Source organism: Anomaloglossus baeobatrachus, chromosome 1 (genome assembly GCF_048569485.1).
Source record: "Anomaloglossus baeobatrachus isolate aAnoBae1 chromosome 1, aAnoBae1.hap1, whole genome shotgun sequence".
Lineage (NCBI taxonomy): Eukaryota > Metazoa > Chordata > Amphibia > Anura > Aromobatidae > Anomaloglossus > Anomaloglossus baeobatrachus.
The window spans coordinates 250,233,159-250,305,247 of record NC_134353.1 but is presented as its reverse complement, the minus strand read 5'-3'; the positions used below and the strand labels follow the sequence as shown (position 1 = coordinate 250,305,247).

Sequence of the window (72,089 nt, the reverse complement as noted above, 5' to 3'; positions counted from 1 at the left end):
TCTTGGGTGTAGACAGGATGTGGCAGCCATCTTCAAGTTACATATACTGGTATATACTGTGTTAAGGAAAATCACTAAATATGCAATGTACAGTTAGGTCCAGAAATATTTGGACAGTGACACAAGTTTTGTTATTTTAGCTGTTTACAAAAACATGTTCAGAAATACAATTATATATATAATATGGGCTGAAAGTGCACACTCCCAGCTGCAATATGAGAGTTTTCACATCCAAATCGGAGAAAGGGTTTAGGAATCATAGCTCTGTAATGCATAGCCTCCTCTTTTTAAAGGGACCAAAAGTAATTGGACAAGGGACTCTAAGGGCTGCAATTAACTCTGAAGGCGTCTCCCTCGTTAACCTGTTATCAATGAAGTAGTTAAAAGGTCTGGGGTTGATTACAGGTGTGTGGTTTTGCATTTGGAAGCTGTTGCTGTGACCAGACAACATGCGGTCTAAGGAACTCTCAATTGAGGTGAAGCAGAACATCCTGAGGCTGAAAAAAAAGAAAAAATCCATCAGAGAGATAGCAGACATGCTTGGAGTAGCAAAATCAACAGTCGGGTACATTCTGAGAAAAAAGGAATTGACTGGTGAGCTTGGGAACTCAAAAAGGCCTGGGCGTCCACGGATGACAACAGTGGTGGATGATCGCCGCATACTTTCTTTGGTGAAAAAGAACCCGTTCACAACATCAACTGAAGTCCAGAACACTCTCAGTGAAGTAGGTGTATCTGTCTCTAAGTCAACAGTAAAGAGAAGACTCCATGAAAGTAAATACAAAGGGTTCACATCTAGATGCAAACCATTCATCAATTCCAAAAATAGACAGGCCAGAGTTAAATTTGCTGGAAAACACCTCATGAAGCCAGCTCAGTTCTGGAAAAGTATTCTATGGACAGATGAGACCAAGATCAACCTGTACCAGAATGATGGGAAGAAAAAAGTTTGGAGAAGAAAGGGAACGGCACATGATCCAAGGCACACCACATCCTCTGTAAAACATGATGGAGGCAACGTGATGGCATGGGCATGCATGGCTTTCAATGGCACTGGGTCACTTGTGTTTATTGATGACATAACAGCAGACAAGAGTAGCCGGATGAATTCTGAAGTGTACCGGGATATACTTTCAGCCCAGATTCAGCCAAATGCCGCAAAGTTGATCGGACGGCGCTTCATAGTACAGATGGACAATGACCCCAAGCATACAGCCAAAGCTAGCCAGGAGTTCATGAGTGCAAAAAAGTGGAACTTTCTGCAATGGCCAAGTCAATCACCAGATCTTAACCCAATTGAGCATGCATTTCACTTGCTCAAATCCAGACTTAAGACGGAAAGACCCACAAACAAGCAAGACCTGAAGGCTGCGGCTGTAAAGGCCTGGCAAAGCATTAAGAAGGAGGAAACCCAGCGTTTGGTTATGTCCATGGGTTCCAGACTTAAGGCAGTGATTGCCTCCAAAGGATTCGCAACAAAATATTAAAAATAAAAATATTTTGTTTGGGTTTGGTTTATTTGTCCAATTACTTTTGACCTCCTAAAATGTGGAGTGTTTGTAAAGAAATGTGTACAATTCCTACAATTTCTATCAGATATTTTTGTTCAAACCTTCAAATTAAACGATACAATCTGCACTTGAATTCTGTTGTAGAGGTTTCATTTCAAATCCAATGTGGTGGCATGCAGAGCCCAACTCGCGAAAATTGTGTCACTGTCCAAATATTTCTGGACCTAACTGTACATATATACGTGTTAGTAAGAAACAAAAGCATTCATAAATATGTGTATTAGTTTACATCTACTAAACTATATACCTGAGTCTATGAAATGGCTGAATTAAGTATTTTTGGTTACTCAATTCTTATCCTCAACAGTCCCACCTAAAGACTTATTTCTGCCATTTCTGATTTCTAAGGGTACTGTGTTCCCTTAGGAAGAGAGGTAGAAAGATCTGTTGGGAAAACCTGCCTAACTGACTGTTTAGGCATGGGCGGAAAGGGAAAGGGGTTTTCTTCACCGGTTTGAGACCAAGGATTCCTAGACGAATCCTCACCCTTTGTAGTTGGACTTTCCCATGTCTCAAGGCTCTCTAAGTCCTCTCTTCTAACTGTTTTGGCAATGATGGTCTGAGACTGTACATGTCTTTTTTGAAAAGGATAAATATGAGCAGAACGCTCAGTGCAGCTCTGGTTGGTCGACCCTTCTGCAATGCGAGGCGTGGATCCATAGATGTTTCTGCACTTGGACCGGCTCATCTAGTGTTGACTCATGGCTCTTTCTCACTTATCCTTTAGGATCAATCAGTCCCCTGACCGAAAACCATATACTACTAGCTCTGATTTAAGATCTGGAATTGGAAAATACACCTGTTTATCACACTATTTAGTCAGTTATATAAAAATATACATGCCTGTGCTAAGCCAAAAAATATCTTACATAAAAACCTGTTTATTACAAAAAGAAAACAAAACATACATTTTATTCACGATTTGCCAGTTTCCACTTTTCCATAAAATATACACTTTTTTACTTCTGTAAACCCATTTTTTTTACATACCACCTTCATCATGTGCTTCTCAGCAATAACGTCGTTTTCTGCAGTGGAATGCCTCTGAGCAAACCTGGAGAGAAATCTACACAACACGCACAAACTTGCATGCAACGTGCTCATGATATACATCTATAATCAGTTTGCAGTCTCTAAAAATGAGTAGAGCAGGTGCAGGGTGTTTCTGCGGATTCTTTACAGTTTTTTTTTTCTCACTTCGTTTTAGGCACATGTCTTACAAGACTGGGTGAGTCTGCCCACCTAAGTACTGAACCCTGGTGTCACCAAAGCACACACTGATATCCGTCTTACACAGATTTTAGTCCATAGGTTACCTGGGCCATCATTAGGAAGAGATCTCATGGCAGAGAAAGCTTACCACCCTTTATCCACAGACCTTCCTCAGTCAGCTGGCTCCCTGCGTCTCGCTTCGTTCCTTGTTGATTTGCTTCTTCCTGTAGGGATTTAAGAACACAAGGAGTGACAGAAGTCACTGATGTGACAGGTGTCATCGAGGTATGGTCCATATTGGTGAAAGACTCTCAACTCAAGGCCCGTTCACTATTGCTTGGTCAGCTGCACCTGTGGGAGGATCTCCATCCGATTCCATCAGCTCAGATCTAGACTTTCTCTTCAGCATACCTAGCTCATTTGACAACAGGAAAAAATCTACAACCTACAAACACCTCTAACCATCTTACCCACTCCTGCCGTACCCATCTAGAGAGTGCATTAATACGTCACTGCCTCCTATACCGATAGGAGGGGAGGGAGTGGTTCAAATTTAGACTACCTCATGTTGTATAAACTGTAGCATATCCAGTGTAGAATCGACCAGCATCTTGTTCCATCTATAAAAACAAAAACATAACTGTTGCAAGGGAAAGGCCAGCTTCAAAGCCTATCTAATATGCCTGCTGCGCCCTCTACTGTTGGAGAATATAATAAATAACTTCTTCCCCCCTTTTTTTTTGTTTTTGTTTACCAATGTGGCAAAATTCATATTTTTTCATGCTGGTATTCCCTAAAAGAATAAATAAGACAGCAGGTAATAAATTAGCTACATACTAAAAACTAAAGGTAGACAAACAGTGAAAATAACGTATATCTTAGAACAATATACATTGCTGGGGATTTTTAAAACCTTACAATAGACAACACAGTTCGTATATACTGTATCCATAAAGAAAAGAAAACCTTTGATAGTAAAAATAACTGAAACATGGTTAGATGACAGCTGTGACTGGGTGGCTAACCTGCAAAAATATAAATTGTTTAGAAGAGATCGTAAAAACAGGAAAGGGGATAGAGTCTGTATACAGAGTCACAAAATAAAAATATATTGTTCGAATAAATCGCCATTAAAAAACAAAACAACAGAAACTAATTCGCATAGCTCATGAAATCTAATTTTCCCTACAAAATTAATTCAATCATTCATTCAGGTATGAACAGAAAACTAAAATGTGAACTCCTGAACTTAAAGGGTTAAACAGAACTTACTTCACCATTTGGGAAGGCCACATTCCATCCTTATCTTTTAGTAGAAGCCAAAGCAAAGAAAAAAAAACTTATCCTCTGTTTTAGGCCTCAAACACACATCCGTGAAACACGTGCGTGTTTGGTCCATTTCCGTATATACTGGAGACACGGACAAGCGTGCACCAATGTTATGCTATGTTTGAGGTCACACGTGCATTATTCCATACGGTCCGTGTGTCCGTGATACGTATGTGTATCCATTTTGCACGGAAGCATGTTCGTTTTCTGAACGGAACACGCACACACAGACCCAATAGAAGTCTATGGGTCCATGAGCACACGTACGTGACACGGATGCATCTCCGTATGCTCTGTGTACGTTTTGTGCTTTTTTCTAGCGATGTCGGGCATTCTTTCTTTTTCTGTGTATGTCGGTCAATCTCCCTCAGTCCGTCGGTCGGTCTCTCTGTCTTGTCTGTCCCTCTCTCAGTCTGTCGGTCAGTCTCCCCCCTCTCTCAAACTCACCGTTCCCCGATCACCGGCGCGGCACAGCTGTTAAAAAACTCCGGCGGCTTTTACTATTTTGAAAAAGCCGGCTGCTCATTAATCAATCTCGTATTCCCTGCTTTCCCCGCCCACCGGCGCCTATGATTGGTTGCAGTGAGACACGCCCCCACGCTGAGTGACAGCTGTCTCACGGCAATCAATCACAGTCACCGTTGGGCGTGTCAATATCGAGCAGTAAAATAAATAAATAATTAATTTTAAAAAAACGACGTGCGGCTCCCCTCATTTTGATACCGGCCAGGGTAAAGTCAAATGGTTGAAGGCTGGTTTTCTCAGGATTGGGAGCCCCACATTATGGGGAGCCCCCCAGCCTGACAATATCAGCGTGCAGCCGCCCAGAATAGCCCCATCCATTAGATGCGACAGTTCTGGGATGCTACCCGGCTCTTCCCGATATGCCCTGGTGCGTTGGCAATCGGGGTAATAAGGAGTTAATGGCAGCAGCCCATAGCTGCCACTAAGTCCAAGATTAATCATGTCAGGCGTCTCCCCGAGATAACTTCCATGATTAATCTGTAAGTTACAGTAAATAAACACATACACCCGAAGAAATCCTCTTTTGGAATAATAAACACTAACAAATACCCTCGTTCACCACTTTATTAAACCCTAAAAAGCCATCCATGTTCGCCGTAATCCACGGAGATCACGCGTCGCTTCCAGCTCTGCAACATGAAGTTGACAAGAGCTTCAGAAGAACACCCCTGCTCCTGTCAGCTCCACACACAACTGAGGTGAGAAGCGCGATCAGCGATGATGTCACTCAGTTTACTCGCGGCCACCGCTGGATCCTCCAACTGTGACTGCAAGTCGCCCGAGTGACAGCGATGAAGTCACAGGTGAGTTGCGGTCACGGGTGGAGGATCCAGCTAGCCGCGGGTAACCTGAGTGACAGCAGCGCTAATTGCGCTGCTCACTTCAGTGACTCAGGGGATTAGCGGTCACTGGTGAGTCCTTCACAGGTGACCGCTAATTAGTGCGCGACACATACAGAGCCGCAGTATGACAATGAAGTCGGGCGAAGTTCACCCGAGTTCATTCTCATCGCGCGTCACTGTCTGTTGTCAGTGGGTATGTATCAATGACATTGTGCATCACAGACGGAACATTTCACACGGGCAACACACGGACATGTCACTTACGTATCTCACGCACACATGAACATTCAACACGCACACACGGCTAGCATACGCAATTCACACGGATGCCACACTAACCATAAAAATGGACTTAAAAACGGAAAACGGACCTGAAAAACGGAACGTAACACACGTGCGTGTTTTTCACGGATGTGTGTCGGAGGCCTTAAAGAAGACATAGCCGTGAAACATCTGCTCTCAACAAAACACATCTCCGCTGGATGCATTATATATTTTCCTTTATACAAATGGAAATAATACCTTCTGACATCAGTAGGGTAAGTCTTTTAAGATTTTTAAATTAAATAACACAATACAAAGATATGTATTTACCTAACTCTATTCTATTTTATGATATAATGCTGCAGGACTTCTAAAATACTAATTGATTTTATGTCGACAGTTACCTCTTTTTATTTACCAATTTTTTAAAAGTTTCACTTATTTATCTCTAACTTGCATTTTTTGGATAGCTGAGTAAACAAATATACTATTTTATACTTATTCAAATGTTTTAGTCATATTTACCAGAGAACACCCCACCTCCCCCAAAAAAGAAAAAAAAGTTTAAAGGGGATGGGTTGAGAGCTTTGGACAAAGAACCACTGAGAGAGGCGTGGCTGAAGAGGTGTAATTTCATCAGTGGGTGTAGCAAGATGGCCGCCACAGGAAGTTCCAGGCACCTGACTTCCGGGAATACGTCCATGTTGGGACACTATGGGTGTAATGGGAGGGGCATGAGCTATGGACTGAACCAGGGGTGTTACCTTTTGTGGCTGTAAACCAGTTTGCATTCCAGCATACAAAGGAGGGGTTTGATTAGTACCAGATGTAATGACTCCTAAAGGAGGACAATGAGCCACTACTGGAGAACGACATTTAGTGATTTCAGAAACAGCAACAGGCAGAGGGGGGCAGGATGTAACAGGCAGTGAATGGGGTCTTTGTCCTCCAGTATACCCTCACTGGAGATCAATATGGACTTCCGTACATTGGGTTGCAGCCTGCCACCTGGTGGTAGTCCAACTACTTTACACAATATTTTACAAGCTTTCATATCCTTTTTCCCGCTCTTTTATTAACTAGGGCAATAGCGTTTTCAGCACTTTCCGGAAAAAAAACCCCGATTTCTTCTTGAACAGAATATGCATAGTGCTCTAATTGGATTGGCCAAATCCAACTGGAATTCTTTCCGACCTCGTTGTGAAGACTTACCCAATCACAACAGTGGCGCGTGTCTAATATACAGGGGAATAGGCTAATTCCAACACTTTGAGTTACCTGAACCCTTCCCCCACCTTGTTTGCGTATGGGAGGCTTCCTACACAAGCAGTGGCGCGTGTTTGTTACTAAAACACAGGGGGGATACGCTGGTTCTATCACTCCTAAACCCTTTCCCTTCTCGCACGTGTGATTTACACGAGCAGTGAATGTGTCATTTAAGACACAGGGGAATCGCTGGTTCCCATACTTCTGTTCAAAAACAAACTCAATTGCAAAATACCGAAAACATATAAGCCAACTATTTTGTATTCCAAATTCCAAACAAAATATCACTCTGATAGACTAGTCGGGCTCCTTCTCTCCCCCTCGGCTGCTATAAATTTGTCTCTCTCACAGTCACCCACACACTAGCCCCTCCTTCTTGCTTTTCAATGTAAAGACTACAGCAGTGGGTGATTGACCCCCCTTCTCCTCCTCGCTCCAAGCAGCTGTCTCGCTGCGCTGTCTTGACCCTCGCTCTGTCCCTGTCTAAACAGCCGGTGGGTAAATGACCCCTCTTCCTCTTCGCTCTCAGTAGAAAGACTGCAGCGATGTCGCTGCGTTCTTCCAGACCCCCGCTCTGTCCCTAACCCAAGTAGCGTGGGTAACTGCTAACCCCCTCCTTGCTTCCGCTGATTTAACAGTTACAAGTAATTAACTCTTTGAGGACTAAGTCAGAGCAAAGAATTTACAGCCCTCTCCCTGTTCCTAATTAATCACAAATGTCAGTCCGCTACATACCAATCTGTGGGCAACTGCTACTCAAAAAGGCCCCCAATTTCTGCCTCACTTACAGCAACTCAATAATACAGACAGCCAGTCAGATCCCATGCAAAAGACCTAAACTCAAGTTCTCAAGGAGTCCGAGTTCTTCTATAGGTCACCGGCAAGTGACAGTCACACCGTAGGTCTTCGGTGCACTACCATTCTCCGGACTAGTGACCAGCCCCTTTCACCAGGTGTCTCTTGAACCACAGATAGAACAACACATACAATGTATATGATGCTTACCGTGGATGAGGGCGATCAATCCTCGATATCGAGCAACACGTGGATACTCATGGAGTAGCCCCAGACGTCCAGAAATTTGAAGATCTGACTCACTCTTTTCGGTGGCTCCACGTTTGGCGCCCAACTGTTAAAATGATGATTAGACAGAAGCGGTCTCTCGGGATCTGACTGCTGTTCCAAATTATATTGTCGTGTGTGCACGGCGAGAAAGAATAACAATTAGTTGAATCAATTATGACTCTCACGACTGGCAAGCCAACTGTTGAGACTTTAATCTTTAGACAAAGCCTTTATAGTAGGGGGGTATACAAACGTATGGTCCAATCAAGTATCACAGGTCGGGGCTTCAAGACATATAGAAATTAGCATAATCTCTTCTGGATTGGTCAGTCCAAGCTTTAGGAATTTCTCCTTTGTTCATCATCTTGGGTGTAGACAGGATGTGGCAGCCATCTTCAAGTTACATATACTGGTATATACTGTGTTAAGGAAAATCACTAAATATGCAATGTACAGTTAGGTCCAGAAATATTTGGACAGTGACACAAGTTTTGTTATTTTAGCTGTTTACAAAAACATGTTCAGAAATACAATTATATATATAATATGGGCTGAAAGTGCACACTCCCAGCTGCAATATGAGAGTTTTCACATCCAAATCGGAGAAAGGGTTTAGGAATCATAGCTCATAGCTCAATCATGCTCTTACATTTCTCTAGTCTGTGTTAGTTTCCTATAGTTCCTTTGTATTCAGGGGATGAGCGCTTATTAATTTTGAAGTAGCAGAAAGGTTTTTGGACTTCTATCTAGCAAAAAGGCTTACAATTCCTTTAGATTCTTTGTAGACTACCCTTGCTTAATGATTCCTGGTGGTCATATCCAATTCTGGACAGTGAAGGTAATGCTTCAGATTGGTGTCCCACACACTGTGGACATTTCTCTTTTAGTTTTGTTACTTTCTGATGCATCGATGCTTTTGGGACTTCAGTGGCTTTGACTACACGCTCCAGTCATTGACTGGTTGTTCTGACCAGATTGCCCAGTGGGGATCATCTTGTTTTCATAACTGCTTCAAAATGTCACCTCAATCCCCATCTGAGAAACTCTGCTCTGCATCGTTGTCTATAATATTACTGATTCATATCAGGACTCCACAGATGTCTTCTCCAAGCATTTGGTTAAAAAAAGCCGCAGCAAAGACATAACTAAATAATTTGCAGGTGGTTCTCTGACTCGTTCTTTGGTCCTATTCTACTGTCAAAACAATCCCTGCTTCTGCTTCTCATCTAATAACTCAGTGTTAAATCAACCAAGTTCTGGACTGTGAAATGAATCAAGAACCTTTGTAGAGATGCTCCTAACCTGCTGAAGGTTATCATGCTAAGCATCCTCTCTCTCCTATAACTGACTTATCTGGGAGGGGCCCTAAGATAGTGGTTCCTGTTACACACCTGTCCCGGGTATCCCGGACTTTGCTCCCTTCTCCTGGGTCCACTGCTCTCTGTTGTACTTCACATCAGGTTTTGCAGGCTGCCCAGCTTAGATCTATGATATCATCTCCCTATTTAAAGCCCATTGACACACACCTGTGTCTTGGGATTGAGACACTAATGTTCATTGTTTAGTATGCTACATTATGTGTACTACTGTTTTTCAGTTCACATCAGTCTATGCTGGGTTCTCCTCTATCTGTTCCTGAGTTTCCAGTTAGTACTTGTCCCCATGATTACACATGTCCTCTTGAAGCTGCATCAACACCTGGGGTCTTTGTGCTTATCTGATCCACCTCACCTGCTGAGCCTAAAGCTGGGGTCACACTAAACGACAGCGACAACGACGTCGCTGTTACGTCACCATTTTCTGTGACGTAGCAGCGACCTTGTAAGTCGCTGTTATGATCGCTGCTTAGCTGTCAAACACAGCGACGCAGCAGCGATCATAACGTCGCTACATGTGCAGAGAGCAGGGAGCCGCGCACACTGCGCTGGCTCCTTGCTCTCCTAGCTACAGTACACATCGGGTTAATTAACCCGATGTGTACTGCAGCTACATGTGCACAGAGCAGGAGCCGGCACTAGCAGCAAGAGCGGCGGAGGCTGGTAACGAAGGTAAATATCGGGTAACCAGAGAAAGGTCTTCCCTTGGTTACCCAATGTTTACAGTGGTTACAGATTTCCGCCGCTGCCAGTCGCCGGCTCCTGCTCCCTGCTCGCTTCATTTCGTCGCTCTCTCGCTGTCACACACAGCGATCTGTGTGTCACAGCGGGAGAGCGACGACGAAAAAATGAAGCAGGACATTCAGCAACAAGCAACGACCTCACAGCAGGGGCCAGCTCGTTGCTGGATGTCACACACAGCGACAGCGACGGGACGTCGCTGCAACGTCACAGAAAATGGTGACGTAGCAGCGACGTCGTTGTCGTCGTCGCTGTGTCTGACACCACCTTAACAACTACTTTAGCATGCATACACAAATGAAAAGCTTTTGAAATTCGAATTTGCATGCTTCATTAATTTATTTTTGAAAAATTGATTTGCAGCAAATCGTTTTGCCACAAATTTCAAGTATTGCAAAGTCATTAATGGCCCAAAAAAAAAATTGTGTAACAATCTGGGGTCTCCTAGGACTATATAGAACTCCTTTTGAGCTCTTTAATGCAAACACTGAATTACAAATTATAAAGTGCCTACAACATATTTGATTGAGTGTAACAGATGGTAGCCAAACAGCCTGTTTAACAACACAGTTTAATAAAAGACGTTTTTGACTTTTTAAATCATGTGTTCCAAAAATTATCCTGTTTTGGGGGACAGATGATTGTACACACAGGTGAGCTAAATGGAAGAAGCCATCCCTTTTTGTTGCAGGGTGGTCCAAATATTATCCTTGTTCAGAGAGTAGCAAAGTGTTTGTTACTGATTTAATTGAGAAGATATAGCTTTGTAATAAACCTCACAAAAGTTATCCCTATTTTGCGATATGCAACAGGTTCGGTTTTTGGAAGAAGAAAAGGCAATAACACCTTGCCAACCATGCAAAAATGCTTATTTTTTTTTTTGGAGGAGCAACAGGTTTACTGTTTGCAAAATAAAGAAACAAATGGCTTTTTACTAAACCATCCAAAATGTATCCACTTTTTTGGGAGCAGGAACAGGGCTGCTGTTTTAAAAGTGAAAAAGCAATGACATCTTAAAAATCCAATCCCTTTTGTGGGAGCAGCTTCAGGTGTAATTTAACTGGTGTAGTTTCCAAGCAGTAGTTGTTACAGGTGTGTCACGGGTGACAGTCATGTGGTTCCTGCCTATAGAAAGTCACAGCGTTTGACTTTCTTTCTTCCTGCTGTCAGTATTCATTATAATAGGTAACTTTCCTGCTGGATTTTCATCTTTCCCCCTTTTGGACCCAGCAGGAGCTCGCCTTCCACCCATCTGCTGATCATCAGTACTTTCTTTGTGCTTAAATAGTCCCTTCTTCCCTGGACTTGTGCTGAAAGAATTCAGTTAATTCTAGCCCTGGTTGCAAGCAGGTGGCTTGCTCTTATCTTATTATTGTTATATATTGTTGCTGAAGTTTTGCTGAACTCCTGCCTGAGTCATCTGTTGATAAGTAGTTCATGCACTTTTCCCCTGTGTGTCCTCCTTGTGTCTTCCTTTATTTTTTAGTGGGGTTGACAAAGATCTCATCCCACCCATTCCCTATTTAGGGTCCAGCACTAGGGATAGGGTCCAGCACTAGGGATACCTAGGTTTAGGTATTCTGCTTGGCGCATAGGTTCGGAATCTATCCAGGGTGGTGAAGGACCAGCTGTAGGTTTGGTCAGGGCTCACCATCTTCCCCTTCCCTAGATGCAGGGCTCCCCTTCCCTTGCCTTTCGCCGCTTGCTTGCTACTTCTCCATACCTATCATGCCATTATTACCAGCCACACAAAGAAAACAACCTGACAGGTGTTTTTTTCTTAAAAAAAAAAAATAATAATAAGGAAAAATTTTATTTTTGCATTTTTTTCTTCCTCATGGATCCTGTTGCTGCCGTAGCTCAGTAGCTGCAGGGTCTGTCCCTGGAGGTTCCAGACCTTAAGTTAGAAGTTCAGCAGCAGTGGTCGCAGAATCCAAAAGCTGGGGATTCTGCGGGTAGGCAGGGCCAGCTGGAGCCAAAAATTGCTCTTCCAGACAAGTTTCCAGGGGGTAGAGACAAATGTTTTTTTTTTTTGTTAAGAAAGCTTGTAAACTGTACTTTAGGCTTCGGCCTTACTGGAGATGAGGAACAGCGGGAGTAGATTGTTATATCACTTTTGAAAGGGGATCCGCTATCCTGGGCTTACTCTTTGCCACTTGGCTGAGTCCAGGCTGCGTCACCTCCAGGAGGAGGATCAGTCAGCAGAGACCTATTGTTCAAAATTTCATAGATATTCAACGACACTAAATGGAATGACCCAACTCTCAGAAGCCAAATCTACCTAGGACTTTCAGAGAAATTGAAAGATGCCTTGATGATTTACGAAACTCCTGAGTCCTTGGATGCTGCCATGACCTTGGCTGTACGTGTGGACAGATGCCTCCGAGATAGATTGGTTAGGCCATTCTTCCTGGAGACTTTCTCTAGGCAGTACCCATTGTCGGGGGAGGAATTTGTGGGTGAATCATTTCTCATGGGTTTGGAGAAGCCCATGCAGCTACGGGGAGCCACTGCTTCGCATGTTCCCACTAAAATCTGTAAAAAGAAGGTGGTTTGTTTTTTTGTGGTAGAGAAGGTCATTTTGTTGGAGTTTATCCCTCAGTTCCAAAGCAGAAAGGAATATCTGGAGTGCGGCTTACCCTTGGTGGTGCCGGGATGGATTATCAGGGTGTGTTTGTCTTCCACATGTAATTATTGCTTTGGCCAGACAGCAGAGGTGGTGCTAGAGAGCATGACTAAGAAAATGTCTATGTTTGTGGACAGTGGACAGGAGTCAGCATGGTGGATGCTCTGTTTGTAACTACTCATGGGCTTACCTGCAGAATGTTAACTAACCCCATCTCCATCTATGCCATTGACTCAGCACCACTTGCTCAAGGATGGTACAAAGTATAAAACTGAGGGTTGGACCCCTGCATTATGAAGTAATTTCTTGCTATGTCCTGGAAGGCCTTCCCACTCCCATTGTACTGGGTCTACCCTTGCTGGTGAAGCATAATCCTGTAGTGGGAAATCTACTGTATTGATAATTGTTTGAACATTTCTTTCTCCATAGTCTGTCCAGAGTCCTTACCTGCATTTTTGTCTACATTTGAGGATGTATTTTCGGAGAGTGGATGTCAGGATTTGCCTCCCCATCGTGCATATGACTGTCCCATTAATCTGCTTCCTGGGGCAAAATGTCCCAAATTCAGACTGTGTAATCTTTCTGGCCCAGAAAGACAGGCCATGAAATTTGACATTGCTGAGAGGCTGGAGAAGGGACATATCAGACCCTCCTCTTCGCCCGTGGCTTCGTTAAGAAGAAAGATGGGGTCTTCGCTTGTTTGGATATTCGAAAATTGAATCAGATTACCATCCGAGACCCTTATCGTCTCCCTTTGATTCCGGATTTATTCAACCAGAATGTCAGAGTTAAGTGGTTTTCTAAGTTGGACTTAAGGGGAGCTTACAATCTGGTTAGAATTAGAGAAGGGGATGAATGGAAAATGAGTTTTACCAGTGACCAGCTGTAGGTTTAGTCAGGGGGTCACCATCTCCCCCTTCCCTAGACGCAGGGGTACCCTTCCCTTACCTTACTTCCCTGTACCTAGCGTGACAGTAGTATAGTGTAGTTATTGAACACTATTGACTAGCAGAAGATCTGGGAGCTATCTATTGGCAGCAACCCTACCATGTAGAATATGACAGGGCAATCAAGAAGATGTCTGGCAGTGTAGGACCAGCACCGGCAGCCCCTGAAGCTAGCAGTACAGTAGATCTAGAGCTGTGTGGATATGTGTTACTATCTATGGGTACTAGCTGTGGCAGGCAAGGCAATGTACGGGTGTTTGTGACAACAGTGGAAAACCTGACAACAGCATAATGTAGATATACCATGACGGGCAAGCAGAATATACCCAGGTGGCGTATCATCGCTCATGGCAGCAGAACAGTGTAGAATACAATAGGCAGGCAGACTAATTAAAGAAGTCTTAAGCATCAGCTATAAGTGAATGAAAATTAGCACTGGTCAATGTTTGATTAATTTTGACAAATGCAATTGTCATTTTGATATTGCAATAGACTTAGTCCTCGGGCAACTGAGAAAAGAATTCCCACACTGAAGATGACCAAACAAAGGACTTGACCTTACTATAACCATGATCAGAGCTTTCAGGCAATATTGAATTTCCTCCATCAACAGCAGCTGCAGCCTCATTTGTTCCTGCTTTTCCCACAGAAGTAGATCTACCCCTGGAAGATCATTTGGTGAAACGTTGACTCTGCTCTTCAGCACGTTTTCCTTTGATTACTTGAACTCCTTGATACCCTGACCTGGTTCCCAGGTACTGTCCACCACTCATTCATCATCAATTCTATATCTGTTAACCTATGTCAAAGTGTGGGAAATGGCCTTCATCCCCACCATCTTCTTTAGCTTCCACCACTAAGTTTGATCTGATTAAGTATACTACTGGTATCTTTGCTGCTAATAATAATAATAATAATAATAATAATGCTACTGACAGTGCCCCTACTATCACAAGTGATTATTCCCTCAACACAGCTACACATTTAAATCATGACATTCTTCCTCACCTCATCCAAGTCCACACTTTGGCTATTCATCTTACATTTTATCCAATACATGAATTGGTAGATGCTGTTGTGAAATATCTTCCTTACCACCTTGAGTGATGTGGCTTTTGGGCTAGGACTGCAAAAAAGATAGAGGTGTCATTGACAGAATTGGAAATTGAGAATATTAACTTTTACAGTAATGGAGGGGAAGAAATGTACAGAACACTTTCTAAAACTTAGTGTCACTTTCAGAGGTAGCATCATTCTCCTGTAACTGAGGTGATTGATGTGCCATATATTTCATAAACCTTCTCTGACTCCCCAACATTAATATAATTGTTGAAGGCAAAGAAGGCCAATTGTGATCTGCAATTAGTAGTATTACTGGCCCAAACGGCTGGTGTCAGTATTGTGCTTCTAATGCATGTGGCTCTCACATTCTTATTCCCAGATGCTGTGTCATGAGCATGAGTTTATTTATTTGTTGTTGTTTTTTTATAACTGAATGTTTTATTACATTTTTTAAAAACAGACACGGAAAAAATACATGAATGCATAGATATGTCTCACAAGCATATGAGCAATAACTGTAAACCGAGAATCAGTGTACATATCATACTATCCACTAATACAATAAAAACAGGGAATGTGACAAGACAAAACAATACTAGACAAGGAGATATAAGGAGGGGGGGGGGGATGAAGTGGTGAGGGTGGATATATCAGGCTTCCATCAAAACCATACCTTACTATTATTCTTTATTGGCCCAATAGGTGTCCCAAAGTGACCAAACGCTCTCAACATGATCTACCGTGTTATTTGACAGGGCAGATAAATACTCCATCCTTCTCACATCTTGGATCCGAGAATGGAGATCTGTAAGTGAGTGTGGATGGGCTAACCTCCAGTTACGGGCAATTAGACATCTAGCTGCTGTAGTTATATGTAACAATAACCGCTTCACTCTTTTCTCCAGCTGAACAAGTGGTATATTTAATATATAGAATTTAGGATCCAGGGGAACCCGAAGGCCAGTTACTTTGTATATAAGGGATTGCACCAACCTCCAGAAGCACTGGATAATGGGGCATACCCAGAATATGTGTGGTATGTCTCCTGTAGCTCCACACCTCCAACAATTGTCACGTATAGCTGGGTTTAGTTTATGTAGTAGTGATGGGGTGTGTTACCAATACATGAGTAATTTATACTGATTTTCCTTATAGACATAGCATGAGGAGGTCTTAGAGGCAGTATCCCAGATCCGTTTCCACATACACAGGGGAATGGTCTCACCAAGGAAATCTTCCTATTTCCTCATATATGTATGATCTGGCTTATCTTCTGGGCAGGGGGTAATTAAAATACGGTATATATCTGAGATGAGGCCTTTAGTAGAGACCCCAGCTCTGCATAATCTCTCAAAAAGTGTAGGGATAGAGACTTCTAAGGAGGTAAAAAGGGAGTGCATCAGGTGTCTAATTTGTAAATACCGATATTGGGAATTGCCAGGGAGATTAAATTTATCAGCTATGGTGGCGTAGGGGAGAAGGACCCTGGAACGTGCATCTACTATGTCAGCAAAGCAAAAGAGTTTCCTGTCAAACCATGTCTTAGTCGCTGTACCCTGCATACCGTCTGGCATTCTGGGATTAAAAAGAAAAGAAGTCAATGGAGAGTGTTCAGATTTAAGTGGAAACTTTTTGACACAACAGTCCCATATCCTCTTCATGAAGGCTATAGGGCCCAGAGTATGTGGGTCAGGCTTGTTTGATGAGGTGCCCCAGAGGTAGGAATTGGGGTATATTGAGGCGAGCCATAACTTCTCTATTTCCATCCATCTAGAGAAGGCACTGTGATTAGACCATGCAGGGATGTGACGTAAGTGTACTGCCCAATAGTACCTAGTAATATCAGGGACCCCTAGGCCTCCTCTCAGTTTACTGTCAAACAAAGTAGTTTTCTTGATTCTATGTCTCTTGTGGGCCCAAACAAATTGAAGTATACTAGACTGAACGTTGCGCAACTCTTTGTACACACACCGGAAGGGTCTCAAATAGGTAAACTAGCTTCGGCAGGACAGACATTTTGACTGCAGAGATTCTTCCAAACAGAGACAATGGGAGCTTATTCCAATTGAGCAGGAGCCTTTTTATCTCAGTAAATAAACTAGGATAGTTCTGCTGGTACAAGAGCTTATACTTAGATGTTAGTTGTATCCCCAGGTATGTCAAGGATATATTTTTCCATTTATAATTGTAGTTTTCCTGTAAGGAGGAAACTCGCCCCTGTGGAATATTAATAGGCAGGGCTTCCGTTTTGCTCTGGTTTACCCTATACCCTGACAGCCTTCCAAATTGTAGCAATAGGGAATGCAAATTCGGGAGGGTGGTATGTGGTTGGGACAAAATCAATAGGACATCATCCGCATATAAGGATAGCTTAAACTCCTTGTCTCTCACCATTACTCCACGTATATTAGGGTCAATGCGAATAGCAGCAGCCAATGGCTCAATGCACATAACAAAGAGCAGGGGGGACAAAGGGCATCCCTGACGAGTGCCATTGTGTATCTGAAAGGGTTGAGATGCGGCATAAGGAAGTTTGACCGATGCTGAGGGGCATGAATATAAACTTTTCAGGGCTGTAATAAATGCACCCGAGATTCCAAAATGACGCAATGTTTCAAACTTGAATGGCCACCCCAGACGGTCAAACGCCTTCTCTGCATCCAAACTAAGAAGGAGTGCTTCACTCTCTGTCTTATTAACAACTTCTACTAAGTCAATAATCTTCCTGGTGTTGTCCCCCCCTTGCCTACATGGGACAAAACCCACCTGGTCTTTGTGTATTAGGTGAGGGAGCAGGACCGAAAGACGTAGAGCCAGTAGTTTAGTAAAGATTTTCAAATCAGCATTAAGGAGTGCTATGGGCCTATAATTGGCACATTCCATAGCATCCTTCCCCGGTTTGGGTATGAGCGTAATATAAGAATGTAACATACTTGTAGGTATAGGGGGCCCGTGAGGAAGCTATTAAATAATTTAACTAAATAGGGGGTGAGTCGATCCGCAAATGCCTTGTGGTAAAAATATGTCAGACCATCTGGACCCGGTGATTTTCCATTAGGAAGTAATTTAAGCACCTCTTCTACTTCTTCACACGTGATTTCTTTATTCAGTGTATTTGCAACACTCTGAGTAAGAGTAGGCAACTTACACTGCTCAAGAAAGGAGTTGATTAGCTCCCTCTGCTTTCCTGGGTCTGTAGGAAGAGTGCTGGGCAAAGAATACAATCTTGACAAATAATCCTGAAAAATCTTTGCAACTTTAGTGGGGTCATAGAAAATATTCCCCCCCGAATCTCTCAAGGCATAAACGGATGAGTTCCCCCTATCCTCTCTAAGTTGGCGAGCCAAAAGGGAGTGAGATTTATTTCCTTTGTCATAGTATTTATGCCTGCTATAAAGTAGTAATTTTTCTGTTATATTGACCTCTAGGTCCTTCAGTTGGGCACGAGTCTTTACTATACCTCTAAGGGTACATATTGATGGGTTAAGGGTCATCCTATTTTCTTTGTCTCTGAGACTTCTGAGGAGCTGATCTCTCTGATAAAGTCTATCTTTTTTGATACGGGAGCTTAATGCTATGCATTGCCCTCTAAAGACGGCCTTATGGGCTTCCCAAACCGTAGAAAAATTAGGCACTGACCCCTCGTTGTTCTTGAAGTATTCTATCAGTCCTGCTTCCAGTTTGCCTCTGTAGGGAGTTCTCTTGAGGAGGGACTCATTGAGCCTCCAGTGGAAGACTCTTGTGCGTGGCGTTGTCTGATCTAGAGTGAGAGTCATTGGCGCATCGGCTGACCACGTTATTGCACCAATATCCACATTGCTCGTCAATCTAAGGGCTTGAATGTTGCCAAAGAAGAAGTCGATCCTGGTGTGTGTACCATGAGGGGGAGAGTAGAAGGTAAAGGTTTTTTCTGAGGGATGTTTAACTCACCACAAATCAAATAAGGCAAACCTGCGGATCAGTCTTCGAAAGGCAGCTGTCAATTTACGCTGAGACGGGCTCGACAATTGATTGTTAATGGTCAACCTGTCTAAAGAGTCAGAGAAAATAGTGTTAAAATCTCCACCCACAATTCACGCTGAGGAGGGAAGGCGTGTGAGTTTGAGGAATACCCGGTTCAAAAAGAGGATCTGGGAGGTATTAGGGGCGTAAATATTACACAAAATGATCGGAAGATCCTTATATGTCCCTTGTAGGATAAGGTACTTACCCTGTGGGTCTGCCAAGGAGGTCGTAACTTGAATGGGACAGGTCCTTGATATCAAAATAGCCACACCGGTTTTTTTCCTTTCCTGGGAAGCTAAAAAAATCGTGGCGTACAGATGTTTAGCAAAATTGCAGTTGCCATTGAGGTTCAAGTGCGTTTCTTGCAAGAAAACCACATCAGCTCGCTGGGTCCGCATCTCACCAAGTGCCATACGCCTCTTAATGTTTGAGTTTAAACCCTTAACATTTAACATTAAAATTGTAATCATATTTTAAGTTGTAGTAGTATAATGCAAAATTAGCATTACATACGAAGGATAACCGGGTATTGCCCATCTCACAACTGCCTAAAGGCCCATGCTGGATGGCTCTCAATGGGGTACAGAGGATTCCCTCACCACAATTAGGGTAGACACATAAGGAATGGGAAAAGACAATGACAAAACACATAACATATAGAGCATAACATTTACATGTCACAAATGTTACCGGAGAGGAGTTAAGCCATGGGCAAAAGCCTTTACCTCCGCCACCGTCCTCTCCGGCCAGGGTCAAAGAAGAAAAAATTTTCATAACGTAAAAAACTTTACCAATATCTAAACCCTAACCTCCTTTACCAACTCTTCCATAGGAGGAACCAGGGTAACTCTAACCCTTGAAGGGGGTTTGTAGCTATGGACACTCCGCTATCGCAGTCAGTATCGGAAGCTAGATTCAAAACATCTACAAGAGGGGAGTATTCAATTCTCACTGCCCTAGTAGCAAACCAATGCAAATTTTATGAGGAGTCATAACCAGATATATTAATATCAAAAAAAAGAGAAGAAAAAAAAAAAGTGAACAGCTACTTATGAAAGAAAGGACTAATGAAAGTCCCTGTAATAAACAAGGGAGGGCATGAAACCACCCCCCCATTACCCCCAAAGGGGGCTGCAGCTTGAAACCAGAGATTCAAACAAGGGGCTCCAGTTCCCAGAAGAGAAAAAAAAATAAATAAATAAAAATTGTCATCTCAGGTTGGATCTGGTCATGCCTTAGGCCGTGATGAGGGAGATCCCCCCCTAGAGTCCACTTGCTGCCAGACTGGATAGGGTGGATTGGATGGCATATCTAATTCCCAGTCTACTAGGGTGGGTGGAGGGATTCCCAGGTCAGTGCAGAAGGCTGGGAGGTCCCAAGTTGAGCGTAGCACAGCCGTATGACCATCTTTTGAGGCTATGAGGGCAAATGGGAACCCCCAGCGATATCGGATGCCCTTATCTTTTAAGGATGCAAGTAGTGGCTGCAGGTGTCTCCTTTTCTGTAGGGTGATCCAAGATAGATCAGGAAATAATTGGATCCAAGTCCCTTGATATTCAATTCTCTCTGAGGTACGAGCTTTAGCCATAATGTACTCTTTTAGTTGGAAGTCGTGGACGCAGCAGATAATGTCACGAGATTGATTTTGAGGCCCCCTGGGGCGTAATGCTCTATGTGCTCTGTCCAATTTTATCCTTTGAGTTATAGGGCGCTCCAGCACAGTGTTAAATATGGTTTCAAGTATGGCATGGATATCCTCATTACTCGTGGCTTCAGGGATGCCTCTCACTCGGATATTATTACGACGTCCTCTGTTATCCAGGTCTTCCAGATGTTTGTTAGTTTCACTCAGAGCCTGAGCATAGTGTCACATTTTTCTGTAATTTGATAATGTACTGTCTAGTGGCATCGTGTTCCCTTTCCACTGAGTCCACTCTATCTGCCAGTAGCCCAACATCTTGATGGATTGAGTTAATTTTTGACTTACAGGTTTCTTTCACCTCTGAGATAAGGGATTTGAAGTCTTCCTTGGTAGGAAGGAGATCCAGATACTTTTTAAATCTTCTATGGTCAAAATGGTGTTCCATATCTCCCAACTCAGTCTCTGATGGGGAGTCACGTGACCCTCCCCCGTCCTCCTGCTGAGACACCAGAGCAGACAGTGAAGGCATAGTGTCTTGGTCCATATCCAATGGATCCGACCACGTACTTTTATTTTTCGCCTGACTGCCTTTAAGGGTTGATTGTTTTTGTGCCTTAGGTGGCATAGGATCTCTCACAGCACAGTTTTTTTTAGTAAGAAACTTGTCCAATGGAGTCACAAACGGCTGTCTCCTTCTTAATCTGATTGACCACCCTGGTCCTCTTCTCCTCCTCAGCCCAGCCAGATCGTTACTCAGTCAGTGCAGTGTATTATGTCTCTTTTCAGAATTCCTTATATATATGAGACTATTAAAGTTGTAGCTGTCCACTTATATCCTCTATTCGGGCGGTAGAATGAGCCTCCCCTCTACTCAGACATTATACAGGGTTCATTACTCCTTCACAGCTCCCTCATGTCGTGTTTTCTTTGCAGCAAGTCAGTGTCACAGTGACCACCAGGTGGCGATAAGGGTAATGTGCAGGGAGCCAAGGAATGTCCACTAGGTGTCAGTGCAGACCTTTTTTCAGCCGAGCACTTAGAGAAAAGCTTTATCCAGCAGGTGGCAGTGCAGAGCTCTGTAAATGCGTTCCTGTTTTTTTAAGGCAACTGCAGCACAGTTTCCCGCCTTCTTCTTCTTCAGCTCTCAAAGCCTACAAAATGGCGTCGCCCACATGGAGCCCTGGTGTCCCGAGGGGGGCGCAATCACAGCTGCGCCTCTGGGGTACAACCACTCCGTCACTTGGAAATGCCTCCTTCTCTCCTGTGTCTGAACTGGGACAGCACTGAAGGTGAGACTCAGGACTGCACTCTGACTATGTGAAGGTGCTATGGCATTTCAGGGAGGGGGGCCAAGGGTCTCCTTCTCTGGGGGAGAAGGCCTTACCTCCACTGTGTCTCGGTGCGTGCTAGTAGCTGTCCCACGGGTATATTTCCGATCTCAGTGTTCTGCTTGGAGCCCTCCTGGAGTTGTGCTCCCAGCCTAGGTCTGTGTCCAGAGCCTGTGGTGATAGCTGGAGATCCTGGCTTGCACCTTGCTGGCTACTTAGAGGTGCTGAATCCTACAGGTATCTTCCAGGGTAGCAGGGGACCCAAGTTAGGGTGTTTTGCAGCAGATTGTAAAGTTTAAAGAGGAAGTTTTGTGTTCTAAAAGCAGGAGCCCAAGTGAAGTGCTTCTTCCCTGTTAGGTGCCTAGGCCACGCCCCCTATTTATTTGTTTTAATTTACCCTGGCCATTGCTATTTTTTTACCATATTTTTTTTTACGCTAAAATCAACTTTTGGCTCTGTTTTATTATTATTATTATTATTATTATTATTATTATTATTAATAATAATAATAATAATAATTAATAATAGCCACCAGTGATTTTATTTTCTTAGCAGGTTCCTACTCTCTCATACATATAGAGGTTTTTAAACCCAGAGAGAGGCTTCAGTTCAGTGTAGGTACCCAGTAATATGAGATTGCCTTGACTTGGCTACCGGGCAGACATATAAATTGCCATTTTTACATGCTAAATATCTCACTTTTTTCTTAGATTTCCAGTATCAGTAATGCATGTCTATATTCTTACATTCATGGTTTGCTTGCTTTAGCATTTCAGCGTGCAACTGTCTTTTTTTGTCATTATTTATCATGTTCAGTTATGCACCTGTTCACACTGCATGTTAGGGAGTAGTGCCATCAGTCTTTTTGTCCAGATTATGGGGTCACGCCTTCTGACTGTGCACAAGTCCCCCATTATACACATGTGATTTTATTCTCTTAGCAGTTTCCTATTCACTTGTACACATGGAGGTTTTTAAACCCAGAGAGAGGCTTCAATTCAGTGTGGGTACCCAGTAATATGAGATTGCCTTGATGTGTCTACTGGGCAGACATAGAAATGGGCATTTTTGTATGCTAAATATGTAATTTTTTTTCTTAGATTTCCTTTAGCAGTAATTTTTGTCTATATTCTTATACTCATGATTTGCATGCTTTAGTATTTCAGAGTGCAACTGTCTTTTTTTGTCATTATATGTCATGTTCAGTTATGCACCTGTTCGCACTGCACTGCATGCTAGGGAGTGCCGTCAGACTTTTTTTCTTAATCATAATTCCCTCAAGTTCCCATAAAGCAATGAACGCGAAATGCTAGGTTAATTGTACTAAAAAATCAGCAGTGACACCAGGCCGCATTATTGGTGTGGCATTTACAATTGACAAAATAGACTAGTACAATAGTTTTTTCATCAATTTTGTTGGTTTGCTTGTATTTACAAGAAAAATGAAAAAAAAAAAACCCCTGAAATAGAAATCCAGCAGCTACCATATGAATTATATAATCACTGTTGTAATATTTCAAAGTCACTGCTGCTGTAAGGCTAATGACACACATCCGGCTTTTCTCCTGTTTGTCGGATCTGGCACGTTCCCGTACAGTGTATACAGTACAGTGACTGCGTTGCAACTTCCTGGTCACATGCTCCGGTCACATGTCAGCACGTGACTGGAGCTTGTCGCGCAGCCACTGTACTGTATACACTGTTTGGGAGCGCGCTGGATCCGACAAACGGGAGAAAATCCGGATGTGTGTCCTTAGCCTAAGCTGTCACACTGCTCTGGTGGAAAAACTGAGTAAGCAGAATATCCACTAGCAGGTGCAAACACAATAGAGTAGTCAGCAAGCAAAGTCAATAACCAGAATGTCAATAGGAAACCAGAGGGAGAGGCAAAATGTAGTCAGATACAAGCCGAAGGTCGGAACCAGGAAGTAACGCTGAAGTCAGATACAAACAAAGAAAGATCAGACACTGGGAGATGAAAGAAACACAAAGAGACAGGGCAGGGAGGTCAGGAGAGTATAGGTAAACAAGTGGTCATGGAGAAACAAGATGAGAGGGCACGGGACGGAACCGGGAAGTCAAAGGGGGACAGAGGAAGACAGGCAGAACAGGAAGTGGAACAGGTCAAGAGGGTAGCTGGAATATGGGATGGATCAGGGAACACTGACAGGGGCCAGTATCACGTGCTGCAGAGCGGAACTATTACTGGTGAAGTGACGGAGGTGCAGTGACAGGATGCCAGGTGCCCTGCAGAAATCAATTAACACCTGCATAACCTGAAACCCAGAGATGGAATACCAGCAGCAGCTGAGCCCAGCATGGATCATGGCATAAGCTCTCTTATCTCTCTCCCTCATTTCACCATCACCATCACCAATGTTTACTATTGCTGTTGTACAACACACATTATCTAAATAACAATTTCCATAGGGATTACATATAATGTGCCCCTTTAATTAAAGGGGCATAAAGCATACTCAAAGTCAATAAAAAACCGGAGAAACACGAGTATATTGCTTGCAAATATGATTTTATTGATAACAATGGCAATTAAAAAACCCCCCAAGGGGTTAAGGAAAAGTGAAGAAAGAAAGTGAAAAGAGGGACCAGGAAATATGGTTATAAGCCAATCAGGAGTATAAATACCGTATATACTGGCGTATAAGACGACTTTTTACCCCCTTAAAATAATGGCTACAGTGGGGGGTCGTCTTATACGCCGGATATACAGCGGTGACTGCAATATGTTAACAAAAACCGCAGATTCGGGGAGGAGGGGACCTGTTCCTGACCTTAGGAGGGGTGGTGCCTCCTCCCCGGACCTACGGAGGCTGTGATTGGCTGACGAACGCCGCTCAACCAATCACAGCCACTGTAATGCTCCAGCCATTTAAAATGACTGAAACATTGAAATCCAGCCCTGGCCAGTGCAGCTGTAGCACTGGCCATTGGCTGGAGCTGGGTGACCTCACTGGATCACCCTCCCCCAGCTCCAATGCTCTGATTGGAGAGATCGGCCTTGTGACCGATTTCTCCAATCACAGTGGACCTGTTGCCGGTGACCGCCCCCATCAGCTTCACTTGTCCCTGCAGCACGCCAGCACACTGAGCACAGTGAGTGACTGTACACAGTGAAATGGCAGGGCGACAAGCTCCGGTCCCATGCTGTTATGAGACCGGAGCATGGGACCCGGAAGTTGCCGCGCTGCCATTGCACTGTACGAAAAGCGCCCCGATCCGCCGCTGCCCTCCGCGATCTGCCACCTGTCTCCCCGATCTCCTGCCCGCACCCTCACCCCCACACCTCCCGATCCGCTGCCGCCGCCGCCCTCCATCTGCCACAGTGCCACCGCTCCCCCCAATCTGCTGCCCGGCCCCTCACCTCCGTGCAGCAGATCGGAGGGAGCGGTGGCACTATGACAGATGGACAATGAGTATATCCCAAATTCTATATTTTTAGGGCAGAAGTTGGGGGTCGTCTTATACGCCCAGTCGTCTTATACGCCGGCATATACGGTATGTCCGGCCAATACAGGGACAGAAAATACAATAAATTGCACAAAGCCCAGGTAAAAAGTTAAAAGGATGGTGACTATTCTTTCTTTCCCTGATGAAGCTGGTGGTTACCTCACTCTTGTGAAACGTACGTAGGTGTTTTCCCTTGGTCCCAGGATCTATGGTTTGCTGATATACTCTGATGTTTGCCTGTGTCTTTTGAGACCTTTTACTGAATTGTGCACCTTTATTTAGAGGCGCCGGTCATACTATTAGCACTTTAGCTCTGGCATGCACATAGAGTCTTTGTTTACAATCTTATAATACACAGGCACTTTATATATGTTATTTATTTAACTTATGTCCATCCTTTTAACTTTTTACCTGGGCTTTGTGCAATTTATTGTATTTTCTGTCCCTGTATTGGCCGGACATATTTATACTCCTGATTGGCTTATAACCATATTTCCTGGTCCCTCTTTTCACTTTCTTTCTTCACTTTTCCTTAACCCCTTGGGGGGTTTTTTAATTGCCATTGTTATCAATAAAATCATATTTGCAAGCAATATACTCGTGTTTCTCCGGTTTTTTTTAACACACATTATCTGTAGAATTTGACCACTATTTTATGGCTTTCACTACCTATCTCTATTGCTAAGCTCTGAGCTGTGATGTCAGTTTCCAGTTTCACCCCAAAATAACTACTTCATTTCTTGCCTTAATGTCATGGCTCAACTCTGGGGCTCGATCCGGTGACTTCCAGTTGTGTGATCATTTTCCCTCTTTGTTGGTCCACAGCCTGTTTTGTCTTTGTCCTATTACTAATGGTTCTATTGTCTTTCCTTTCCTTTGTATTTAGTGCTGAAGCATCACACATGAATTGGATTACAAAAATATTGAAACACATATTTGTTACAGTAATGTAACAAAATAGGTAAAAAGTTTAGGGGAGTGAATACTTTCACAAGGCACTGTATATGATGTTTCCTTCTTTACCTGCAAAATTAGTGTTAGCTTTGCCTTGGCTAGCACAATCCTACAATTGACTGGGAGACTCAGGAGGTTAAGTCTTGGGGCGACTCTTGTTTTTCTGGTTGTGTATCTAGACTCTTCGCTTCAATGAGGTCTTATCTTCCAGAACTCATTCAGGACTTTGATGAGACTGAGTATGAAATTCTCCCCCCACATATGATTGCAGTGTCAAATTCACACCAGGTGCAAAAATATTTAAGTCTTGCTTGTTTAACCTCTCTTGTCCACCTCTCCAGGTACTGTGGGGGGTTTTCTTTGTTAAGAAAAAAATGGAGGTGTGCATCCATGCTTGGACTTTGGAGAGATTAATAAAATCACAGTCCACAATATCTATCCTTTCACTCTTTATACTGGACTTGTTTAATCAGTTAGCTGAAGCTAAGTTGTTTTCTGAACTTGACTTGAGAGGTGGCATATAACCTTATACGTGTTCCAAAGGCTGATGAACGGAAAACTGCTTTTAATACAACGGAGGGTCATTTTGAAAATCTAATGATGCCGTTCGGGTTTCAAAAATGAATTTTTTTGCTTTCTAGAGGGTGGATATGTGGTGAGCTATCTGGATGACATTAATTTACTCACATTCTCAGGAGGAATCATTGGGAGCCTGTCTGGCAGGGCCTTCAAATTCTTTGTGAAGATCATTTATTTGCTAATCTGGACAAATGTCATTTTGAAGTGGAGCAGGTCCAGTTCTTAACTCAAGGAAAAAGGAAATTGAGGATCCAGCACGATCCTTGATATACTCTATTGAATTCAAACAGGAAAACTTTTATAAATGCATATCTTCTTCGATTAGAAAACAATGTGTATGTTTCCTCCATATATACAGTTAGGTCCAGAAATATTTGGACAGTGACACAATTTTCGTGAGTTGGGCTCTGCATGCCGCCACATTGGATTTGAAATAAAACCTCTACAACAGAATTCAAGTGCAGATTGTAACATTTAATTTGAAGGTTTGAACAAAAATATCTGATAGAAATTGTAGGAATTGTACACATTTCTTTACAAACACTCCACATTTTAGGAGGTCAAAAGTAATTGGACAAATAAACCAAACCCAAACAAAATATTTTTATTTTCAATATTTTGTTGCGAATCCTTTGGAGGCAATCACTGCCTTAAGTCTGGAACCCATGGACATCACCAAACGCTGGGTTTCCTCCTTCTTAATGCTTTGCCAGGCCTTTACAGCCGCAGCCTTCAGGTCTTGCTTGTTTGTGGGTCTTTCCGTCTTAAGTCTGGATTCGAGCAAGTAAAATGCATGCTCAATTGGGTTAAGATCTGGTGATTGACTTGGCCATTGCAGAATGTTCCACTTTTTTGCACTCATGAACTCCTGGGTAGCTTTGGCTGTATGCTTGGGGTCATTGTCCATCTGTACTATGAAGCGCCGTCCGATCAACTTTGCGGCATTTGGCTGAATCTGGGCTGAAAGTATATCCCTGTACACTTAAGAATTCATCCGGCTACTCTTGTCTGCTGTTATGTCATCAATAAACACAAGTGACCCAGTGCCATTGAAAGCCATGCATGCCCATGCCATCACGTTGCCTCCACCATGTTTTACAGAGGATGTGGTGTGCCTTGGATCATGTGCCGTTCCCTTTCTTCTCAAAACTTTTTTCTTCCCATCATTCTGGTACAGGTTGATCTTTGTCTCATCTGTCCATAGAATACTATTCCAGAACTGAGCTGGCTTCATGAGTTTTTTTTCAGCAAATTTAACTCTGGCCTGTCTATTTTTGGAATTGATGAATGGTTTGCATCTAGATGTGAACCCTTTGTATTTACTTTCATGGAGTCTTCTCTTAATCCAGCTCTACACCTTACAATTAGGTATGCGATCTCGTATGCGATGTGACACGCCCAGGTCGCACATGCGATTTAATGAGATTGCACGTAGGTCGTTCATTTGCTGTCACACGTGCGTTAGTAGTCTATGTTAAATTGATCAATTTTGTGTGCGATCCTTTAGATCATGTGTTCCATGACGTATGCATTGGGCACCCTTTTTTTTTTTTTTTTTATTTATTGACTTGCCAAGCGTGTGTAATGTGTAGGGATGCGTTTTTACTATGTCATCTGCCATTCAGCTCTGCTACATGGCCGCTGACAGCAGCCACAGACAGCCATGTAGCAGAGCTGAATGGCAGATGACAGCAGACACAGACAGAGCCGCACTGTCAGAATGAACTCGGGTGAACCTCACCCGACTTCATTGTCATGCTGCGGCTCTGTCTGTGTCGCGTCCTGATTAGCGGTCACCCGTGAAGGACTCACCGGTGACCGCTAAACTCCTGAGTAAGTGAATTGAGCAGCCCTCTCTCATATACTCACCAATCCCCGGCGCTGCACGGCATTCACACTGGTCCGGCGGCTTTTACTGTTTTGAAAAAGCCGGCCGCCCATTAAACAATCTCGTATTCCCTGCTTTCCCCGCCCACCGGCGCCTATGATTGGTTACAGTGAGACACGCCCCCACGCTGAGTGACAGGTGTCACACTGCACCCAATCATAGCAGCCGGTGGGCGTGTCTATACTGTGCAGTGAAATAAATAATTAAATAATTAAAAAAAACGGCGTGCGGTCCCCCCCAATTTTAAAACCAGCCAGATAAAGCCATACGGCTGAAGGCTGGTATTCTCAGGATGGGGAGCTCCACATTATGGGGAGCCCCCCAGCCTAACAATGTCAGCCAACAGCCGCCCAGAATTGCCGCATACATTAGATGCGACAGTTCTGGGACTGTACCTGGCTCTTCCCGATTTGCCCTGGTGCGTTGGCAAATCGGGGTAATAAGGAGTTATTGGCAGCCCATAGCTGCCAATAAGTCCTAGATTAATCATGTCAGGCATCTATGAGACACCTTCCATGATTAATCTGTAAATTACAGTAAATAAACACACACACGCCCGAAAAATCCTTTATTAGAAATAAAAAACACAAACATATACCCTGGTTCACCACTTTAATCAGCCCCAAAAAGCCCTCCATGTCCGGCGTAATCCAGGATGATGCAGCGTCGCTTCCAGCGCTGCTGCATGGAGGTGACCGGAGCTGCAGCCGCAGCCGCTCCGGTCACCTCCACGCAGCTAATGAAGACAGCCGTGCAATCGGCTGAGCTGTCACTGAGGTTACCCGCGGCCACCGCTGCATCCACCGCTGGATCCAGTGACAGCGGGTAACCTCAGTGACAGCTCAGCTGATCGCACGGCTGTCTTCATTAGCTGCGTAGAGGTGACCGGAGCGGCTGTGTCTGCTGCAGCTCCGGTCACCTCTATGCAGCAGCGCTGGAAGCGACGCTGCATCATCCTGGATTACGCCGGACAAGGAGGGCTTTTTGGGGCTGATTAAAGTGGTGAACCAGGGTATATGTTTGTGTTTTTTATTTATAATAAAGGATTTTTTCGGGCGTGTGTGTGTTTATTTACTGTAACTTACAGATTAATCATGGAAGGTGTCTCATAGACGCCTGACATGATTAATCTAGGACTTATTGGCAGCTATGGGCTGCCAATAACTCCTTATTACCCCGATTTGCCAACGCACCAGGGCAAATCGGGAAGAGCCGGGTACAGTCCCAGAACTGTCGCATCTAATGTATGCGGCAATTCTGGGCGGCTGTTGGCTGATATTGTTAGGCTGGGGGGCTCCCCATAACGTGGAGCTCCCCATCCTGAGAATACCAGCCTTCAGCCGTATAACTTTATCTGGCTGGTTTTAAAATTGGTGGGGACCGCACGCCGTTTTTTTTAATTATTTAATTATTTATTTCACTGCACAGTATAGACACGCCCACCGGCTGCTGTGATTGGGTGCAGTGTGACACCTGTCACTCAGCGTGGGGGCGTGTCTCACTGTAACCAATCATAGGCGCCGGTGGGCGGGGAAAGCAGGGAATATGAGATTGTTTAATGGGCGGCCGGCTTTTTCAAAACAGTAAAAGCCGCCGGACCAGTGTGAACGCCGTGCAGCGCCGGAGATCGGGGATCGGTGAGTATGAGAGAGGGAGTAAGAGGGATAGACTGACATGGACAGAGAGGGACAGAGATAGTGACGGGCTGACAGAGATTAGTGAATGACAGACATTGTGAGGCGCTTCAGAACGCAGCTCTTCAGCTGCGCTCTGAAGCGGACCTTTTTTAAGCTGCGGTGCAGAGCGCACACCTGCGCACATAGCCTCAGACACCAAAATCGTATGAGGGATGTCACACGTTTCAATTGACTAGGTTCATACAACAAAACATCCAATGTATGAGGAATAAACGACGTGTATGCGATCACCGTATTTTCGTTCAATCTTGATTGCACGTAGGTTTCACACGCAAATACGTCACGAACGATGCCGGATGTGCGTCACTTACAACTTGACCCCGACGACGGATTGAAAGATCTATTGAAGCGTGTAAACCAGGCTTTACTGTTGACTTAGAGACAGATACACCTACTTCACTGAGAGTGTTCTGGACTTCAGTTGATGTTGTGAACGGGTTCTTCTTCACCAAAGAAAGTATGTAGCGATCATCCACCACTGTTGTCATCCGTGGACGCCCAGGCCTTTTGAGTTCCCAAGCTCACCAGTCAATTCCTTTTTTCTCAGAATGTACCCAACTTTTGATTTTGCTACACCAAGCATGTCTGCTATCTCTCTGATGGATTTTTTTCTTTTTTTTCAGCCTCAGGATGTTCTGCTTTACCTCAATTGAGAGTTCCTTAGACCGCATGTTGTCTGGTCACAGCAACAGCTTCCAAATGCAAAACCACACACCTGTAATCAACCCCAGACCTTTTAACTACTTCATTGATTACAGGTTAACGAGGGAGACGCCTTCAGAGTTAATTGCAGCCCTTAGAGTCCCTTGTCCAATTACTTTTGGTCCCTTGAAAATGAGGAGGCTATGCATTACAGAGCTATGATTCCTAAACCCTTTCTCCGATTTGAATGTGAAAACTCTCATATTGCAGCTGGGAGTGTGCACTTTCAGCCCATAATATATATATAATTGTATTTCTGAACATGTTTTTGTAAACAGCTAAAATAACAAAACTTGTGTCACTGTCCAAATATTTCTGGCCCTGACTGTATATATATGTATATATATATATATATATATATATATATATATATATATATACAGAGAGAGAGAGATAAAAGAGAAGGGAAAAAGAGAAAAAAAGAAAGGATTTTTTTTTTCTTTTTCTCTGTATTGGCCTCAGTCTCTCCTTGATATACTTTATTGAATTCAAACAGGAAAACTTTTATAAATGCATATCTTCTTCGATAAGAAAACAATGTGTATTTTTCCTCCATATATATATATATATATATATATACAAAGCAAGAAGGCCTGCGGAGACACCATCACATGTTTCTCAACGCTGGCAGGAAACTAGCCAGGTCTTTCACCGGGAAGGAACAACCATGGGAAGGGCAGTCTCCAGTCAAGGAGACCACCTATGCCAAACATGGTATCCATCCACAGACAGCCGTTTCGGGGTATTTGCCCCTCATCAGTGTGGAGTAGGAATCTGGCTAGTGGGACATTGCCTAATAAAAGACTATGTGAGCAAGGATGGTTGACCTTAGGGAGATCAACATCCACCACTGCGGAGACACCATCACGTGTTTCTCAACGCAGTGATTCTAGAGCAATGCCCCCTGGGAAATATTCAAAGCAAGAAGGCCTGCGGAGACACCATCACATGTTTCTCAACGCTGGCAGGAAACTAGCCAGGTCTTTCACCGGGAAGGAACAACCACGGGAAGGGCAGTCTCCAGTCAAGGAGACCACCTATGCCAAACATGGTATCCATCCACAGACAGCCGTTTCGGGGTATTTGCCCCTCATCAGTGTGGAGTAGGAATCTGGCTAGTGGGACATTGCCTAGTAAAAGACTATGTGAGCAAGGATGGTTGACCTTAGGGAGATCAACATCCACCACTGCGGAGACACCATCACGTGTTTCTCAACGCAGTGATATATATATATATATATATATATATATATATATATATATATATATATATATATATATATATCTTTATATATATATAAGAGAAGGGAAAAAGGGAAAAAAAAGAAGGTTTGTTTTTTTTTTCTCTCGATCCTCGATGAAATAGGAATTTCCGCTTAATCTGAGAAGTATATAATTATATTATTTCTTCAGTAATTACGCATATATATGCCTGCTTTCTGGATGATGAATGTTGGCAAATTCATTTGTTGCTTTGTTGTTTTGCCCTTTATCCACCTGTATGTCAGCTCAATTAGAACTTCTGCTGCCTCCTCCTTTCTCCCTTTACCCTCCCCCCCTCCCCTTCCCCTCCCTCCTCTGGTGTTCATTCAGTCTATTTGAAGAGCTATGTAGCATAACTTGGGTTCACTTATGATTAAGGACTCCGCATGTTTTTAAAAATGAAGTCCGAAACGCGTTAAGCCCCCCCTTTTTGTTATCAATATCTAGGTCTTCACATTGTTACTATTTTTAACCTTTTCAAATAAAGCTTTGATGTTTTTACCTAAATAAGAAAAATCGTGCTGGATCCTCATTTTCCTTTTTCCTTGGCGTACCTTACCGGTCATTACTTACCGGTGGATCCCAAACACCCGTTAGGAGCAGCAGTCAGAACAGCAGGTGAGCGGAGAAATCTTTCCTTTTTCCTCATTGTTGGCATTTTAAGTCCCATTTCTCCATGCTCCCTGCGGCTTATTCCTGCCTAGACTGCCTAGCATATACATATATATAACTTTGGACTCTTTGCATATCATATATTCCTATGCTCTCCTTTATTACGGCGCCTTTATTACAGCTATTTTTCTTTAAAAGGATATATATGGTTCAACTGAATCTATAAACCATACATACACCATATATATATATATATATATATATATATATATATATATATATATATATATATACAGTGCCTACAAGTAGTATTCAACCCCCTGCAGATTTAGCAGGTTTACACATTCGGAATTAACTTGGCATTGTGACATTTGGACTGTAGATCAGCCTGGAAGTGTGAAATGCACTGCAGCAAAAAAGAATGTTATTTCTTTTTTTATTTTTTTTTTAAATTGTGAAATGTTTATTGAGAGGGTCATTTATTATTCAACCCCTCAAACCACGAGAATTCTGTTTGGTTCCCCTAAAGTATTAAGAAGTATTTCAGGCACAAAGAACATTGAGCTTCACATGTTTGGATTAATTATCTCTTTTTCCAGCCTTTTCTGACTAATTAAGACCCTCCCCAAACTTGTGAACAGCACTCATACTTGGTCAACATGGGAAAGACAAAGGAGCATTCCAAGGCCATCAGAGACAAGATCGTGGAGGGTCACAAGGCTGGCAAGGGGTACAAAACCCTTTCCAAGGAGTTGGGCCTACCTGTCTCCACTGTTGGGAGCATCATCCGGAAGTGGAAGGCTTATGGAACTACTGTTAGGGTATGTGCGCACGTTGCTTTTTACCTGCTTTTTACCTGCTTTTTTGCTGCTTTTTCTTCTGCGCTGTTTAATGCCAAAATGGATGTGTTCTTCTATTCAAGCAAAGTCTATGGGAATTTGGGTTTCTTGTTCACACTATGTTGTTCAAAATGCTGCCTTTTTGTGGCAGAACTTTGGTCAAAAACTCAGCTTTGCAGTGCAAAACCCAAATGGCAAAAACAATTGACATGTTGCTTCTTTGAAAAGCTGAGTTTTTGACCAAAGTTCTGCCTCAAAAAGGCAGCATTTTGAACAACATAGTGTGAACAAGAAACCCAAATTCCCATAGACTTTGCTTGAATAGAAGAACACATCCATTTTGGCATTAAACAGCGCAGAAGAAAAAGCAGCAAAAAAGCAGGTAAAAAGCAGGTAAAAAGCAACGTGCGCACATACCCTCAGCCTTCCACGGCCTGGACAGCCTTTGAAAGTTTCCATCCGTGCCGAGGCCAGGCTTGTCCGAAGAGTCAAGGCTAACCCAAGGACAACAAGGAAGGAGCTCCGGGAAGATCTCATGGCAGTGGGGACACTGGTTTCAGTCAATACCATAAGTAACGTACTCCACCGCAATGGTCTCCGTTCCAGACGAGCCCGTAAGGTACCTTTACTTGAAAAAGCGACATGTCAAGGCTCGTCTACAGTTTGCTCATGATCACTTGGAGGACTCTGAGACAGACTGGTTCAAGGTTCTCTGGTCTGATGAGACCAAGATGGAGATCTTTGGTGCCAACCACACACGTGACGTTTGGAGACTGGATGGCACTGCATACGACCCCAAGAATACCATCCCTACAGTCAAGCATGGTGGTGGCAGCATCATGCTGTGGGGCTGTTTCTCAGCCAAGGGGCCTGGCCATCTGATCCGCATCCATGGGAAGATGGATAGCACGGCCTACTTGGAGATTTTGGCCAAGAACCTCAGCTCCTCCATCAAGGATCTTAAGATGGGTCGTCATTTCATCTTCCAACAAGACAACGACCCAAAGCACACAGCCAAGAAAACAAAGGCCTGGTTCAAGAGGGAAAAAATCAAGGTGTTGCAGTGGCCTAGTCAGTCTCCTGACCTTAACCCAATTGAAAACTTGTGGAAGGAGCTCAAGATTAAAGTCCACATGAGACACCCAAAGAACCTAGATAGCTTGGAGAAGATCTGCATTGAGGAGTGGGCCAAGATAACTCCAGAGACCTGTGCCGGCCTGATCAGGTCTTATAGAAGACGATTATTAGCTGTAATTGCAAACAAGTGTTATTCCACAAAATATTAAACCTAGGGGTTGAATAATAATTGACCCACACTTTTATGTTGAAAATTTCTTAAAATTTAACTGAGCAACATAACTTGTTGGTTTGTAAGATTTATGCATCTGTTAATAAATCCTGCTCTTGTTTGAAGTTTGCAGGCTCTAACTTATTTGCATCTTATCAAACCTGCTAAATCTGCAGGGGGTTGAATACTACTTGTAGGCACTATATATATATATATATATATATATATATATATTTCTTTTTTGTGAAGACCTAGTGAGATATTCAATTACAATCTTTTATGCTACATTTTTCTTTTGGGGTCATAGCTATTATCTTTCACCCCCCTATATATTCGTACATATATATTTGTACGATATGGACACCGTTGGATTCCTGGATAGTGAGGAACGGAGAAGGAGATTAGTGGATGTTTTCGGTGAACATACCGCCTTTCATCAAGCAGGGAATCCTGCTCAAGACATTAGTGGCTCATACACCTTCTGGGACCTGGAAAAATTGTCTATCTCACGGCTTAAAACCTGCTGGGATTCTATGACTCTAAATAAGTATGTAGAGAAAAATATGATCCCCAGGGGCCTAAGACTCAAGAAAACTCCTACGTATACGTTTTCTGAAGATTTCATTAAAGAGGGGAACGCTGAGCTATCCACCTGCTCATTGAATTTATTGAACTTAATAATAAAAGAAGAGAAAAAACGTCTTGAGGACTTGGACTCACAAATAAAAAAAGTACACTCTTTTCTTGTTGATAAATACAATCCATCAGATTTTGACAGATTAAATACAAAACTTAGGTGTACTATAGAAAATGTGGAGATAGACATTATGTCTTTGAAGCAGAACAAATTTCGCCGAGACACCAAAGACTATGACAATAATCAGGTGTATTCTTGGCATGCCACCACCAAAATAAGACCAATTTTGAAAAAACGCGATCTGCAATCGCATGGCGGTAGGGGAGTACATTTTTCCTCTACAGACTACGACTCTGCTGAAGACAGCGCTACGTCTCATGACTCCAGTAGGAGTGCTAACCTTTCGCATCTTTCAAAAAAACTCATCTACGAGAGCTCCAGAGCACGTAGAGGCGGGAGAAAACGCAGGCAGAGGAGGCAGAAAATATCACTTCTGCTCAAAGAATCGCCGTTATTGGAGGAATTGACATCATGCACTTCCCTGGACATTCCAGTATTAAATATATCCGCAAACATCCTCACTCCAGCTCAAGTCAATGTCCTGCAGAAGGGGTTAAATTTTGCCCCCAAGAATAGAGCAGACTTATTTCAGACAATTCGTGATGTTAACAAATTCATCCGTAACCTCACGGTTAAAAAACATTTTTTCAATGCAAACATTACTACGGAGGAACAAGAACTCTCTGATACGTTATCAGATCCTACTGGTAATATTCCCATGTTTCTAAGCCTGAGAGAACAACTAGCTATTACACAGTTACAGGACTTGGGAGAGGTAGATATGAAAAGTCCAAATCCTACACTTTTTACAACAAAAAACCCGGATTTTTATCCAGTCTCTTCCAGAGTTCCGATGATGGATACCTTCCAGGATCTAATTGAAACCGAAATAAGAAAAATACTCTCACAGAACCCGACTTTTCAGGATAATTTGTCGGCATCAGATCGGAAAGCCCTGAAAGATCTTCAAATGAATAGCCACATTGTAGTTTGCAGAGCTGATAAGGGGGGATCAGTAGTGGTGATGGACAGCGGTTTATATGAAAAATGTATAACCTCAATTCTGAATGACAACTTAACCTATAAACATCTCACTTCAGACCCCACATCTGATTTCTCATTAAAGCTAAACCAATTATTACTGAAGGGAAAGGAATGGGGAGTGCTGAGCGATAGGGTGTATGAATATCTCTCTGTGGATTCTCCGGTATGCCCGATTTTCCAGGGCCTTCCAAAAGTCCACAAGAACACCTCCCCCCCCAGGCCCATAGTATCCAGTATCGGATCTTTGACAAGCAACCTGAGTGACTGGCTAGATCATCAGATTCAACCCCTCATGAAGCGAACAACAGGCTATATCAGGGATACAAAAAGCCTACTGCAAAACCTTGAGAAAGTGCCTTGGTCAGAAAATTGTTTTTGGATCACGAGTGATGTAGTCTCCTTATACCCAAGCATCCCCCATGGGGAAGCTCTTCAAGCTCTATGGTTTCATCTCAATAAATATAGCTCCCTGGAAGGTCATCTAAAAGAATTTGTTATGATGACAACTGGTTTCCTGCTAACCCACAATTTCTTTCAATTTAATGGTTTTTTTTAATTACAAACAGCCGGATGCCCTATGGGGGCGAGCTTTTCGTGCACTTTAGCTAACCTCTTCATGGCCTACTGGGAAGAACTCTACATTTATAATGAAGCTAACCCACTCCTGGACTCCATTTTATGGTATGCCAGGTATGTGGATGATCAAATACTTATATGTAAAGGCCCTGTCACACTAAGCAACATCGCTAGCAACGTCGCTGCTAACGAACAACTTTTGTGACGTTGCTAGTGATGTTGCTGTGTGTGACATCCAGCAACAACCTGGCCCCTGCTGTGAGGTCGTTGGTTGTTGCTGAATGTCCTGGGCCATTTTTTAGTTGTTGCTGTCCCGCTGTGAAGCACAGATCGCTGTGTGTGACAGCGAGACAGCAACAACTATATGTGCAGGCAGCAGGAGCCGGCTTCTGCGGAGGCTGGTAACCAATGTAAACATCGGGTAACCAAGAAGCACTGTCCTTGGTTACCCGATATTTACCTTTGTTACCAGCCTCCGCCGCTCTCACTGTCAGTGCCGGCTCCTGCTCTGTGCACATGTAGCTGCAGCACACATCGGGTTAATTAACCCGATGTGTGCTGTAACTAGGAGAGCAGGGAGCCAGCGCTAAGCATTGTGCGCTGCTCCCTGCTCTGTGCACATGTAGCTGCAGCACACATCGGGTTAATTAACCCGATGTGTGCTGTAACTAGGAGAGCAGGGAGCCAGCGCTCAGTGTGCGCTGCTCCCTGCTCTCTGCACGTGTAGCTCCGTGCGGTGGTAACCAAGGTAAATATCGGGTTGGTTACCCGATATTTACCTTAGTTACCAAGCGCAGCATCTTCCACGCGGCGCTGGGGGCTGGTCACTGGTTGCTGGTGAGCTCACCAGCAACTCGTGTAGCGACGCTCCAGCGATCCCTGCCAGGTCAGGTTGCTGGTGGGATCGCTGGAGCGTCGCAGTGTGACATCTCACCAGCAACCTCCTAGCAACTTACCAGCGATCCCTATCGTTGTTGGGATCGCTGGTAAGTTGCTTAGTGTGACTGGACCTTAACAAAGGCATTTTTAAAAACCCCCAGGAGGCCATGAAAGCTATTAATGAGTATTTTGATAACAACTCTCTCAGTCTGAAGTACACCATGAATCTGTATGAAAGATCCGCCCCTTTTTTGGACATCCTGCTGTCTGGTGATGTAGCAACACGTTCCATTCATTCCAGCTTATACAGGAAACCAGTTTGCGGCAACCTCGCTCCATGCGGATAGCTGCCACATGACGCATACCCTGCAAAACCTTCCAGTAGGAGAACTCCTTAGAGCTAAGCGCTTATGCTCATCTGAAGCATCTTTTAAATATGAAGCCAGTCGTATTAAGGAGAGACTGAGTAAAAGAGGCTATACAAATCAGATCCTAAATAGAGCCTCCTCTATAGTAGATAAAAAATCCAGAGCAGACTTATTAAAAGATAATCCTAAAATCTTAAATCGTAATAACCGGGTTACCTTCTCAACCCCATTTAGTGTAGACTTTCCCGACATTAAAAAGATCCTTTTACGTTTTATTCCTCTATTATGTCAGGATGAAATATTGAACTCTATCTTACAACCAGGGGTAAATATTATAGCAAGAAGAGCTCGCACGATAGGGAATTTAGTATCCCCGAGTAGGTTTTCCTCTGAAAAACTAGTGAAAAAAACGTGGCTCAGCACTGTTGGATCTTTTAAGTGCGGATCCAATAGATGCGGCCTCTGTAGATTTATGCCAAATACTAAATCCATACGAATAGATGATGGTCATAATCATTCCATTCAATCATTCATAAATTGTTCCACCACCCATGTAGTTTACATGGCCACATGTACTCTTTGCCATAAATCTTACATAGGCTGCACTACAAGACAACTCAGAACCAGAATGGCTGAACATATGCGCATACCCCAGACAGCAGTAGATAAAACTTCCTTAAACTACGTTTCGCTGGTTAAAAAACGCTCCCTTTCAGGTTTAACCAGACATTATATCGAATGCCATTCTGCAGATTTTGCATCTATGACTGTCACGGGCATAGAATTCGTCCCCAAACCCCCCCGAGGAGGGGATTGGTCGCAAGCCCGTTTTATGGCAGAAGCTAAATGGATCTTGAAATTGGATTCTAGATACCCATGCGGTTTTAATTACCGCTCGGATCTTCGTTTCATTTTTTGATTTAGGATCCCCTTTCTCCTTTTGTTTTGTTTTTTTTTTCTGTATTGACCTCAGTCTTTCCTTGATATACTCTATTGAATTCAAACAGGAAAACTTTTATAAATGCATATCTTCTTCGATAAGAAAACAATGTGTATTTTTCCTCCATATATATATATATATATATATATATATATATATATATATATATAGATAGATAGATAAAAGAGAAGGGACAAAGAGAAAAAAAGAAAGGATTTTTTTTTCTTTTTCTCTGTATTGGCCTCAGTCTCTCCTTGATATACTTTATTGAATTCAAACAGGAAAACTTTTATAAATGCATATCTTCTTCGATAAGAAAACAATGTGTATTTTTCCTCCATATATATATATATATATATATATATATATATATATATATATATAAAAGAGTAGGGAAAAAGGGAAAAAAAAGAAGGGATTTTTTTTTCTTCTTTTTTTTTTCTTTTTTTTTCCTCTCGATCCTCAATGAAATAGGAATTTCCGCTTAATCTGAGAAGTATATAATTATATTATTTCTTCAGTAATTACGCATATATATGCCTGCTTTCTGGATGATGAATGTTGGCAAATTCATTTGTTGCTTTGTTGTTTTGCCCTTTATCCACCTGTATGTCAGCTCAATTAGAACTTCTGCTGCCTCCTCCTTTCTCCCTTTCCCCTCCCCCCCTCCCCCTCCCATTCCCCTCCCCCTCCCTCCTCTGGTGTTCATTCAGTCTATTTGAAGAGCTATGTAGCATAACTTGGGTTCACTTATGATTAAGGACTCCGCATGTTTTTAAAAATGAAGTCCGAAACGCGTTAAGCCCCCCCTTTTTGTTATCAATATCTAGGTCTTCACATTGTTACTATTTTTAACCTTTTCAAATAAAGCTTTGATGTTTTTACCTAAATAAGAAAAATCGTGCTGGATCCTCAATTTCCTTTTTCCTTGGCGTACCTTACCAGTCAGGACTTACCGGTGGATCCCAAGCACCCGTTAGGAGCAGCAGTCGGAACAGCAGGTGAGCAGAGAAATCTTTCCTTTTTCCTAGTTCTTAACTCATCTGGTTTCTGCTTCAGAGTTTCAGCTGGATCCTGTTAAGGTACAGGCTTTTCTTGATTGGGTGCAAACAAGTAATGTTAAAGCATTGCAGTGATTTCTATGTTTTGCTAGTTATTACTGAAAGTTCATTAATAACTTTTTGGGCAAAGCCAAGCCTTTAACTGACATGACCAAGAAGGGAACATGCTTTTTCTTAAGCTCTTGTTCTCAGTCAACCTAATATTGATCTGCCTTTTCTTTGTTGAAGTAGACGCTTCTGTTGTGGGGATAGGGGTTGCTCTTTTGTTAAAAGAAAGAAGCTAAAGCCCCATTTACACACAACGATATCGCTAACGAGATATTGTCGAGGTCACGGTGTTGGTGACGCACATCCGGCCTCGTTAGCGATGTCGTTGTGTGTGACACCTTTTTGCGATCAGTAACGATCGCAAAAAGGTGTCAAATCGTTCGTTGTGTACACGTCGTTCATTTTTAAAAAATCATTCCTCGTTTGAAACGCAGGTTGTTTGTTGTTCCTTTCCTTCGGAAGCACAGATCGCTATGTGTGACACCGCAGGAACGAGGAACAACATCGTACCTGTGGCCGCCAGCAATGAGGAAGGAAGGAGGTGGGCGGGATGTTCCGGCCGCTCATCTCCGCCCCTCCGCTTCTATTGGGCGGCCGCTTAGTGACGCCGCTGTGACGCCGAACGAACCTCCCCCTTAAAGGAGAGATTGTTCGGAGGTGACAGCGACGTCGGTGAACAGGTAATTGCGTGTGACGCTGCCGTAGCGATATTGTTCGCTACGGCAGCGATCACCCTGTGACACGCCACCAACGTGGGCGGGTGCTATCGCTCGTGACATCGCTAGTGATGTCGCAGCATGTAAAGCCCGCTTAACCTTTATCCCTGTGCTTTTTATTCTCAGAAGTTCTCTCAAGCCAAATATAACAATGACATTGTTGACCATGAGCTTTTGGTGGTTAAAAGTAATAAGTATGATAAGTATCATAAGTGTAATAAGTATCAATAATATATCATGGTACAAAGGATTAATTCATGATGTCCCATATCAACTGTTGCAAGTAATTAACGGCAGTTACGTATAAGTACATAAAATAATTCATGATCAAATGAATATAAAGATCGCATACATAAAAATAGTCAAAGACCACAATATCAATGTAATCAATGTATAGTATAGATGAATTTCATAAATATAGATATAGTAAATAAATAACGTTCAGACAGAAATAAATATCAATGACAATGTAACTGAAGTAATCAATATAATCACTGAAAAACTATATATAGTGCAATGAAGCATAATATGGAGCATTACTGCATATGTAAGGTCGCAATATACAAATATAACCACTAACTCGACAAATTTAAGGATATCCTATACATATGCATAAATCAAACGATACGTCACAAATACACAAAAATGTATATGTGGCACCCTTGGGCTTCAGGCGCCACAGGGTATTACACCACTTTTATGGGGTAATATCTATCCCGGGTCAGGAGCGGTTAACCTGCCGGTGCCTTCACAAAACACACACAAACAACAGCAGGTGCTTACTCTCAGGGGGTTGGACTAGGGCAGACAGGGGAGCCATCCATCACAAAGCATGGGACTTCCCCAGTCGCTAGGACAACCACCAGGGGCGGGCACCACATGGGGTAGAAGTAGGCACAACCATCTTGAGACAGAATCTTCCTGGGCACAGCTTGGGAGAACACCTAGCACTGACAACTGGAGTTAGTGTCTCTCTCTCTTCGTGGGCCCGTGGCTTGGAGCAGGAGGCTCAGCCCGGGTTCCAGATAGCAACCAAGGGACACTTCACTAACAGACTTTCACGGGCACCGACCGTGACCGCCGACGGATCCGGGATTGGCTGGAGCCCATCGTGGCAGTGGACAGTACTCTGGGGCAGTGCTTGAACAACCTGTGACTAAAAAGACTTGGAACCGCAACCCCTGCCACTGCCTCTCTTTTAACTGGTGCTGGAACACAGCGTTGCGGTGCCAACAGTGACTACCACAACCCTATCCTCCACCATCCTCCCCAGGGAAATCCCGCTATGCCTGTGGGGAGCGACACCATCCTGGCTGCATTTAACATCTGCCCTGGTGAGAGACCCTGCAGCGGCGGCCGCATCCCTGGCTGTGTACCATAGGTGGCGTTGTGATCCTTATAGACTTTCCTAACCCCTGACTACTACCTTCATCCTCCCTACCACCCTCCAGTCCTCCTTGCTGTACGCCTCGGGGCAACGGAACCGGGCCAGGCCACCCCGTGACAGCGCAGAAGGATCTGCACCCCTGGCCCGGCAACGAGTAGGTTAAAACACCTGCCCCATGGGGCGCTATTTTTGGCGTCACGAACAGGATATTTGTGCCCGCAACCATCGTGTACTATTGAATTTTCTGTTTATTGGCTGTGTGTGGCGTATTAGCAAAATCAGCAGACGCTATTACTGCAAAGTGTGGGAACAGAGAGGGCGTGTCTTCGTGGACGGAGCCCACAGCAAAAGGCATGAACAGGAGTTTCACTGCAAGACCAGTCAGCAAGCCAAGACTCAAAAGTAACATGTTCGCTGAGGAGGAGAACAAGGATCTGGCAATTGATGCAGGGGATAAGGTTGTTCCAGCCCCCACAACCTTAACACCTGTGATACCGGACTCCTCCAGTAAGGAGGAAGACCAGATTTGTTTACAGTACAATCGTAGGCTGAAGGTGTGGATGAGCCCCGCAACCTGTCAGCACCACTCCACTTGGCTGCGGTGGTAAAGATGACACCCTCAGTTTACCTGAGTCCTGGAGGGATTCGGTCTTGGCATTTCTACCATCCGGAGTGCCGTGGTGGACAGAAGCCTAAGGTGGTCGCGATCCAACCACTGCAAGATTAACCCAGGGGACTACCCTGGAGCGGTACCTGAGGGGAAGTGTACCCCTGGTACTGTGAATTACTTAATACCCATTTGCTGTCACTGTAAAAGGGCTGGACATTTTTCTCGAGCATGTCTTATGAGGTGGACCGGTGCCAGCTCTCTGCAATTTCCACCAGCAGGAGAAAAGAAAGAGTAATAGTAAATGTTTTCTTGCATAAGAAAAAGTTAAAGTAAGGCCGGGGCCACACGGGGACTACTTCAATCCTCGCATGACACTCGGCTCACGCTAGCAGCACAGCGGGAGCCGAGTGTTATGCGAGTGTCACTGCGACGTAGGTCCGATCATGCGATCGGACTACAGCTGCGGGGGGCGGGCCAGCACTGAGGAGGGGCGGGCTGGGAGGAGGCACTGAGGAGGGGTGTCTGTTCAACTGATGAGGACTTTGAGAGACAGGCCACTGACCTTACAGACAGATTCAGGGAGCAGGGATACAGCAGGAAAGTGATAAAATGAGCCTATCAGCAGGCTAAACTTTCTAAACAGTAGGGGCCTCAATACAGCCTCCTACACACAGCAGGGGCCTCCAAACAGCCTTTTACTCAAAGTAGGGGCCTCAATACAGCCTCCTATGCACAGCAGGGGCCTCCACATAGCCTCGTAAACACAGCAGGGTGTCCCCACTCAGCCTCCTACACACAGCAGAGGCCTCCACACAGCCTTCTACACACAGCAGGGGACTCCACATAGCCTCCTACACACAGAAGGGTGTCCCCACACAGCCTCCTATACACAGCAGTGGGTCCCCACACAGCCTTCTACACACATCAGAGGCCTCCACACAGCCTCCTATGCACAGTAGGGACCTCCACACAGCCTCCTTCGCACAGTAGGGGCCTCAATACAGCCTCCTACACACAGCAGGGGCCTCCACACAGCCTCCTACGCACAGCAGGTGCCTCCACACAGCCTCCTATGCACAGCAGGGTGTCTCCACACAGCCTATACACAGTAGGGGCCCCCACATCATGGTGTATCATGAGCCTAGGTGTGGGAGTGCTGGCTGATGCAAGTACCTAAGGAATAGCAGTACATTATTGGACAAAGTACTATATGATCCAAGGACCACATATAAAAGTGACCCTGTGAACAAGGCCACACTGGCCGAAATGTCAAAATAATTGGTTGTTTTTTCACCTTGTCTATGGTTTTTCTATTTAATCTATTAAAATGTCATCACGATTTGGCAACATAGAGTGTGCAGTGTTGTTCCACAGATCCCATAGACATTAAAAAATGAATAAAAATAAGATTATACTCACCTAATCCTGATTCCCAACACCGCAGCCTCCGTCTCTTCTATGGCAGCCTGCAGAGGCCTGCACGATGCAATGACGTCACTGTGCTGCCCTCGTGGGCACACCAACGTCTGCTAAGACACAGGCTTGTAGTGATCTGCGACTTAGGAGATGAGCAGTGATAGAGCATGGAGCTCTGTGCTCTGTCACAGGATTGAACTGTATCACAGGCAATATGACGCCAACACAGTTCAATGCGGTGGCCGCAGAAGATTTGGGGCACCAGGCAAGAAGTTAGGGGCCGGAGCCCTGGATCTTTAATGCCAGCGATGTCGCCTGCCGGCGGGTCCCCTGTATGTCCGGTTCGGGGGCCCACCGGGGTATTGACTGGTGACTCAGTGTGCCAGACCGACACTGGATAGATGATAATTAGACAAATGGATATCAGATAAATAATTAGATAGATAATAAATAGATAGATAATAGATAGATAATAGATAGATATGAGATAGATAATAGTTAGATAGCGAGATAGATAGTAGAATGATAATAGATAATCAGGGTCTGCTCCAAGTTTTTGTGGGCCCTGGGAGAAAGTCTCAGTGGGCCCCATCCACACATAGACATGCACAGATACATACACATACAGGCATACGTACACATACATATTTAAAGAGAAATTAAAAAAAAACACATATAAATAGACATAAATCTAGACACAGTCATATACACTGACATACATAGATACCCATCATACATGAACACACAGACACATTAGACATATTTCTAATATTGGGAAGCCGACAACAGCCTCATTCACCTCCCCACCAGTGTTGAGTGGACCCGGACTGTAAACATCCGGATCCGTGCGGTTTCAGTGCTATATCCGGGGACGACCCGGACGCGGGATTCCAGGTGCTCGATTTGGATTCGGCAAGTCCTAAAACATGAAAAAAACAATAAATAAATGAGCGTTTCATACTTACCGACACTCTGTGTCATGGCGGCATACTTCTTCCGGGTCTTCACACTTCTTTTCTTGTTTTCTCCGCCCACCGTCCGTCCGTGCAGGCTGACACGCCCCCCAGCCTCTGACAGTCTGCTGCGGTGATCTTGTCATCGGCGCTCCCCGCCCACAGTCCGTCCGTGCAGGTTGACACGTCCCCTAACCTGTTACAGTGTGCTGTGGTGATCGGTCCCCGCCCACCGGCCGTCAGTGCATGCTGGCACGCCCCCCCTAGCTTGTGACAGTGTACCGGCCCCGGAGGCTGGGACAGTCTGCCGCACTCATGGCGGCATCGTTAACACTACACGCTACACTCAGAGCGGGCAGTGTTATCACTCTGAGATGTGCTGTTTGTGTTGCCGCGGGTGGATCTCTCTGTCTCTTATTATGGGGGCAGTGTAGATGGCTTCATTATGTGGGCACTGTGGATGGCTTCAATGTGGGGGCACTGTGGCTGGCTTCATTATGGGGGCACTGTGGCTGGCTTCATTGTGGGGGCACTGTGGTTGGCTTCATTGTGGGGGCACTGTGTTTGGCTTCATTGTGGGTGCACTGTGGATGGCTTCATTGTGGGGGCACTGTGGATGGCTTCATTGTGGGGGCACTGTGGATGGCTTCATTGTGGGGGCACTGTGGATGGCTTCATTGTGGGGGTTCTGTGGCTGGCTTCATTGTGGGGGCTCTGTGGCTGGCTTCATTGTGGGGGCACTGTGGCTGGCTTCATTGTGGGGGCTCTGTGGATGGCTTAATTGTGGGGGCACTGTGGCTTCATTGTGGGTGCACTGTGGCTGGCTTCATTGTGGGGGCACTGTGGCTGGCTTCATTGTGGGGGCACTGTGGATGGCTTCATTGTGGGGGCACTGTGGCTGGCTTCATTGTGGGGCACTGTGGCTGGATTCAATGTGGGGGCACTGTGGATGGCTTCATTGTGGGGGCACTGTGGATGGCTTCATTGTGGGGGCACTGTGGATGGCTTCATTGTGGGGGTACCGTGGCTGGCTTCATTGTGGGGGCACTGTGGCTGGCTTCATTGTGAGGGCACTGTGGCTGGCTTCCTTGTGGGGGCACTGTGGATGGCTTCATTGTGGGGGCACTGTGGATGGCTTCATTGTCTGTCTCTCTCTCTCTCTCATATAGCACAATGCAGATCCATATAGCATTAGGCACCCTCATGTAGTATACTGCCCCCATATAGCACAATGCAGACCCATATAGCATTAGGCACCTTCATGTAGTATACAGCCCACATATAGCACAATAAAGACCCAAATAGCATTAGACATCCTCATGTAGTATACAGCTCCCATATAGCACAGTGCAGACCCATATAGCATTAGGCACCCTCATGTAGTATACAGCCCGCATATGGCACAGTGCAGACCCAGATAGCATTAAGCATCCTCATGTAGTATACAGCCCGCATATAGCACAATGCAGACCCAGATAGCATTAGGTACCCTCATGTAGAATACAGCCCCCATATAGCACAGTGTAGACCTAGATAGCATTAGGCACCTTCATGTAGTATACAGCCTGCATATAGCACAGTGCAGACCATGGTAGCATTAGGCATCCTCATGTAGTATACAGCCCCCATATAGCACAGTGCAGACCCAGATAGCATTACGCATCCTCATGTAGTATACAGCCCACATATAGCACAATGCAGACCCAGATTGCATTAGGCAGCCTCATGTACTATACAGCCCATATAAAGCACAGTGCAGACCCAGATAGCATTAGGCATCCCCATGTAGTATACAGCCCCCATATAGGGCAGTGCAGACCCAGATAGCATTAGTCACCCTCATGTAGTATACAGCCCGCATATAGCACAGTGCAAACCCAGATAGCATAAGGCACCCTCATGTAGTATACAGCCCGCATATAGCACAGTGCAGACCCAGATAGCATTAGGCATCTTCATGTAGTATACAGCCCGTATATAGCACAATGCAGACCCAGATAGCATTAGGCACCCTCATGTAGTATACAGCCCCCATATCATTTATTTCACCCCCATGGTCGTCTTGCCACGGTGATTGAATACATAGTCACTTCTCCTCATTCCCCCCACTGCTCCTGTCTCCTCAGTGCATCTACTGCTGTCGCTCTGACCTCACTACAGGTGTGCAATGTTGACGTCACCACGCTCTGCTGCTGAGCTGTCAGAGGCAGAGTGCAGACAGACACATAAGGAGAATGATGAGAGAGGCAGCGCGCCGCTCCATCTCATCATTAGATAGATTAGATAGATAGTATTTATAGTATATTAGATAGATAGATAGATAGATAGTAGGATAGATAATAGATAGATAATAGATAGGTGATAGATAGATAGATGATTGATAAGTAGATAGATATTGCACAGTACACAGGACACACATGTGACGCCCCTGGACTAGTCAGGGCATCACAGGGGACTGCACGCTCTTTATTCTTAGTGCAGGACTCTGGTTCTGGGTTCCTAACTTAGAGTACTTCCTCCATCAGCATCCAAAAATCACAATCACACCTCACACCACACCCTGTCAGACACACCAGTGGGCTGCTAAGCTGGAATAGGGCCACCCATCTAGGGGTCAGGCAGACTGGTGGGAGGTGTCATTTGGCTCCAGGGGAGCGAAGTGGAGTGGTAGCCCTCGAGTAGTGAGGAGCTAGGGGGAGCGTGTGGCTCCCGGGGAGTAAAAGATTGGGTTGCAGATGTGGGGCTGGACCCGGATGAGTCGGAGACCTGGTCGCGGGATAGTGGACTGGGTGCCTGGCTTAGTCTCGGAGGATGGTCAGCAGCAAGTACAATAGCCGGTCTGAGACCGAAAGCACGTTGGGGTACTGGACCCTAGGTCGGGGAGAGGTTTCAAGCAACCCGGCAATTAACCTGTGGAGGACAGTGGCTTTATGGACTGTCCCCACGAAGCTCAGAGATCGGGGGCAGTAGCGCAATGAGATAAAGCCAGCCATGCCCCCAGCAATGTGTATGTCCCCAGCCTCTCCTGTGATGTATATACAGCAGTGTCGGGGAGCGTCCATGTCTGTTAGTGAGTAAGTCTGTTAGCCATCAATCAGCACAGCATAGCCACATGCCCTGGGGGGACTGGATGGAAACAAGTGGGAGAGGTGAGTGAGGCTTCTGGCGAGTTCCCCATATTAATACCTCTAATGTGCCTGTGTCTGTATGTATGATGTGTATCTATGTATGTCAGTGTATATGATTGTGTATAGAGTTATGTCTGTTTATATGTGTTTTTCTGAATTTCTTTTTAAATATGTATATGTGACGCCCCTGGACTATCGGGTTCTCACAGGGTATTGCACAATCTGCCCTCCCATGCAATATCCGCCTCCTCCTCTGTTGTGGGTCCCCAACTACATGGTGTTGCCTACATCAGCTGATTAAAGTCCTCAGGTACACTCTGCACCACACCCACCAGACACACCAGTGGATGGCCTGAGTGGAATAGGGTCGGTCACTTGGGGGGTTGGTAAGGGGAGGTCAGAAGTGTCAGTCAGTGGAGAGTTGAGTGTGGGAAGTGAAGGAAAGATGAGGTCAGGAACCGGGCTCCTTGAAGACACCTAGGTAGCAGACAGTGGTTTGGACCTGGTAGGAGCTGGACCCCCGGTCGCAGGGGGATCGTGACAAGGGGCATGGAACTGTCAAGGAGGACAGCCGGCGGTTTTGTACCATCACCGGGCTGGGACCAGGGCATGACTGGGTACGTGGACCCTAGGTCAGGGAGTAGCTTCAGGCAACCTGACAATTTACCCGACGAGAACGGAGCCTTCAAGATCTGCTCTCCACCCACTCCAAAATCGGGGTACTAGCGCAACAAGGGGGATAGGACTTTCCTCAAAAATGGTCCAGAAAATCCCAAGCGTGAACCCTGAGAGCAAGCTCCCACATTTAGCCATACTAGGGAGCGGGACCCGACTAGTTCCATACTACTGGGACCAGCAGAGAAGTGAACTTAGTGCCAGGAGGAAGGTCATGGATCACCAGGCAGCACCATTGGGGATGGGACCCGAACTAGCTCCCCTCAGCGGCAGCGGTATCCAGAACTTTGGTTTATCCAGTTGCCGGTGTCAGTTTACTGGACTGAGTGAGTACAAAAGTGACCCCCTTCACACCCAACGGCACTCCCCAGACACCATAACCGAGTCCCGGGGTATCCCCCCTACCCGTGGAGGGCTCTAACACCTGTATGCCCCATTCCATCGCCCCGGGTACTCCCAACTGCAGCGGTGGTACCCCACATTACCACATATCACGGGTGGCGTTACGAACTTTAACACAATCCCCTGTAAATACCCCCTTCATTTGAGTGGCCGCACGACCCCCGGGTCCGGACACCCCTCGAGCCACCACAGATCCTGATCCGAGCAGCCCGGCTGCTGGCACAGGGACGGCACATTTATATACGTATTCCTGTATGTGTATGCATCTGTGTATGTGCGTGTCTGCGTGTGTATGTGCGTGTGCATGAGGCCCACTGAGACTCTTTCACCCGAGGCCCACAGCCCTGATCACTGGCTTCAGATTATATACAAAAGTCCTGGAGATTAGTTCCCTTTAAACACCAATTGTTCTAATTCAGAATGAAAACTGGAAGATGCAACTGAAGGAGAACAAACTTTACAAACATGGGTTACAGTGTTGCCTCGAAGAAGCACAGAAAAAGTCATGCATTGATTTTCTTTTCTTTTAGCCTGGCGCCCTCTAGTGGCTAGATAATAGATGTGTTTTTGGTGAAGAAATTTCTGCTGTAAATACTCAATGTGTGTACATACCCTAAATTTGGCAGCGTTTTACGAGGGGCTGCTGATAAATATTTGGCTTTACCCAGAAAGGAACGAGATTGGATGATGATACTTTACATTTATTTCACATAGTCTCCACTGATGACAACACACTTCTTACATAGGTATTCCAAGTTCTGTAAGCCTAGCAAAAAGAAGGATTTCGGTTGCGCCTCAAACCAGGCATCTGTAGCAGCCATGGCATCAGAAATGGTATGAAATTTGGTACCCTTGAGGTGTTTCTTCAAGTTTGGAAACAGATGATAGTCGGAGGGAGCTAGATCTGGTGAATAATGTGGGTGGTCAACCAGCTGGAAGCCCCGCTCTGCCAGTTTTGAAGTGGACGCTTGTGCAGTGTGAGTGGAGGCGTTGTCTTGCAGGAACAAGATTCCTTTGGACAGCTTGCCACGCCTTTTGGCCTTCAGAGCTGCTTTCAATTGGTCCAAAAGTTTAATGTAATACCTTACATTGATGGTGGAACCCTTTTGAAGGTAGTCCACTACCAGCATGACCTCCTTATCCCAGAACACAGACACCATCACTTTAGTGGCTGATTTTTGCACCCTGAACTTCTTTGAACGAGGAGAACCACTGTGCCTCCACTCTTTTGACTGCTCCTTGTTTTCAGGGTCATACAAATAAATCCAGGTCTCATCCATAGTGACCAGTCGATCCAGGAAGTTCTTATCAGTCCAAAAATGCTGACAAAAAGACCAGGAATTTTTCACTCGCATGCTTCTCTGATCTGTTGTCAAACATTTGGGGACCCACTTTGCAGATAGCTTTCTCATGTCCAAATATTCATGGATAATGACACAAACATGTTCATGGAAATTCCCATGATGTCTGCTATTGCTTTAGCTGAAATTCGTTGATTCTCCATTATGAGGTTGTGCACAGCATCGAATATCTCTGGAACTACAACCACTCTCGGTCGTCCAGGACGTTTCTCATTATTGGTGCTCAATTGGTCAGTTTTAAATTTGGCAACGCAGTTCTTAACTGTGGAATATGAAGGGCATCGATTCCCCAATGTCTGCGACATATCACCATGCATATCCTTCGTGGACTTTCCTTGCAGAAACAAGAATTTTATCACTCCTCTACTCTCAATTGCTGTGAATAGCGCATTAGACTCCGCCATTTTGTTTTCCCTCGTGCGTAGAACATTGTTACCATAAGCTACAAACACAAAATTTTGAAAATATATTAGACACACAGGGCTTTCATGTGATGTAACATTCGTTACCATAGAAACAAAAAAAATCACAAAGCCAAAGACTTATCAGCAGCCCCTCGTAATAATAACTACATATTGGAAATAGTTATCAAGTCATTCTTACTCCATGGTGAATACTGTAAAACCAGAACCCCATATAATGGCTAAATTATTATTTATTCATTTTTTTTACTATGATTTATCCATTATGATATTTATTGTAAAATACACTGTGCATACAATTATGAGACAAGTGACAATTTTGACCATATCATCATTTTTATGAATGGTTCAAGGTCGTTAATCCATAACGAATCCATAAAGTTGATATAAAAATTAACATTTAATGTTTACTTGAAAAGTACCCCATTTGGGGACATAGATGACAAACAATACTATCATCAATTCCAAAAGTGGTTTTCAAACTCTATCAAAGACATCCACTGTTGGTAGTTTGTTATACCTACTTTATTGCTAGATTAAATAATCAGTAAGTACTATTGCTCTTAAATTTTCTATGTGCTGAGTAAATATACTGCTCAAAAAAATAAAGGGAACACTAAAATACCATTTTGTTAAGTGTTTCCTTTATTTTTTTGAACAGTATATTTTCCAACTCCAAGTTATATAAACTTGGATGCTTATTGCATGAAGAATATCACGTGATGTGTATATGTATGAGGGACGCTATGGACTAAGGATGTCAATACCCTTTATTAAGGTGTGCGGAGTTATTAGGCAGCTTGTTTTCCTCAGGAAAAATGGACCAAACCGACATTCAACTCCGAAACCTATGGCCAAATTTTAGAAGACACATTCTTCAAACATGGTCTGCGTGTTTCAAGAAAATCATGAACAATGCTCCATTGCATGCATCAAGGTGCTTCACTGCTTCGCTTGCCAATAAAGATGAAAGACTAATGACATGGTTCCTTCCTCACTTGACATAAAACTAGAGATGAGCGGTGTTCGAATCGAACTGTTCGCCAATCTCAAATTTGACCTGTTTTAGGCGATGTTTGAGTCGTTTGACAAACGCGAACAATTAGCTTCAAGTTTGACAGTTCGAGGTTATGTTCGATAACTGTTCAATCACCAAAAGCATAACTGAATTTTCACAGTAAGTGTAATGCGATCCTTGTTTCTCTCGCACCCAGTCAAGTCAATGGGGTGAGAGAAAAATCGCACTGCACTCACGGTACACCGGTACACCGCGAGTGCAGGGCAAGAATGGCAATAGCTGGCTACGGAGGAGAGAGGGAGAGAAATCCCTCCCTCCCCTCCTCCGTGCCGGCCCGCCCCTCCGCAGCACCGGCCAGCCCCCCGCAGCTGAGGTCTGCTCGCACAAACGGACCTCAGTCGCAGTGACACTGGCATGACACTCGGCTCTGCTGTACTGCCAGCGTGAGCCCAGTTTCATGCAAGGGGATCGCAGTAGATCCCCGTGTGGCCCCAGCCTAATATCCAACTTCAGTATATAGTGTGCGGGGGGGGCGGGGTTTAGATCAGTGCTGCTGAAATAATGGTGATCTCCTTTATTTTTTTTCCTAATCGCATGTACAGTGGGGCTGTGCAGGCTGTCAGCCAATCACACACACACACGCGCGCGCACAAAGCAAAGTGCATTTTTTGCACACAAGCAAGGGCATGTGTCATTGGCTGTGTATGTCACATGTCCTTGCCCTATAAGAGGCGGACATTTTTCCCATCGCCGCCATTACCTCAGTGCTGCACTTGTGTGTCAGTCACCGTTACTGCTGCTGTGGGCGCTATAAAGTTTAATAGAGAGATAGGTTTAGGGAGTAGAGACTAGTTGTAATTTCAGCCCTTTTGAGGGCTAGGCTAGAGCAGTTCCAAGCAATTTTTGCCAGGCAGGTCTGTGACAGTGCTGTGCAAGTGTTTTTCACAGCATCTGGCCACATCATGCTCAGGCAATCCTTTTTTGCAGGTAGTGTAGCACTGCTGTGTAGAAAGCTACACCGCGTATCTATCCAGTAGCCAATTTTTTACTGCAGCTACCCCAGGCAATCCCTTGGGCATAGTAGTGGTGTCTGGTAGTCACTGTTGTAGCCCATCTGTAAAGTAAGCTACAGCGTCTGTCTATCCAGTAGCCAATTTTTTTTCTGCAGCTACCCCAGGCAATCCCTTGGGCATAGTAGCAGTGTCTGGTAGTCAGTGTTGTAGCACTGCTGTAAAATAAGCTACACCGCCTGTCTATCCAGTAGCCAATTTTTTACTGTCTATCCAGTAGCCAATTTTTTACTGCAGCTACCCCAGACAATCCCTTGGGCATAGTAACATGTTTGGCCACTCAGCTCTGCTCGATTTCCATCCTAATTTTTTTTGCCAACAACTGCAGAGTTGCCAATTTGTTCATATACAAAATGGGTGGCAAAAAGGCGAGATGCTGGTGGAAAGGGGAAAAGGCGTGTTGGAAAGGGATCAAAAGTTTTGTTTCCGTGGAGTAGGTGGTAAAGCAACAGTAACATCTGCTGAAGAAAGCCCATCTTCCAGCCGAAGTAAGATGTCTACTTCTTTCCGTGGACAATCTGATATGATCCCTTTCTTACGAATACGACCATCGCTACCAAATGTAGATGATACACAAAAAGAGCAGGTGCTTGATTGAATCTCAAGTGCTCCATCAAATGGCCTCTCCTCCTCAACTTCCACATCCCAAATACTCTAGCCCTCTGAGGTGTCACCCCAATCACACTTGCTTCCTACCAGCTCTCAAGTCTCCACCCGCCCTGCTGAGTATGGGATAACAGAGATGGTTGAGTCTGCAGAGCTGTTCAGACACACTATAGCCTGGGAATCAGAGTTCAGCTTCAAAGCTGCAGTGAGTCCAGACAAGGAAATGATCTGCAGTGATGCCCAGAAGCTTTGTGAGTCAAATTCAGGCCCAGATGAAGAAGGTTCTGAGCATAATGTAGACCCTCATTCCCAACCTGTAACTCCTCTTGGTGGAGACAATGAGGAACATGCTGATGCCGATGAGACTCAGATACCTGATTGGAATGACAACTTGACTATTCGGTCAGGGCAGGAAGAGGTTGGCTTTGAGGACGAGGGGAGTGAGAACACACAGGGGGATGATGAAGTTGGAGATCCCACCTACTGTCAACCCACAGTCAGCCAGTTGATGAGGTCAGCAGAGGAGGTGGAGGAGTATGCTACTGACAACGACGTTAGGTTGCGCCTTCCTGGACAGAGACGGACTACTGGAAGAACGTCGACAACTGCATCCTTAGCCACAACTCTGCATCTGAGCAGAAGTCGGGGTGGCTCTGCAGGTCGCATGGGCTCTAAGCCTTGCCTAGCCTGGGCCTTTTTTAACATCGCAAAGGATCACCCAACACATGTAATCTGTAAGATTTGTCGCCAATCTCTAAGTAGAGGCCAAAAACTCACTAGTTTGAGTACTTCGTCCATGAACCGTCACATGGATATGAAGCATAAGTCGCAGTGGGAAGCTCACTGTGCTACAATGCGGCCTAGCGGGGCGGGCCAACCACCGTCTGCCCCATCAAGTGCATCCGTGTGCTCTTCATCCTCTGTGACTGTGGGGACAGCAGTCACACATGCTTTTGTATGAAGACCTTCCACCTCTTTACCCGCAACTGGCAGTGTGATTGGCAGGTCGTCAGTTGTTTTGGAAGTGGAAACAGCTGCTGGTGTTGAGCTCTCTCAGACATCGAGAGCACCACCTTTGGATGAAGGCACATTATGTCTCCGTCTGCACCTTCCTCACAGACCAGCAGTTTGCCAGGGACACCCTACTCAATGCCGTCTCAGCACAGCAGCCAGCCCTCGGTCCCTCAGATATGGACAAGTAAAAGACCATTTACTCCTAGTCATGACAAAGCTAAAAGCTTGAATTTCAGCATCTGCAAGCTGTTGGCTACAGAAATGCTGCCTTTCCGCCTGGTGGACATAGAGGATTTTCGAGAACTTATGTTGCAGTGCCCCAGTGCCAGATGCCCAGTCGCCACTACTTCTCCAAGAAAGGTTTTCCTGCGCTACACCAGAATGTCGCACACAACATCACCGCTTCTTTCAGTAACTGTGTGTGTGACAGGGTGCATTTCACCACAGATACTTGGACCAGTAAGCATGGACTGGGGCGTTACATGTCGCTGACTGGGCACTGGGTAACTATGGTGAGAGATGGAGAAGGGTCTGCTGTGCAAGTCTTGCCGTCCCCACCAGTTGTGTGTCAATCCTCTGTATGTAGAAGTTCCTGCACTGCTTCTGCCTCCTCAACCTCGTCTCGGTCCTCCACCTCCACCCAACGCCTGTCTGGTCAGGCCATTCGCGTTGTAACTGCGCACAAGGAATCCCGCACACTTCTTTACTATGCTGGCAGCAGAGCTCAACGGCATCAGGCGGTCTTTACTTTGAAATGTCTGGGAAATGTGAGTCACACACCTGAGGAGTTGTGGTCAGCTCTGGAGACCGAATTTCATCAATGGTTGTCTCCACTCAACCTGCAGCCAGGGAAGGCCGTGTGCGACAACGCTGCAAACCTGGGTGCGGCCCTTCGCCGGGGCAATGTGATACACGTGCCTTGTATGGCTCACGTGTTGAACCTGGTTGTCCAGCAATTTTTAAACCACTATCCCAGCCTACATGGGCTTCTGCAGAGGGCACGGTCGCTGTGTGCTCACTTCTGCAATTCACACCAGCAGCTCAACGACTTGCATCGCTCCAGAAGTCTTTAGGCCTGCCGGTTCGGCTGAAATGCGATGTGCCGACATGCTGGAATTCGACTCTGCACATGTTGCAGCAACTGTAGCAGCACCGCCAAGCTCTGGTGCAATACGTTATTGTGCCGTCCCCACACCCACAGCAGCCGGGCTGCTCTGAGACGGACTCTCTGTGTGGCTCGAGGGATCCTCCAGACCCGGGGGTCACGCGGACACGCCGAATGAAAAGGGGGACGTAGTTGTACGGCTTTGGCCGTATTCAGTGGCTCGAGGGATCCTCCGGACCCGGGGGTCACGCGGACACGCCAAATGAAAAGGGGGACGTAGTTGTACGGCCTTGGCCGTATTCAGTTTGTGATGCCACCCACGGTGTGTGGTGAAGTGGAACACCACCGTTGCTGTTGTGGGATACCCGGGGGAGATGTAGTGACAGCCGGATGTTAACCCCTCTGTGAGTAGGGATGGTTTTCCCGGGGCCCAGTGTCTCTGTGCACTGTATGGCGATGGCAGGGGCCTGCGCGCTCAGACGTACCAGGGGATGTTTGGTTACTCACAATTAAATTAATCACACGAGTCTTTTGGTAAACCAAGGTGCTGGTGGCCGGCCGCCACGGCCGGTTGTACTCTGGTCCCCCACCCAGGCTGGTGGATGCCGTCTTTTCCTCTGCACTAGTTTTGGTTGTGTGTTTTGACTTCCCGGTATGGAACACGGGAGTCCGCTCCCGGCTTTTTGTGTACCTGAGGAGCCGTGCCTGTTGACGCCGACCCGTGGGATCTATGGGCCCTGGCGGTTGCCCTATCCCTCTTTGTGGGTGATTGTCTGCTTTTGGGACTTTGGTTGGGACAGGACCTATAATCCTGCCCTCAATCAGTTGATTAGCTAGGCCATTGGTTCCAGTCCTGGCTTCAGGGTCCGAGTACCGCCTCTGTGCACGGTTTCCGGTCGGGTCTCCGGTGTCGGTACCGGCGGTCTCCAACCCTGTCCCGGTCCACCTCGGATCTGCCGAGCCATCTTCCCGTCTCCTGCTGACGGAGACCACCATCTGCCACCTAGCCAAGGCACCAAGGCTCCGACCCTGGCACCGTTCAACTTGAACTTCTCCTCTGCTGGAGCTACGCCTAGCCCCAGCCTCCACTCCTCTCAACTTGAACTCCAACTTGATCTGAAGCTTAACTGCTTGTTTTCTCGCCCCGGGCTGTCTAGACCCCTGGGAGGGCGTTCTCTAACCGCCTGATTCCGCCCATTGGTGTGTTTGTCTTGCGCTTAGGGGGGTGACTAGGGTTTCAGGTCGGCTGTATGTGACCCTGTGGGGCATGGTGTTGTGCGGGGACCTAGTGTGTGACTACCTGGTTTTGCCTGGGCATCACATTCCCCCTTGGTTTAATACAGACCATCCGCGGGCTGTCTGACTGCCAACATTTATTTAGCAGGAACTGCAAATAGAAAAATGAACAGTTTACAAGTATAGTAACATTAAATACATTGGTTTCTTTCTTCCCTTAAGGGAGGCACATTGCTTAAACGTTACACATTTAAACCGGGATGGACCGGGTCCTTCTCACCGCACCCCCACCCAAAACAACCTGCCCCCTGGTGCCACCGATAAGCACTGGTGTGCACCCCTTGCCCAAGTCCAGGACAGGTCCGGGTGTTGCCCTTACGGGCCGGGTAAAAAGTTCCCTACCCGGCAGTCTTTTGTCACGGGCCCCAAGTCAGGGACCCTTGGTCTGGAGGGTAGCCACCGGTTTCAATGGTGACTGGGCCTCGGCCTACTCTACCGCAGACCCTTCCTCCAATCAGCCTCTCCAGAGACTGCAGCGGGGTGAGAAGGGTGGTCAGGGACTATTTACAAGGCCCAATAGTTTTTGGGTTGGCTTTCCAGTCCAAGGCCATGGTCCATTTTTAAAACTTTGAAACTTTGGAACGGTGCACGGTCCCAACGGAGAATGGTATAACTGGGGTAGCCGGGGTTCCACTACCTTAACTTTTAATCAGATGAAGATGGCGGAGAGGGGTGGGTGTGCATTTGGGCACCCATTTTCACCCACTTCCTCACATCAAGGGTGAACCACCCCCTCTCTCCGCAGTGGTGGGTGTACGAGACCATTTCTCTGGGTTCCAGGTCTTGGTTGGTCCGGGTGGCCAACGGGCAGATGAGGGGCCACATCCCTCCAGGATACAAAGATCTCGGCCTCCAGGCCCGGCTCATATATGAAGCCCCATTCTCTCTGGCCATTGAAGTGCCGGACTTGCCCTTGATATGTTGGGCCCTGCACCCGGAAGGTGGCGTTCCGGAGATGGTCCTTCTTGGTGTATGTCCGGGAAAGCACCTTCGCCTTTCTCTTCTCTCGGGCCGCGATTTCCTTCTTCAGCTGGCGCCGCTGCCGCTCCTAATACGGGGCACCGGCCTCATACTCCGCTTCCACCTGCACGGGGGCCGAGCCCTTCCGGACTTCCTGTTGGGCGCCGCCTCTGCTGCGGCCGGGCGGACTGTCGAGACCGTCGTCGGGGTTGCGGCCTGGCTCTGGACCGGAGAGGATGTCTTCTGGGCTATAGTCTGGCATGGAGCTGGAACGGGTGCTGGGGCGGTGTTGTGCTTGCGGCCTTAGGATTCCACTGGTGGGTCCTCACAGGCAGATGGAACGGGTACCGCTGCCGTGGCTTGTGGCAGCGGACCGAGCAGGGTGTCGGCTACAGGTACGGGCAGCGAGGGAGGTGGCATGGCGGACGGGGCAGACCAAGCCCCTCGGCCTGATGGGCCGGTCCCGGTGGGACATAGGGGCGTGGGTCGCTTACCCGCTTCTCCGAGGTCGCCTTTACTTCACGGGCCCGAATGGCTGCAGCCAGCTCCGCCATCTCGGCCATCCATCGCTTCAGCAAGAAGTTAGCCTGACCCTGGATCTTGCGGCAAATGCGTTCTGTCTGGGCTTCCACCTAGTCGGCTGTTCCGGGTACGGGTTCCTCCACTGCTGGTTTGCCAGATTGGTCTGCCATCTTTCTCTGTCGGTGTCCAGGAACAAAAGGGTAGCTGAGTCCTGGCGTCTCTGCCCTTTATCTGCTCAGGTCACATGCTGCAGACTCTTCGCCCGCCCCCCCCTTGGTCTTTTGCAAGCACTCCCTTGTGTAGCAGGTTAATTTCATTTACGGCCTTAGGGTGTTGTTTCCTTCCGGCCGTGTTCCCAGGGGGCGGGGCTTCAGATTTGCGCCCTTTCTTGGGGGAGAAGACGCTGGGCTGAAGTTTTTCGCTCCTAAAAATGGCAGCAAAATGGCGACTTCTGGAAATTTTTCAACGGATCACCGCTGACTTTCCAATTCAAGGCACACTTCCACTAGGTAGGTGGATGGGTTTCAATTCTGTTTGTGACGCTAAGTTTCGCGGTGTGCCGCCCCCACGCCCGCAGCAGCCAGGCTGCTCGGATCTGGACCCGTTGTGTGGCTTGAGGGATCCTCCGGTCCCAGGGGTCACGCGGACACGCCGAATGAAAAGGGGGACGTAGTTGTACGGCCTTGGCCGTATTCAGTTCGTGACGCCAACCACGGTGTATGGTGAAGTGGTACACCACCGCTGCTGTTGTGGGATACCCGGGGGAGATGTAGTGACAGCCAGATGTTAACCCCTCCTTGGGTAGGGATGGTTGCCCTGGGGCCCAGTGTCTCTGTGCAGGGTATAGCGATGGCAGGGGCCTGCGTGCCCGGACGTACCAGGGGGTGTTTGGTTACTCACAATTAAATGAATCACACGAGTCTTTTGGTAAACCAAGGTGCTGGTGGCCGGCCGCCACGGCCGGTTGTACTCTGGTCCCCCACCCAGGCTGGTGGATGCCGTCTTTTCCTCCGCACTAGTTTTGGTTGTGTGTTTAGACTTCCCGGTATGGAACACGGGAGTCCGCTCCCGGCTTTTTGTGTACCTGAGGAGCCGTGCCTGCTGACGCCGACCCGTGGGATCTATGGGCCCTGGCGGTTGCCCTATCCCTCTTTGTGGGTGATTGTCTGCTTTTGGGACTTTGGTTGGGACAGGACCTATAATCCTGCCCTCAATCAGTTGATTAGCTAGGCCATTGGTTCTGGTCCTGGCTTCAGGGTCCGAGTACCCCCTCTGTGCACGGTTTCCGGTCGGGTCTCCGGTGTCGGTATCGGCGGTCTCCAAACCTGTCCCGGTCCACCTCGGATCTGCCGAGCCGTCTTCCCGTCTCCTGCTGACGGAGACCACCGTCTGCCACCTAGCCAAGGCACCAGGGCTCCGACCCTGGCACCGTTCAACTTGAACTTCTCCTCTGCTGGAGCTACGCCTAGCCCCAGCCTCCACTCCTCTCAACTTGAACTCCAACTTGATCTGAAGCTTAACTGCTTGTTTTCCCGCCCCGGGCTGTCTAGACCCCTGGGTGGGCGTTCCCTAACCACCTGGTCCCGCCCACTGGTGTGCCTGTCTTGCCCTGAGGGGGGTGACTAGGGTTTCAGGTCGGCTGTATGTGACCCTGTGGGGGATGGAGTTGTGCGGGGGCCTAGTGTTTGACTACCTGGTTTTGCCAGGGCGTCACATTATGATGTATAGCCTTGGCCAATGAGATGCAGAGGTGGGGCAGAGCTGCTGGAGTGGTCTCAGATCAAGGACCTATGCACCCTTCTGCACAGTTTTGACATGGTGACAAAGATGTTTAGCGCTGACGATGCCATTATCAGCATGACTATTCCGGTCATCTACATGCTGGAGCACACTCTAAACAGCGTTCGGAGTCAGGTAGTGGGACAAGAGAAAGGGGAGGAAGTAGTGGAGGAGTCATATGCGGAAGGGATAACAAGATCGATCTCCAAGGTCCAGACGGTCAGCAGCACCAAGGCGGCAGGCATGGGACGGTGGGGGAGAGGGATTAACATGGACACATGGTAGCAGGCAAACTGTTGAGGAACGTGCAGGAGCCCAGGAAGAAATGGAGAACAAACTGGCGATGGGCATGGAAGACTCAGCAGATGAGGGAGAACTTGATCAAATTTCTGTTGTGGGAGGTCGGGGGGAGAGGGCAGAGGAAGGAAGCATGATTCTCACCTCACCGCCACCAACACAACAAGGACTTGGTCCTCCTGGATGTGCAAGACACATGAGTGCCTTCTTGCTGCACTACCTACAACATGACCCTTGGATTGTCAGAATTCGAAGTAATGCTGACTACTGGGTTGCCACACTCTTAGATCCCTGGTACAAGATAAAATTTGGCGAAATAGTTCCTGCCATAGAAAGGGACGCACGTATGCAGGAGTATCAGCAGAAGCTGTTTACACAATCTTAGATCGGCTTTTCCACTAAACACCAGTGGTGCACAGCGTGAATCTCACAGTTCTAACTTGCCAACCATGGGACTGTCGAGTCATCACTCAAACCGTACCAGTAACACCGTATCTGGTAGTAACAGCAATTTGATGGACTCGTTTCATGATTTTTTTAGACCATCCTTTGCATGGCCAGAAGACACAAGAAGTCTGACACATAGTCAATGCCTGGAGAGGTTGATACAAGGAGTATCTCCAAGTGAACATAGATGCTATGACTGTGCAACTGGAGCCTTACTAATTTTGGGCTTCCAATATGGACAAATGGCCTGAGCTTGCCACTTACGCCTTGGAGATCTTGTCGTGTTCTGCAGCCAGCGTTCTCTCGGAATGTGTGTTCAGTGCTGCTGGTGGAGTGCTGATAGATAAGCGCACGCGTCTGTCCAGTGAAAATGTGGACAGACTAATGTTCATCAAGATGAACAGGTCATGGATCCGCAAAGGACTTTTATAACCCTCGGTCATCCTGGGGAGACTAAAGGCTTGTGGATTTTTGAATGTGCTTCATGAACATAACCATTTTAAGTTTGCAACTGTGGGACAATTGATGCCACTTAAGTGGTGTCTGTGCCCAAATTTTCGGAAAAAATGGAGACTCTTGTTGGAGTCGTCTTGCTGTATTTCACATGATTTTAGAAGGGCATGACATGCCTATATCTGTGTCTTCTCCTCCTTTTATTTGTCCAGCTCTTTTCTCTTCGCATGAGTATATGTACTTGTCACTTTCCATGTGTTTGTTGTTTCTTCTGAGTAGTTTGTCACCTTTTGGACACCTTAGAAGGTGTTTTCTATGTGTTTTCTATGAGTTGTGTGTGTTTGTGTTTGCCTGTCATTGTTTTCAATGGTGTACGACGGTGTTCGAAAGTGTTCGTCGAACATTCGACGAGCACACCCGAAGTTCGACAAACCGAACCCGAACACTAGGGTGGTGGCTCATCACTACATAAAACCCTATTGAGAACTTGTGGCTACTTCTTAAAAGGAATTTATGGTAAAAGAAAATGGGACACCTTTTTGAACAGTGTCTGGAGTGCTCTGGTTGGAGCTGCACTAAAAGCTGATTGTCAACAGATGAAGAAACTGAACAACAACAAGTGTGGCTGGAGAAAGCGGGAAAAAGCACCAAAGAAATATTGGGAATGAATAAAAATACAATATTTATTGAAAACAATTTAAAACAAAAAAATGCAAGATAACATGAGATGAAACGGAGGGTCAAAATAAGGAGGATACATAAACCCCAGGTAGAGAGACATGCAAAAAAGGGGGAGGGGAGAAACGCAGCAAAACCATACCATGATCAAAAACAATTAAAAAGTCTGAAATGATAGCCTATTTCACCTATATGCACTCAGCTTCAAAATTGAAGTGACACAAAAATGCAACTATGACAGTGCATAGCTGAAAGGTCAGGAAATAGGTAGAATGCAGTCAATAAGAGAATACGAAACTCTACAATAGTGGCTACTTGCTGCTTGTAAGAAAGTGCATAATGCACTACTCACCCATAGGGATGTCCACCATGCAGCCCTGATGTGCGTTTTTCTAGATGCTTTATCAAGGGGAGATGCTGTGCTGGCAATCCTTCACCGGTATTTATGCCCATTGCCTGATGTGGAATGATGAACAGGTGGCGCATGAGCATGGAAACTGGCATTGTAAAGTAAAGCCACCTGTCGCCATCATTGCGCCACATGCATGCTGGATAACACAAAACCCATTGACGCCATTTGCATGCAGACAGCATTTTTATTGATGGCTGGCATGGCCTGAACAAGAAGTAGGGCTCAACGCACATGTGCACAATGGTGGCCATTTTCTTGTAGATTACATGGAGGCATTTATATTGGGTGTGACTCAATAACTAGTATCAGTGTCGTATGGATTGTAAAGAAAATGAAAAAATAGTGATAGATAAGGAAAAAACGTAATAGAAATAAAAATCAAAAAAGGAAAAGAAATGGGAAAGGGTAAAGTGCAAGGAGCTAAAACAATATGACTGTACATAAAAAAAAAAGTATATGGAAGTGACAAAAAAGTCATATATTGTGTTAGTAATGAACACTATTAACATGTGTCAACAATATTGTGTATATAAAGATATAAATATAAAAAGCTGTATAATGCAAGTATGTAAAGTATGACATAAACAGCAGTGATAAGAAAGTGATCAACATATGTATCTGGATACATACAATGAATACGTATAAAAAAAATTACCTAATTTGAAGCAGTGACAGCTAGTGTAATGAACACATTTGGGAATAGAATATATAAAACACAATAAGTGTGAAAATCATAAAAATAATACATGACATGATTAAAATAGTATGCTACACATAAAACATAATGAAAGGGAAAATATGCAATTCCATATTTATAACGATATAATGAACGTTGATTGCAGAGCGTCCACCCAAGATGATTGCCCACTTGGACCAAGTAATACACGCCAAAAGTCCATCATCCATACAGACCGAAGAAAACAGCATACCAAATACTAGAGACAAGACAAACCAAAAAAAGTAATTAAAAGCAAAAAAAAAAAAAAAGCAAAGATAAGATTAAGGACTATTGATGGTACAGAATTATGTAATGGAACAAAATTTCAAAGAAAAGGAACAAAACTTAATGTCTCACTGAGTTCCAATGGTGACATAGTGTTTAAAGTCACAATCCACTTACATTCTTTTTGGGCCAACAATTTATTCACCTACCTCTAATGCCACAGTGGATTTTTAAATTTTAAACCATAGGGATTGAAGTTATGCTGAATGTAAAAATGCTTAGGAACGATTTTTAATGTGGAAAAATCTGTAGCTTCCTTTGCTGCCAAGATGTCTCTGGTGTGCTCACATCAATTCTTGCGATGTGAGTCCCACTTAAATTTTTGTACACAGGCAGGTGGCATAGTACACAACATATAAATATCAAAAAACCTTCAGATAAAAAATCCATAGGGATTCAATAAATAAAGGAAATGATGATGTAAATAATGTTAAAATTAATATTTTTTATTCAATAATTAAAATAAATATTCATTACAAATCCATATAAATGTAAGGCAGGAAAAAGTCCCATAAATTATAGCAGCAGTTTTACTAGGAAGATAAAGTGCTTAGTGCAAAGACCACTTATTTAAATAAATATCTATCCATTTGTCATATATAACAAAGTGCACGGTGCAAAGTAGAATGTTCATTTAATATGCTATATATGGAAAAGAATACGGTATAATGATCCTATATAACACAACATTGTAAACATATCCTAGCTTGCAAGGAAAATTATACCTTCTAAGTGGTCTGTGAATAATCCAAAGTATGCCGCTATGCCCCGACGCGCGTTTCAGTGATCCTTTCCTCAGGGGGTGCTATAGGGGAATGAGGTTTATGGCCCATTTAAACTCTGTTTAATTTTGGAATTGCCGCCCATAATTGTAACCATGTGTGCTTCACTTATTATGAAGTATCCGGGCGACATGTGTACTGTTTGATACATGATATGTTATACTTAATCTGATACTGTTTTAGGCCATCAGAGGATGAGAAGAATTTCAATCTAATAATGTTCGGACAGGCTACACAGTTCCCCTGAAGTTTAAAAAAAATTGCTTCGTTTTGCCAGATAGTAGCTTTTGACTAAAGCCTGCTTTACACGTTTCAATTAAACGTGCGATTGCATTTGCGATCGGACCCGCCCCCATCATTTGTGCGGCACGGACAATTTGTTGCCCGTGTCGCACAATGCTGTAACCCCCGTCACACGTACTTACCTTCCATATGACCTCGCTGTGGGCGGCAAACATCCACTTCCTGAAGGGGGAGGGACGTTCGGCGTCACAGCGACGTCACACAGCGGCCGGCCAATAGAAGCGGAGGGGCGGAGATGAGCGGGACGTAAACATCCCGCCCACCTCCTTCCTTCAGCATTGCAGGTGGGACGCAGGTAAGCGGTGTTCATCGTTCTCGGGGTGTCACACACAGCGATGTGTGCTGCCTCGGGAACATTAAACAACCGGACGTTCAATTTTTCGAAAATGAACGACGTGTATGCGATCAACGTTTTTGCGTACAATCGGAATCGCACATAGGTTTCACACACTACTACAACACTAACGATGCCGGATGTGCGTCACTTACGATGTGACCCCGCCGACATCTCGTTAGATATATTGTAGCGTGTAAAGCTTGCTTTAGAGATCCTTTAAATTTGGACCTATCTTTGGTATCATCCTTGGTAATTTTGGTAACTGCCCTTCCAATAGAGTATCAGTAAATAATATGGACCAATGTTTTTTTTATACTGGAGCAAATTCTATCCCGGTGACAGTTCGAGGTAGCAATAAAACTGCACCTTTTTGTATCACACTTTTTCCTTCCACTCAACTGTCCATTATTATGCTTGGATACAGCACTCTGTGAATAGCCAGCTTCCTTAGCAAAGATCTTTTGTGACTTACCCTTATTGTGGAGTGTGGCAGTGACTACCTTCTGGACATCTGTCAAATCAGAAGTCTTGCCCATGATTGTGTAGCCTACTGAACCAGACTAAGAGACCATTTTAAATGTTTAGGAAGTCTTTCCAGGTGTTTGGTGGTAATTATTCTAATTTTCTGAGATAATGACTTTTGGGTTTTCATTGGCTGTAAGCCATAATCATCAATATTAAAGAAAATATTCACTTGAAATAGATCACTCTGTTTGTAATGACTCTATATATGTGTTTCCCTTTTTATATTGGATTACTGAAATATATTAACTTTTTGATGATATTCTAATTTATTGAGATACATCTATATATGTTTTTTCAATTAGTTCCATAATAATTCTGGACCCTAATTGTTACCTAATAACTATGCAGATGTACAGTGCCTACAAGTAGTATTCAACCCCCTGCAGATTTAGCAGGTTTGATAAGATGCAAATACGTTAGAGCCTGCAAACTTCAAACAAGAGCAGGATTTATTAACAGATGCATAAATCTTATAAACCAACAAGTTATGTTGCTCAGTTAAATTTTAATAAATTTTCAACATAAAAGTGTGGGTCAATTATTATTCAACCCCTAGGTTTAATAATTTGTGGAATAACCCTTGTTTGCAATTACAGCTAATAATCGTCTTTTATAAGACCTGATCAGGCTGGCACAGGTCTCTGGAGTTATCTTGGCCCACTCCTCCATGCAGATCTTCTCCAAGTTATCTAGGTTCTTTGGGTGTCTCATGTGGACTTTAATCTTGAGCTCCTTCCACAAGTTTTCAATTGGGTTAAGGTCAGGAGACTGACTAGGCCACTGCAACACCTTGATTTTTTCCCTCTTGAACCAGGCCTTGGTTATCTTGGCTGTGTGCTTTGGGATCTTAAGATCCTTGATGGAGGAGCGGAGGTTCTTGGCCAAAATCTCCAGGTAGGCCGTGCTATCCATCTTCCCATGGATGCGGACCAGATGGCCAGGCCCCTTGGCTGAGAAACAGCCCCACAGCATGATGCTGCCACCACCATGCTTTACTGTAGGGATGGTATTCTTGGGGTCGTATGCAGTGCCATCCAGTCTCCAAACGTCACGTGTGTGGTTGGCACCAAAGATCTCGATCTTGGTCTCATCAGACTAGAGAACCTTGAACCAGTCTGTCTCAGAGTCCTCCAAGTGATCATGAGCAAACTGTAGACGAGCCTTGACATGACGCTTTGAAAGTAAAGGTACCTTACGTACTCGTCTGGAACGGAGACCATTGCGGTGGAGTATGTTACTTATGGTATTGACTGAAACCAATGTCCCCAGTGCCATGAGATCTTCCCGGAGCTCCTTCCTTGTTGTCCTTGAGTTAGCCTTGACTCTTCGGACAAGCCTGGCCTCGGCACGGGTGGAAACTTTTAAAGGCTGTCCAGCCTGTGGAAGGCTAACAGTAGTTCCATAAGCCTTCCACTTCCGGAAGATGCTCCCAACAGTGGAGACAGGTAGGCCCAACTCCTTGGAAAGGGTTTTGTACCCCTTGCCAGCCTTGTGACCCTCCACGATCTTGTCTCTGATGGCTTTGTAATGCTCCTTTGTCTTCCCCATGTTGACCAAGTTTGAGTGCTGTTCACAAGTTTGGGGAGGGTCTTAATTAGTCAGAAAAGGCTGGAAAAATAGATAATTAATCCAAACATGTGAAGCTCATTGTTCTTTGTGCCTGAAATACTTCTTAATACTTTAGGGGAACCAAACAGAATTCTGGTGGATTGAGGGGTTGAATAATAAATGACCCTCTGAATAAACTTTTCACAATTTAAAAAAAAAAAAATAAAAAAAAAGAAATAACATTCTTTTTTGCTGCAGTGCATTTCACACTTCCAGGCTGATCTACAGTCCAAATGTCACAATGCCAAGTTAATTCCAAATGTGTAAACTTGCTAAATCTGCAGGGGGTTGAATACTACTTGTAGGCACTGTACATATTCTCCTACTAAAGATAAAACTTACTTTTACTTTCTTAAATATTCAGGCTTCATGTTTGTTAATCTTTTGAATTGACTGTTCAATAATAAAATTGATAATAAAAAACACAAACTACTGCCTAATATTTGTGCACACAGTCTATTACATGTAAATAAGAAAGCCGCGGAGACACCATCACGTGTTTCTCAACGCTGACAGGAAACTAGCCAGGTCTTTCACCGGGAAGGAACAACCACGGGAAGGGCAGTCTCCAGTCAAGGAGACCACCTATACCAAACATGGTATCCATCCACAGACAGCCGTTTCGGGGAATTTGCCCCTCATCAGTGTGGAGTAGGAATCTGGCTAGTGGGGGCAATGCCTAGTAAAAGACTACTTAAGCAAGTGGATATGTTGATCTCCCTAAGGTCAACAATGCTTGCTTAAGTAAGAAATTAACTCCTGCTAGACCGATCACATAACAGGTCGATGCCTGGCTCTAATCTAAGCAACTCTCAAGAACCAGGTGGCGGTACAGACTCTGGAGTGTGAACAGGGTCAGAAGACGCTATGACACCTGGCGAGTTTAGAGCTGATCGTCATGTGACAATGTCTCTCTAGTCCAAACATCAACAATGGCATTTCCATTATTTTTTAAAACTTGCAGAACCCAAAGTTTTCTGGAACTGCTCTGAATGTTAATCACTCAAGGAGCGGATGCAGAAACAAAAAGTATGTGTGACCTTTTCTTTTTTATGAGCAGTGAGAACCAGTCTGTTGGGTATCAGGTGTTCGACCAAGAGGTCTTTTCTAGTAAGTTCTCTGATGGATCAGTAATTTAGAGCGATGCCCAGCATTAACAGATTTTCACATGCCGTCAAGCAGATAGTATCAATAGACCCTGGTATTTTTATTTTAAGATTGGGCATGTAGTGTCTCTACTGGGGCTAATGGTTTTGCAGCTAGTATGGTAGTCCCTCCGCAAGTAAGGTATTGCCTCAGCAGGTGTATGGTGCAGTGGACGTGTGGCGCCCCTGACCTGGTCAGGCACCACTGAGTGCTGCACCCATGCTGGGGACAGTACAATACAGGTAATCCAGAAGGCTGACAGGGGTGTGGAACACAGGCGCATAGTGATCAGGTCTCACACATGTACCCATGAGAGGACCCCTGGGGATCCCAGGAGGGGGCAAGCCTTCACCTTCACTGGAATAGTGGAGGGGGTAGAGCCTCCATCTCCTCTCAAGGGGTGTGGTAAGAGAGTCTGGTTGCTAGGTGGCGTAGGCAAGAACAGGAGAGGAGGAGCAGTGAGTCAGTTAGAGCAGAGAACTCCATAGGGCTCAGTGAGGAGCAGACCTGTGGGGCTGTTGCTGTCTAACAGCGCCCGCGCAGTGGCTACAGACGGGGGAGAACGGTCAACTAGGAGTGCTGCCTGAAAGCCAGCTTCAGCTAGAGAGTGCACGGAGTGGGAAGTAAGGAGACTGCTAGAGAGCACCAGGCCCAACCGGGCGGCAGATCCCGAAGCGAAGATAGATCCAGCTTTCTTCTGCTAAACCTGCCAGTGTGGGGCTCTCAAAGCCCACACCACATCACCACAAAAGCCGCAGCCACGTAACCGCAGTGAGGGCCCATAGGTCATAGGAGGCAAGAAGCTGGAGTGGCCTGGTCCGGGGAACAAGCACACGGCAAACAACAAGGGGAGAGAGGCTGCAGCATCTTCCCTGGGTGACCCCCATAGGGACTCAAAGTCGGGGTCACCCCAAACCACCAAGGGCTAAGGAAGGCGAGTCAGTAGTCACCCTCATAAAGTCAGCCTGAAGGATACCTGGTTCCCACCTGGTTCATCTCAGCTACGCCCGGGTTACTCACCCTGCCACCTGAAGTGAGTAAAAACCCTGAAAGACATCCTGCCTGTGTGGTCATTCTGCGACTTGTGGTACTACAAACTTACACAGGGCCCTGGGGCTTGCCTCACTCTCAGGAGGCTACTACATCTAACTGCACACACCATCAGCCCCAGGCGTTCCCCTAACCTGCAGTGGCGGTCCCTACTGGCCGCAATACTGGGAGTGGCGTCACGATCAAAACAGAAGATTTCCTACCAGTGACGGAGATCCAGCAACGTGGAGTCCCTGAAGGTAACGCACCGACACCGACACAACACCTGCGGGGCTTCACATCTGGCGTCACGAACAGGATAAGGACTAGACCTGTTCAGACAGGTGACCATGTGCCTGGGCGGTCCGCTTGAAAAATTGGAAGCGCCGCCATATTGCCACCATGAAAAGCGCGCTGAAAAACAACAGCAGCCCGCGCTGGAAGAAGTTACCGCCCACGAAGGGGTGTGGCTACCCAGAGATCACCTGCAGAGTTCTGACCTTGCCGGCTATGAGAGCGGAAGCGTCCAGAAACGGCGGGAGAGAAGGGAAGCCACAAACCTGCTGCTGCGGAGAGCAGAAATGGAATCCAGACGCGGATACCCAGAACCAGGCTCTGCTGCCTGGTGGTGCCGGGAGCTTGCCCTCTTCTGTGACCGGCTGGAGGCCGGGATTGTGCGACAGCTTAGGGAAGAACGCACGGAGCTCCTGGAGATGGCTGCGGCGGTGCGGACCTATGAGGAGGGAGCCGCGCGGAGCCTGCCGGATCGAGCGGCGACGACGATTCAGACCCCGATGGGTGAGTCCGGTGTTGCCCCGGCCAGCACAAGTGCCCCGACCCCTGCTGCCACGCCCGCGGTCCCGGAAGAGGCGCCCGGCGCGGCGCCACCGAACCAGGCCGCAGCCACGCTAGAAGCGGCCCGCCAAGCCCAGGCCGCTGGAGCGATGCCCCGCCTGTCCCGCAGGGCTCCGACCACCACGGCAGTGCTCATCCGTGCTGCAGGTGTGACGCTGACCCAGGCTGCCACCCTGCTAAACCCGGTCCGCCAAGACCCCAACGCAGCAGCGACGCTCGTCCGCGCCGCAAGTGACATGCTGAACCAGGCCGCAGCCCCGCCGGGTGCGGCCCGCCAAGCTCCGATCGATGCAGCGACGTCCAGCCCAGCCTGCACAGAGCCCCCTGCAACAGCGACACTGATCCAGGCCGCCGCCATGCCGGGCGCGGCCCGCCAAGACCAGGCCGCCGCCATGCCAGGCGCGGCCCGCCAAGACCAGGCCGCCGCCATGCCGGGCGCGGCCCGCCAAGACCAGGCCGCCGCCATGCCGGGCGCGGCCCGCCAAGACCAGGCCGCCGTCATGCCAGGCGCGGCCCGCCAAGACCAGGCCGCCGCCATGCCAGGCGCGGCCCGCCAAGACCAGGCCGCCGCCATGCCGGGCGCGGCCCGCCAAGACCAGGCCGCCGCCATGCCGGGCGCGGCCCGCCAAGACCAGGCCGCCGTCATGCCAGGCGTGGCCCGCCAAGACCAGGCCGCCGCCATACAGGGCGCGGCCCGCCAAGAGATTGCATCACTATTTTCCCCGGCCTGCAAGGCCAGAGCAGACACCGCTCCCCAGTCCAGAGAGGTCCCTGCTAGGAAGACCCTGATAGGAGAGGACCCCGAATACTGGAAGCTGAAGGCTGACCTAGAGGCCCAGTTCCCGCAAGAGATGGTGGATCGGTACCTGCTCCCTCCGTATACCCCCAAGGAGATTCAGACAACTCCTGCAGCTGCGCCAGAGAGTCTACTGCCCAGACCAGCTGAAGACAGCCCATCCCCAGCACTGCCACCAAAGGAGTGCAGCGAAGAACTAAGGGGGAGAGGAGACCATGAAGCAGAAGGGCTGACTCCGACGCTAACCGCAGCAGACCCCTACCCAGAGCCGGAG

General features: G+C 45.8%; 1 long non-coding RNA gene across 1 annotated transcript; it reads right to left on the bottom strand.

Moving 5' to 3' along the window:
• Positions 1–14,783: 14,783 nt before the first annotated feature.
• On the bottom strand, positions 14,784–63,469 carry LOC142291610 (uncharacterized). Its single transcript, XR_012750514.1, has 3 exons — positions 63,372–63,469; positions 18,757–18,856; positions 14,784–14,890 (listed from the first exon to the last, which is right to left on the bottom strand). It is a non-coding gene; the product is annotated as an uncharacterized LOC142291610 (long non-coding RNA).
• Positions 63,470–72,089: the final 8,620 nt, after the last annotated feature.